The 70,960-nt window shown below is 42.5% G+C and overlaps 6 protein-coding genes across 7 annotated transcripts in view; 5 read left to right on the forward strand and 1 right to left on the reverse strand.

Moving 5' to 3' along the window:
• Positions 1–4,801: 4,801 nt before the first annotated feature.
• On the forward strand, positions 4,802–11,746 carry ubqln4 (ubiquilin 4). Its single transcript, XM_062538815.1, has 11 exons — positions 4,802–4,983; positions 5,932–6,083; positions 6,279–6,445; positions 6,539–6,801; positions 7,182–7,340; positions 7,998–8,235; positions 8,931–9,070; positions 9,183–9,266; positions 9,450–9,565; positions 9,696–9,987; positions 10,275–11,746. Exons 1-11 carry the CDS (start codon positions 4,837–4,839, stop codon positions 10,425–10,427), a joined length of 1,911 nt encoding a protein of 636 aa, XP_062394799.1. The 5' UTR covers positions 4,802–4,836; the 3' UTR covers positions 10,428–11,746.
• A 636-nt stretch (positions 11,747–12,382) lies between these two features.
• lamtor2 (late endosomal/lysosomal adaptor, MAPK and MTOR activator 2) lies at positions 12,383–15,055 on the forward strand. Its single transcript, XM_062538817.1, has 4 exons — positions 12,383–12,562; positions 12,888–13,050; positions 13,234–13,323; positions 14,474–15,055. Exons 1-4 carry the CDS (start codon positions 12,495–12,497, stop codon positions 14,528–14,530), a joined length of 378 nt encoding a protein of 125 aa, XP_062394801.1. The 5' UTR covers positions 12,383–12,494; the 3' UTR covers positions 14,531–15,055.
• Positions 15,056–15,396: 341 nt separating this feature from the next.
• rab25b (RAB25, member RAS oncogene family b) lies at positions 15,397–19,530 on the forward strand. Its single transcript, XM_062538818.1, has 5 exons — positions 15,397–15,667; positions 17,741–17,936; positions 18,458–18,651; positions 18,778–18,858; positions 18,966–19,530. Exons 1-5 carry the CDS (start codon positions 15,631–15,633, stop codon positions 19,088–19,090), a joined length of 633 nt encoding a protein of 210 aa, XP_062394802.1. The 5' UTR covers positions 15,397–15,630; the 3' UTR covers positions 19,091–19,530.
• An 890-nt stretch (positions 19,531–20,420) lies between these two features.
• On the forward strand, positions 20,421–29,195 carry rab11al (RAB11a, member RAS oncogene family, like). The gene is made up of 5 exons (XM_062538819.1): positions 20,421–20,831; positions 23,228–23,423; positions 23,981–24,174; positions 24,770–24,850; positions 26,753–29,195. The coding sequence occupies exons 1-5, from the start codon at positions 20,792–20,794 to the stop codon at positions 26,890–26,892; spliced, it is 651 nt and encodes a 216-aa protein (XP_062394803.1). The 5' UTR covers positions 20,421–20,791; the 3' UTR covers positions 26,893–29,195.
• Positions 29,196–36,378: 7,183 nt separating this feature from the next.
• On the reverse strand, positions 36,379–42,470 carry mex3a (mex-3 RNA binding family member A). Its single transcript, XM_062537720.1, has 2 exons — positions 42,044–42,470; positions 36,379–38,389 (listed from the first exon to the last, which is right to left on the reverse strand). Exons 1-2 carry the CDS (start codon positions 42,468–42,470, stop codon positions 37,263–37,265), a joined length of 1,554 nt encoding a protein of 517 aa, XP_062393704.1. The 3' UTR covers positions 36,379–37,262.
• Positions 42,471–52,074: 9,604 nt separating this feature from the next.
• lmna (lamin A) overlaps positions 52,075–70,960 on the forward strand; it is a 26,548-nt gene continuing 7,662 nt past the window's right edge. The window contains exons 1-3 of one of the 2 annotated variants that reach the window (XM_062538820.1): positions 52,075–52,132; positions 55,217–55,598; positions 70,096–70,252. In XM_062538820.1, the coding sequence (XP_062394804.1) occupies positions 52,087–52,132; positions 55,217–55,598; positions 70,096–70,252 (585 nt within the window). In that variant the 5' untranslated portion in view covers positions 52,075–52,086. Of the gene's footprint in view, positions 52,133–53,997; positions 54,142–55,216; positions 55,599–70,095; positions 70,253–70,960 lie in introns of those variants that run through there. The other variant, XM_062538821.1, reaches the window with a different exon arrangement.

Consider the following 70,960-nt stretch of genomic DNA (forward strand, 5'->3'; position numbering starts at 1 on the left):
TGTGCCTTATATTCTTGTAGAATGGAGAGACACAGCTCTCTACTGAGAGTAGTGGATACAGATACAGGTGTAATCAATTTAACTGGCTAGTCTTAAGAGAGCCAGCCTGAGACAGAGTAGATTGTTTAAAAGTTGAATGTAGAGCGTCTAATTGATGTTGTTGATAGGCAGACTGTTTAGAATGGGTGGATGAGTGAATGGTTTGAAGAAGATGAATGGATAGAAAGTTGGATGGAATTAGGAAGACTTATGTTGATACAGTTGATACAGGGGAACAGAAAATGTAGTCTCAAGAGCCTGAGAGAGAGAGAGAGAGAGCTGCTGCACCTGGACTGGCCACCTGGCGTAACATTCTAATTGCTGCCGTGATGTCATAATGAGCAATGTTAAGTCTATGGGGAAATGTTTAATAGTTTTTAATTTACAGTTTAAAAAGTATAAAAGTTACAAAGTTGAAAAATATATTGCACAGGTCTCCTTAGTAAGACCTACGTAGCAAAGTTTGAATCAAGTTTCTACGTTAAACGGTTCAAGCTGAATTGCGAGCGTTAGAAGAAGTTGGATTAATAACTAGAAATGCAATTCCAAGGAATTACCAGTGCATGAAATGCAAAAATAGATAGATAATGTAGATATGGTTACCAAGGTGTAGCTAGGGTAAATATGGTGGTTGCATAGTTTACAGAGAGTTGATAGTGTGAAGGTAGACAGTTTAAAGCTGAAACATTTTGATTTGCTGATTTCTATTCATGTTAAAATGTTAACTATGGTAACAATGATAACCAGGTTGATTGGTTAACTTAGCTACTGATTTCATGCAGTAATGGTAAAAAGGTTAACTATGCTAACTATGCTCACAGTGTTAACCAGGTTGATTAGCTAACTTAGCTAATGATTTCTAGCAGTTATGCTAAAAATGCTAACTATGCTAGCAATGCTAACTATGGTAACAATGCTAACTTAAACTAACAATGCTAACCAGGTTGATTAGCTAACTTGACTGATGATTTCTAGCAATAATGCTAAAAATGCTAACAATGCTAAAATTGCTAACAATGCTAACCAGGTTGATTAGCTAACTTAGTTAGATGTTTTTTGCAGTTATGCTAAAAATGCTAACTATGCTAACAATGTTAACTATGCTAACCATGCTAACCAGCTAACTTGCTAGTGAGGACTTTTATTTTGAAACATTTGTTGCTAGGGTATCCATGGTGGCCACTATCAGGAAGCAAGAAGTTACTGCAGCATAATCATGTTGGTTGCTATGGAAACGGTCATAAACGCTTAATTTTAATGGTTGGTATGTTGATTGCTAGGTACATGGAGGTTTCGTGTAGTTGACTGGAGGCATAGTTGATAACTGACAGTTGGAATGGTTGAACAGTTAAATAGTTGAGTAGTTACAATGGTTAAATGATTTAATAGTGTATTATTGCAGTGAGGACCTTTATTTTGAAACAGTTGTGGACAGAGGAAGTAGTGAAACAGAATCTGTAGTCTAAATAAGATTGTATGCTTAAAGCCTGAGACAGAAGGTGCCTCTCATATAGCGTTTACGCGTCCTCTCTCGCTCCTCGATCCTCACTGATCTACATAAAGAATGATGGAGCGGCAACAATGGGATAGTCTAGCCCTTCTTCTATCTTTCTTTATGTAGATCATTGAGGATCGAGGAGCGAGGGAGGACATATAAACGCTGCTTGAGAGGCACCCACAGTAAATACTTTGAAAGTTGTATGTAGATAGTCTAATTAATGTTGATAGACAGAATGTTTAATGGATGTTGATAGGCAGATTGTTTAATAGATATTGATTGACAGTTTAATGGGTGGATGAGTGAATGGTCTGAAGAAGATGAATGGATAGAAGGTTGGATGGAATGTGCCTTATATTCTTGTTAAGAGAGACACTGATACAGCTCTCTGAGAGTAGTTGATACAGGTGTAATCAATTTAACTGGCTAGTCTTAAGAGAGAGTGTGCTTAAAGCCTGAGACAGAGTAAATCATTTAAAAGTTGAATGTAGATAGTCTAATTAATGTTGATAGACAGAGAGTTTAATGGATGTTGATAGGCAGATTGTTTAATAGATGTTGATAGACAGTTTAATGGGTGGATGAGTGAATGGTCTGAAGAAGATGAATGGATAGAAAGTTGGATGGAATGTGCCTTATATTCTTGTAGACTGGAGAGACACAGCTCTCTACTGAGAGTAGTGGATACAGATACAGGTGTAATCAATTTAACTGTCTAGTCTTAAGAGAGCCAGCGTATGTAGCCTGAGAGAGAGAGAGAGCTGCTGCAGGTGGGGCTGGCCACCTGGCATAAGATTCTAATTGCTTAATGATCCGATTGTGATGTCATAGAGGCCAATGTTAAGTCTATGGGGAAATTTGTAATAGTTTTTAATTTATAGTTTAAAAAGTATAAAAGTTACAAAGTTGAAAAATACTTAGCAGCCTTCCCCTATTTAAGACCTACGTTGCGACGTTTGAATGAAGTTTCTAAGTTAAACGGTTCAAGCTGAATAGAAAAAATGAATTTGATCAGCGGAATAATAATAACTAGAAATGCAATTCCAAGGAATTACCAGTGCATGAAAATGCAAAAATAAATTATAGATAGATAATGTAGATATGGCTACTAAGGTGTAGCTAGGGTAAACATGGTGGTTGCATAGTTTAAAGAGAGTTGATAGTGTTTAGGTAGACATTTTAAAGCTTAAACATTCCTGTTCTAACTTAACTAATGATTTCTAACAGGTATTCTAAAATGTTAACTATGCTAACAATGATAACCAGGTTGATTGGTTTACTTGGCTAATGATTTCTAGCAGTAATGCTAAAAATGCTAACAATGCTAACAATGCTAACCACGTTGATTAGCTAACTTAGCTAATCATTTTTAGCAGTTATGCTAAAAATGCTAACAATGCTAACAATGTTAACTGTGCTAACAATGCTAACCAGGTTGATTTGCTAACTTAGCTAATCATTTTTAGCAGTTATGCTAAAAATGCTAACTATGCTAACAATGTTAACTATGCTAACCATGCTAACTAGCTAACTTGGTACTGAGGACTTTTATTTTGAAGCATTTGTTGATGGGGTATCCATGGCTGCCACTATCAGGAATAAAGAAGTTACTGTAGTAAAATCAGGTTGGTTGCTATGGAAACGGTCATAAACGCTTAATTTTGATGGTTGCTATGTTGGTTGCTAGGTGCATGGAGGTCTCATGTAGTTGACTGGAGGCATAGTTGATGATAACTGACAGTTGGAATGGTTGAACAGTTAAATAGTTGAGTAGTTTCAATGGTTAAATGATTTAATAGTGTATTATTGCAGTGAGGACTTTTATTTTGAAACAGTTGTGGAAAGAGGAAACAGTTAACAGGATATGTAGTCTTCACAGAGAGATTGTATGCTTAAAGCCTGAGAGAGAGAGGGCTGCTGCAGGTGGGGCTGGCCACCTGGCATAAGATTCTAATTGCTTAATGATCCGATTGTGATGTCATAGAGGCCAATGTTAAGTCTATGGGGAAATTTGTAATAGTTTTTAATTTATAGTTTAAAAAGTATAAAAGTTACAAAGTTGAAAAATACTTAGCAGCCTTCCCCTATTTAAGACCTACGTTGCGACGTTTGAATGAAGTTTCTAAGTTAAACGGTTCAAGCTGAATAGAAAAAATGAATTTGATCAGCGGAATAATAATAATAAGAAGAAGAAGCCTTGGAAGAACAGTACAGTGCATTTTCATGCACTGTAATAAGAAGAAGAAGCCTTGGAAGAACAGTACAGTGCATTTTCATGCACTGTAATAAGAAACCTAGGAAGAACAATATAGTGCATTTTCATGCACTATAATAAGAAGTTGAAGTAGAAGACTAGGAAGAACAGTACAGTGCATTTTCATGCACTGTAATTAGGTATCAACTTCATGGATCTACCTTCAGTGAGTACGTACGGGCAAAACGAATACCAAGAGGCCTACGAATACAGAAAATGGCAACTATTGGTCGCAATAATGAGGACTTTTGCAAAAAAATGGTGTGAAATTTTGAATAAGGCATCTCTAGACATGACAGTTCTGGTGATTGACTTCACACAAAAAGAACTCAAGAAAATTCAAGAAGAAATTCTTCCTATTGAGACAATTTTTTTTTAACGAATTGACTTGATTCAAATTGAATTGAATATTGGTGTTGGTTGTGATAGCCTAATTGTGAAATATTAAATAGCCTATGATGAACTATCATTTTGAAGTAGGCCTACACAATCTAAAACTTCTAAATTGAACAAAACTCAATTTTAAATTCTAAATTCCAATTTGAAGAAATATATAGGCCTACAGTATATGACCACTTCTGGTTTTAATTTGGATATTTGTGTCAGAAATGTAGCCTATTCAACATCTTCACTCCCTGACCCACTTCAAAAAGGCCAAACTGTCCAAAGCAGCAGCAGTTGGGTGATTATAATGTCTGACTGCTGCTAATTGTGCCAATTATGCAAATTAGCCAAAATATGCAAACCAGCATCAGACAGTATGGAGACCAAACTAGGCTATACATTTTCCTTATTGTAGGCTAATAAATATTTCCGGGTTCTTCTTGTTTGCAAATAGACTACGTTAAAATAGCGTAAGACATAGCCTAGCAGAGATCTTTGCTCAAACTTAGAAGTCAGAACAGCTCACACATTCGTTCAGACGCAATTTCCCTCCCAACCGCTAGAGTTCAGAATTATTGAACAAGTCTAGGTAGCGCAACTTCCAACTCAGCTTTTGATTCTTGTCAGTCCGGTGATGTAATGAAGTAAAAGAGGAGTAAAGATGGCGGAGAACAGCGGCACAGATCCTGCCGTGAATACGAACACCGAGGAAAATGCTGCCACCAGCGGGACCATTATCATGGTCACTGTCAAAACTCCGAAGGATAAGGAGGAAATAGCTATATCTGAAGATTCGTCTGTGGCGCAGGTATTTAAGTGATTAACGACAAGTGTATGATGTTTTGTTAGCCTGCTGAGTAGCTAGCAACCTTCCTACCTGCCTAGCTTGTTAGCTGACTGTGTGTGCAACTTGAATGATGGCTAATGTTAGCTTTGACGGGATTGAAAGCTAACAAGCTAACTGCCTTGTTAGCTAGCTAACTTACAACGGAAAATTGGGCGTATAGCTTAGAAATTATGTTAAATTTAGCAGCTGTTGGTGTTGTTTGTGGTGCCCTTTGTGGTGATGTTAGGCTGTTGACGTGAAGAAAATGGCTAATTGTAAAAAGTAATGAGGATTTACAGGGTATAAAAAATGGTATGTCATGACGCTGTCGGCTAGCTAGTCATACCAGTGTGTCGGCGTAATGTTAGCCGGCTATGGCGGCAGCCAATCGGAAGGTTCTTCGTAGTGGTAGAAGGAGAGACATTGTTGATGGCTAGGTGTTGGTTATTAAACGATTCACGATGACTTTTATGGTTCCTGATTCAAATGAATACGCATTGTAGCTTAAAGAATGGCTTATCTTGGCAAACCTCATCACTGACTGAAATAGTTGAAATCAGATGTACACATCGATTTAACAAAGAGAACATTCTCGACGGTCTCTGATCTTATCTGGATCAGTAGGTAACGTTAACATTAACGTTAGCCAATGAGTTTCACATTTTCGGAGATAGTAGTTGAAACAAAGGATGGGTATGGTGATTTTTAGGCATTATCGGGCGTTTACACCCTCTAACCAGTTATTCACACCCCACCGAAATACCTTGCCATCACCGACAACGTTGACTATGTTAACAAGCTAGTCCCTGTCATGACACTTGTTTTCATGGGTCACCTGACGCCACTTTCATTATGATCACTCTGTATTGCGCATCTTGCGTTGTTCTTCCTTTAGGTCAATTAATCTTCTCATGTTTTTTTTTCTGATAGTTTAAGGAGGAAATATCAAAGAGATTTAAGGCAAAACAGGACCAATTGGTATTAATTTTTGCTGGGAAGATCCTTAAAGACGGTGACACGCTGAACCAACACGGCATCAAAGATGGACTCACTGTCCACCTCGTCATCAAAACCGCGCAAAAGTAAGCTCGTGCTGAAACTGTTGCTTTCTTCCTCTTTTGGTACCAGTGGAGCAACTGTGTTGTTTATTAAATAGATTTCTGAATACCTCAACAGGTGTGGCATTGTAATAAGTGGGAAATGGTAATGGACGTTTTTTAAAAATAAATAAATAATACATTATTTTATTTTAATAAATAAATAAAATGCTATTCCAGAGCCTCGGGAAGTGGCAGTTCACAAGCATCAGTGTCCACCACCCCTGGCACACCACCTGTGAATAGAAGTGGCACTGGCTCTGCCAATCCTAGTCCAGCGTCCACCGGGGGCACAGCACAGGGCACAGGGCCCTCTCCTGCACCTGCTCAGCCTGCCAACCTACTGTGTGAGTTTTACACTCCCGGTCACATCACAGAAGCTCTGTATAGTTGTGTTTGAGGCTCTCATGTTGACCATAGACCCATTTGTGTGTTTGTAGCTGGGTTTGGGGACCTGTCCAATCTGTCAGGGTTGGGCATGGGCTCAGCCAACTTCATGGAGCTGCAGCAGCAGATGCAGCGGCAGCTGATGTCCAACCCGGAGATGCTGTCGCAGATCATGGAGAACCCACTGGTGCAGAACATGATGTCTAACCCGGATCTGATGCGGCAGATGATCGTGGCCAACCCACAGATGCAGCAGCTGATGGAGCGCAACCCAGAAATCTCGCACATGCTCAACAATCCCGAGCTCATGAGACAGGTGTGCAGTCATGGGGTAGCAGCACTGCCCACACACTCTCAATCAGCAGCATGATGCTTCTGTTCTGTCTATTTATCAGTTCAGCAGACAAACTTGTTATGTGGTTATTTCAATCCAACAGAATAGTAGGCTTTCCATTTATGATTGTATACAAAGCCAAAGCGATGAGATGGTGCTGCTTTGATGCATAAAAATAGGCTAGTAAATGAGTGCGGTTAAGGATTGAGGCAAGGTTTTTTTTTTTATTATTATTTTTAAGGTGAAGTAGAATTTCTTAACACATGTGAAGGGAATGAAGAAGGCATCAAAGAAATACTATTGTTTTGGCTGACTACAATCAATGGCAATCTAATTTTCTCTCACCTTTCTGACTCACTTAGACTATGGAGTTGGCAAGGAACCCAGCTATGATGCAAGAGATGATGCGTAACCAGGACCGGGCGCTTAGCAACCTGGAGAGCATCCCAGGTGGATACAATGCCCTAAGGAGGATGTATACAGACATTCAGGAGCCCATGTTCAGTGCTGCGAGAGAACAGGTGATGCATTATTCATATGCTTCAGTGTTCAGATGAATATGTGTTGCATATATGCTTACTTGCATTAATGCTGTGTCTTAAGAACTGAACTATTTAATGTTAGGGGTGCACCAATTTGTGAAATCCTGTTTTAAATAACAATTTGGCTGATAACCGTGCTGGTATTTGTTTGCTTGAGTTCTTTTTTCTTATTATTGTCAAACATGCCCTGAAGTGGTAAGGAAACAAAAATATTCTTTAAAAAAAGAAAAGGAAAAGAAACTAAACCATTTTCAAGTGTTTTGGGCCTTCATAGTACCCATCTCTGAATGCCCCAGCCCACATATAACCCAACATTTAGCTAGTGCAGACATGCAACATTACAGATAATCAGCCACCTCCATTTGTAAATGTCATATATATTTGCTGATAGCTATAAGGCCAATATTGATGTTGAGCCGATAGTTTGATTTTGTTAACATTTGGTGTTTTGTAATGATATTCTATGTCCTAATTGAACAAGAATTTGTTCTGATGTGAAAAGCAGACTTATTGTTTTCTTTTTATTTGTTTACTTGCGTTTTAACTTTTTTTTTTTATTAGCAACTTTGCATTTGGAGATTAGGAATGGTTAGCTTGTCAATCACCCACATTTTAACAAGACTTTCCCTTGTCCAGTTTGGAAACAACCCCTTCTCTGCCTTGGGAGGAAATGGAGAAAACTCTGGGGTTCAGCCCTCCAGGACAGAAAACAGAGAGCCTTTGCCAAACCCCTGGGGCCCTTCTAGCGGTGGCTCTGCTGAGAACAGGGCCACGGGCACCACTACCACCACCTCCTCCACCAGCTCCTCGACTAGCGGAACCACCCCCAGCGTCTCTAACCCCCTGGGCGTCGATGCAGCCAGCCTTGGAAACGGTAGTGGCATCATTGTGTTGAAGACAGACAGACTTGCCTGCTAATTTGGCTGTTGTTGCTCCTGAAAGTCCTTGTCCAGTGTTAGGTCTGCCTTCCAATTGTCTCATAAGTGGTAACACATAACTGGCAATGACACGTCCGAGTAAAATCTGAGGTGTATGCATTCCAATTGTAACAGGCAGGACAAGATGGCACTCTTTTTTTTTTTTTTTTAAATTTGTTTTGCAATTGTTTGTTGTTGTAGCGATTGTTACTAGATATAGCAATACCAGTTTGTGACTAGGCATTTCACAGTATTTTGCACAAACAAACTTTGTGGCAACATGGTGTCAGAGAGATTGGACATTATTGTTTCTGCGACTGATTTAATGAGACCCAAATAGAATAGAACTGCTAATAAACAGTGGATTTCTATGGCTCTTATTTACTGTTAACGGGCGCCGCCATCTTGGAAATTTGAACGCCGGATACCCTGGCTTCAAACGAGCTAACAAGTAGGAATTATGACTTGAGGGGACATTCCAATCGCAACCTCCTGCTTAACCAACTTAAATGTAGAGGTGCATGAAGGTTGCTGAAGTTTCGTTGTTGTGTTAACTTGGAATGTAGATGGGTGTAATCATGGATGTAGAACTTCAGTTAGCATATATTTTTAATGGTGCAAAACTCAGTAATCATCCTATTTCTCTCTCTAGGCGTTTTCAACAGTCCTGGCATGCAAAGCCTGATGCAGCAGATCTCTGAGAACCCACAGCTGATGCAGAATATGCTCTCTGCTCCATACATGCGCAGTATGATGCAGTCTCTGGCGCAGAACCCAGATATCGCTTCACAGGTCTGAGAGGTTCCACTGTTCCTTGTTGTTGTTGTTGTTGGGTTTGTGGAAACATGCCACAAAGATGGTGGTGTGGGTGGATTTTGGAACATAACGTCTCCATGTTCTCCAGGTTTTGATGAACAATCCCCTCTTTGCTGGTAATCCACAACTACAGGAGCAACTGAGACACCAACTGCCCGTGTTTCTTCAGCAGGTCAGAGCCGCCCTTCCATTCTCACTTACTGTTGCGGTTTTCTCGCTGTATCAGTCAGTTGTTGTCAGAACAAAGTTCAACCTTCATGAACCTTCCCACCAGTTGACCTCTGACTGAGTGGCTTTTTGACACTCGGCATTTGAATGCCGTTCTGACACGTGGCGTTCCTCTTTTGACCCACAGATGCAGAACCCAGAGGCCCTATCTGTGATGACGAACCCACGGGCCATGCAGGCCCTCATGCAGATCCAGCAGGGCCTGCAGACCCTTCAGACCGAATGCCCTGGGCTCATGCCCAGGTTAGCACTTTTCTTTCTTTCTTTCTTTCTTTCTTTTTTTCTTTCTTTTGACTTTAACATTGGATATTCTGTTAAAGCACACATCATTTAGCGCAGCATTGCTTGGGCTAATTGTTCTTCTCCCCCACAGTCTCGTCCCTGGCGGTATGCCTGGTGGTATGCCTGGCGGTTTGCCTGGCGGTATCCCTGTGGGTCTCCCAGGCGGTCTCCCAGGTGGCATCCCAGGTGGTCTCCCAGGTGGCATCCCAGGTGGCATCCCTGGGGGCATCCCAGGTGCCTCTGTTCCTGCAGCAGGCAGCGCGCCCCCAGAGAACCCACCTCCTCCTTCGGGCCAGGGGTCCACCCCCGCTGCTGGGGCCAACCCCACCCAGCAGCAGCTTATGCAGCAGATGTTACAGATGTTTGCCGGAGGAAGTGCATCAGTAAGTTTTAAACAGGGAGACGCCAATGTCGTTAGACTCTTTGAAGAGATTCCTGTATTATTTGACCCCTTGATGCAAAAATCTGATGCCATTAACAAGTACAGCAACATGGAAAATAAATGGATAATGTAACATACATGAACAGCCATAAGACATCTAGTGTAGACATCCATATGTGTATGTAAATATATATGTAAACCGTGTACCCTACAAATGCCCTAGTGAAAAAACACAGTGGAAGGATTAGCGATAAGACCTAAGCTAAAAGTGCCCTTTGACCTACGCAGACCCAGACTCCGGAGGTGAGGTTTCAACAGCAGCTGGAGCAGCTGAGCGCCATGGGCTTCATCAACCGCGAGGCCAATCTGCAGGCCCTGATCGCCACGGGGGGAGACATCAATGCCGCCATCGAAAGACTACTGGGCTCCCAGCCCTCCTAACTCCTCGGCCGCCAGAGCGCCCGGAGGGGGGCAGGGGGGCTGCAGTGGGAGGGATGGATGGATGAATGGATGGATGGATGGGGGAGATCATAACGAAATGAACACAATCCTTCACCACATGAGAAAAAAAAGAAAAAACAAACAAAATCTACAACAGCAACCCCCCTGAATAGACTGAATTCCAATTACATCTCATCTTCTTTCTGTTTTCCTTTTTTCTTTCTTTTCTTTTTACCCACCCTTTCTTACCCCGACCCCCCTCCACCCCCACCCCCCTCTGGTTGATCTGTGAAAATCATAGGAATTGGGGTTTCCAAAACTAAAATTAACTGGGCAAACCAACAAAGTAATCAGTATGAAATGATGTCATACTAACATCTTTCCCCCTCTACTCGCTGACAGCTGAGACCCTAACAAGATGATACACACAGCTGAACTTTTGTCCTCTGTGCTTCCTCCCTCTTAACCGACCATTCCTTTTCGGTTTGAGACAAACGTACATGCGTAACATTCTCCGTCGAGGCAGTACTTGTGGTAGGAGGCGTTGTAGGGGGAAAATAAGCCTTTTTAATTCTTAGAACAAAGACTCCCTGTGTTTCGTAAGAATGCTCACTTCATCTTAATTCTCTCAGTCTCTCCTTGATCATGCTGGATTAAGATCAGTATTTATTGCAACAGCTGTAGACGTTTCTCCCTCACCCGCCTCTCTCCCTCCTCTCTCTCCCTTCCTGTGCCACCCCGTCTCATTTCACACTGCTTTGAGAATTCCTTGACATTTGACGTGTTAATTGAAATCTAATATTGATGAGGATGTTGGAATCCCTGTTTGAGCACCATAACACCCTGACTCAGATGATTGCTTACACTTCAGCTTCTGTAGAGAGGAATGGATTTGGAATGGGAAGAAAAGACATAATTACTCGAGAAAAAAGGCATTGTCATCTCCTTTAGTCATCGCTTACTGACAGGTGTACATGAAACTATGGTTGAGGCTTTTCCGTATGGTTAAGAATGTAACAAGGTATCAATAAATATTTCTAAGCTGAAGAGCCATGTTAAGAAGCTTACAACTTTTATTTTGTCCATATCCCTATGCTTTGACATAGAAGAGATTGCTGCTGTGCTTGAAAAAAAAAAAGATGAAAACTTGTACATTTGATGCAGCATCATACTTCAGATCTGCCAGTAACGGAATAGCATGATAGCTATGATGCTTTATTTTCAACCTGTTCACCAACTATATGGCTAGCTTACAGCAGTCTAATGCAACTAACAGTTGAATTTTGATGTGAATTAAAATGTCTTCAACTTTGCCTCTTGCTGCATGTCGGGAGTCCATTGTTTAGACTTCACTCTGGTAATTATTGAAGGATAATGCAAATCAATTGGTGTTTATCATGTACATAGCTCATCATTGCTGTGTACCACTGCAATGAAAGAAGGTTAGTTTATGTGCATATTGGGGTATAACTGATAGAAAGTGAAATTCCAGTTGAGCTTCATCCTTTACTTAAATCCTAGGTTACCAGTTCCCATGTCCATAAGGCAGTGTAGCCACTTTATACCAGGTTAGTTGTGTTTTTGTCATTGCTAAATCACATCATTGTATTTTTCCTGAATGTCAAACTCTTTGAGCAGAGATTTAAACAAAAAGTTAAGGTGACTTGATGACGGAGTTATAACGTCATGATGCACAGGGCAGTGATTGTTCAGTAAAATGGTTCCTTAGATAGTCCGTCTTGTTGCTTAGACAAATTAAGAAGGAACCTGCTCAGAAAAAAAAAAGAAAACCATAATAAGCCATTCTAAAGGAAGTGCAGAACCCGGCAAGCTTTGTGTCACTAGCAGTAACTGTGTTTTAAGCAACGAGTAGATGTAGTGCCCTAAACTGGGCCTCAGTGACCGACATGTGATTAAATGTAGAAAGACTACATCTCCCAAGATGCAGCAGTGCGCCCTCGTGCAGAGTCACCTGACAGCGTCCACGGAACGTATGTGCCCAAATATTTATCTGCATTCCCACTTCCAATCTTTTGTGTTGACAGCAGTCATTTTAAATTATCGGAAATGTTACGACCAAAAGCTTTGACCCAAGTTCTCAGCCAAGCAAATACAAGCGGAGTTCAAAGCACATTGTAAGTATTGCCTGGGTCATAATACCTAATATGCTAACGTGCTAACGTTTAAATTGCTAACGTTAACAAACTAAAATGTACAGTGGTAGAAAGTAAGCTAGCTTTCTAGGCCATGTAAGTAAGTTAGATACCCTTTTACTCCCCTGGTGGATTGATTGAACGACTCTTTCAAAGTTAATAAGGAGCTAAGTACTACTCTTTCTTTGTGCCCATCACGATTGGCCAAAATATGTTACCATCTTTGTCTTCAGCGAGTGAAAGGGATCGAATAACTCTACGTTACACAGTGTTTTGATAAACTAAAATGATATCCATGCTCTCCTAGACTATTGAACAACGAAGGTTCCCTTCTGGCATACTCTGGCTATGGTGACACAGACGCACGGGTCACTGCGGCTATTGCCAGCAACATTTGGGCAGCCTATGACAAAAATGGTCATCTAGCTTTCAACGAGGACAAACTGAAATTCATCTTAATGGACTGTATGGTAAGCATGGCCTTTACCTTTTGGTTTGGGCAATAGTTCAATCGAAATTGCTAAAATGTGAACATGATGTTGATGTCTGTATGCTGTAATATGTCGATGTCCTTATTGCTTATTTGATTACATTTACTGACTCAAACTGTCTCTAAAAGGTTGATTTGAAATATCTATTTGACCACTTTACAGGAGGGGAGAGTCGCCATCACACGTGTCGCAAACCTATTATTGTGTATGTATGCCAAAGAGACAGTGGGCTTTGGAATGCTGAAAGCCAAGGTAAGAGACTGTCTAGACTGCAGAGGGGAAAAAAAACACTATGCTACATTGAAATGCTAAGTGAGCTGTTTCATTTTAACTAGCATGGATAACATTGCAATACATGTGTCAAGATTCACTTAATTGTCCCAAAGTGTAGAAAATTGTATTTGTAGAGGCCTACAGAGGCACGCTACAACTGGTCAACGGTCAAACATTAACACTAAACATCCCTCCATCTATCCAAAGTAAGGGGCCTGTTTCGAAGTTAACTGATGGTTAAATCAACCAAATCTCCGATATTGTTTGCACCTTCAAGTTTTCTGTGACGTAAGATTGTGTCAAAGAATAATCTTGGTGTCTTGCTTAACAGTCAGCTCATAGGTAGACCAAAAGGATGGATGCTGTCAGTCACCTTATCTTTTATGCAGTTTGCATGAGACAAACTAGTTTTGAATTTAGTTGCACACAGAGGTTACCAAATCAGGAAGTGGTGCGGTGCCCTATCTGATTATGTTATTTAAGATTGCCTGATAAAAGATTACCATACATATTCGATCAACCCTGTGAACTTTATTGCTGCAAGAAATGCAGATGTGGTAGCCTGGAACACAGGCAAGTATGACAAGTATGCTCCAGGTCCGTGAGGTAATTGTTTGAGGAGACTTGTGAGATGGCTTCATTGAAGATGACCTCTGAGGCCTGTAGTGCACTCATCTAGGGTCAAGCACCGCCTCCTCTCGCTTTACCATTAGCCACCAGGTAGTCATTATGCAGAATGCTACAAATCTTTGTTTTTGAATGATATTCTAAAACATTGTTGTCCTTCATTAACCATAAGATGACATTTATCTGAGAATTGAATTATATAGTTATTAGGTTTGGTCGATTACCACACACCTAGAGTTCCTGGTGGTCAGTGTTCAGTGTGTTGAAAAAGTAAACTATTATGTGTTGACCTGTTTACAGGTGACAGAGTGAGTTCCTAGTTTATAACTAGAAGATGAATATCTGAATAACATTAGTAAATAATTAGTAAATAACTATATAGCATTCTATATAAATAAGCATGTCTGGTATATTATACACACATACACCGGTTTCATTCATGTTCAACGTTAAACCACTTGTTAAGATGCATCATTATGTTCTTTCTTTTTCTTTTTTTTAGGCGGAAGCGCTTGTACAATACCTGGAGGAACCCTTGACACAAGTGGCAGCATCTTAGAGAAAATGAATGAGTGCAATCACTACTTCCTCTTTTTGGTGTTATGTTTTGGGAGCAGAAGGGAGACTAACTTTGTGCGCTCAAGTGTGGCTGCATGTGGGAACATATGGACTTTGACTTAGAATGCTGTCAACTGTCTCCACTCTCCACAGAGAATTACCTATTTATTTACATAACTATTTTACATGCTTAAACTCATCTGCAGGCTTTTGGTATGTGTGATGTTCTGTGTGGACTGCTGTGTGTTTTCTTTGTGAACTAACTACTTTGCCTGTATGAGAAACAATGCCTTCAGTTGTGCTTGTCTCTAAAACAATCTGGAAGAAAGACGTGAAAATGAAAGATTTTTTTGTATGAAATGTGTACACTGTCAACAATTTGTACAAATGTCCTTAACGATGGAACTGAAAACACACAAGTGTATATATTAATTAATTGTATTAATAATCCCTTTTAAAACCACCACCCCTTGTTTATAGGGTCATATACTGCTTAAGTGTGTTTTGAATAAAGATATATGCATTATGTCCGTGCAATAGTTATTTCTTAAAATGAAATTCAGAAATGTTTTTAACGTTAAGTGTAATCTTCTCAGGCACAGTAATTCAGTAGCTGAGATATACAGATTTACTTCAAACACCAAAATCAGATGTGAATTCCATGTCAGGGGCCACTGTGGCGCCGTATGGTATAATGACTGGCTCTTTGTGAGAGGAAGTGATCTCATTGGTTGAGCAGGTGCAGAGCAAAAAGCCCTGTATCGCTGCACCTGTGCATGTATCGTCCTACCTGTTCAACCTGCCTTCTCGCCTTCCTGTAGGTCACGCCTCCCCCCAACCCCCACTGCTCTTGTTGGCGGAACTACCTGGCTTCAGAGCAAGGCAGTTCCTTGTACACACGACTAAACTGTCCTCAATCAAACAGAGAGAAAACCAGTTTAATGCTAATGGGATAGAATCCATGGTAGCCATTTACTGTTAGTCTTTTGGCCATGTGGTGAAGAGAAGCAGTTTTCAAGGTGTTATCAGTCTGCAATCTCAGTTTGAGAGACTCCTCCAGATTTAAACCAGGCTGTTGAGGAACTACCGAATGGGCTAAGCATGGGGTCAGATGAGGCTTATAATTTCGTCTTTAAGGGTGAGTTGTGTCTTTATTGTTTAAAGATACTTGTAAAGCATATTTATATATGCATGATGGTACAGTATATGCTGTCAAAGCCAAGTGAATACATACTAACAAAGATTAAACTATTACAGTTAATTACTGTTCAAAGTGCGTGGCAGGTTCTCGCCCTTAGTAGTTGTAGCTTAGGTAAATAAAGGAAGCTGGTTTGATAAGATTGTTAAATACTCTGGAAAAAAGTTTTTATTATTATAATTATTATTAAACTTTATATGGTCACTAATTTAGCTGGAAATTTCATTACAGCCATTCATTTCATAAAGCATTTCAAAGAAGAATAGTGTTTATAATAAAATATCTCAACCAAATGTACATACTTGGAGTGTGATGTGGCATAAAATTGAGTGAAGCCTCCATAAAAAGACGTTCCTTTGTCATCTGATGGATCATGTGCGCCATGATTTATATCCAAAATGTGATACCATCTTTGTTGCCATGTCATTCATTTTTGTACTCGCTCGGATGCATCTAAAGCCCTTCACATAACCCAGGGCTTGAGTTATGCACGGAGAAAACATGCTATCATGTTTGAGTTGAAAAATTAAGGGGTTTCATTGAATGCAAGTGAAATGATAAGATAACATACATCTCCTTTGAGTGGTTTATAATGCCTTTTTAAGTTCATATAAAATGTTTTCTGTCCAAAGAGGTTGTAGGAATTAAATCCTAAAGTATAAAAATGGGAAATAAGCAGAACTAGCTGCTATGTTTTCCTTCAAAGGTGCTGTTTCTCAAAAGTATAAACAGAGCTTTTTGGAATGCTCCAAGGTCTCGGGTCCTTTTCTCCATGGCAACCTGACTACTGTTTGCATAAGATAGGTTACTGAGTAGAGGAGGGGAAGCATAGTTTGTAGTTGTTTTCATCTTGCTTCATGAAAACCAAAGGGAAACAACGGTCTGTCATTGCCAGTGTGGTGAACAATTACCCAAACAGACGAAAGTTGAGCAACTCAAAGTTTCCTTTACACGGTCTTATGATCACTTACTGTGTGGTTCAAACAAAGCTAGCAACACTTGAATGTTTTGAGAAATAACTAAACTATTTTGCACTTGAAAGAAACTGGCCCAGAGCTACATGTCACACAATATTTAACTTGGTGTTCTGGGACTATAGAGTCAAAAGAAAAAGTCATGAATATAATTCCATTGTCACAACCCCTGTATCTCCCCCAGTGTCAAGAATGTCTTACTTAGTTCCCTTTACTCCACTCCAAGCAATGTCAAAGATGAATCAGCTGCCAACAGGCGGTGAATGCCACCAGCATGTGTAATGCATACCAGAGTCTGATTATTTTCAGGTATTTTCTCCACTCACATGTCAGACTAAGTGTGCAAAACAATGTTTATTTTTTCTCTTGTAAGTGCATTTCACCAACTGTCCCCGCCACCTTGTTTGGTCTTGAATCACAGTAGGATCAGTGATGTACAAGAGATCACCACAGTGCCCTTCCCTTTCCCTTCCTTTTTTTTGTTTGTTGAAAATACATGTCCTGACTTACTGATAGCATGAAGGCTGGAGGCCAGAGATCATGTGTAGGGAGTGTCTGGTGTCTGGATGGTATTACTCATTCATTTAAGGTAGAGCACTTAACTGTAGTGTTTCACCCATTGCCCAACCTCAAATGTGCATCAAGGACATTTAAGGATTTGTAACATATTCTGTGGATAGGGCCGATATTTTACATAGTTCACATGCAACCTCATATCCTTCACTGGACATAGACTATCCCATATTTCTGGAAACATTGCTATTTGTTATACAGTAATAGCAGGACAGTGTTTTATGCCAGTTAAAAAACAATACCACAATAATATCATATTCCTTCCATGTTTAACCTCATAGCTAAAGCCATTTTGCAAAATGAATGTATAAACCTCAGCTAATAGTTAATTACGGTAATAACAAGATATCTCTATCTTTAAATTGCTATCCTGCAACGAATTCTATTTGGAACTGCTACAGTTCCATTAGTTCTTGCAGTGGAACACTAATTCTCAGATTGACTGTTCTTCTTCTTTTTGCCTCAGTGGTTCTGATTGGCGAGTCTGGTGTGGGCAAAAGCAACCTGCTGTCACGCTTCACCAAAAATGAGTTCAACCACGACAGCCGCACCACCATTGGAGTGGAGTTCAGCACAAGGACAGTGCAACTGAACGGCCTAACGATCAAGGCCCAGATCTGGGACACGGCCGGCCTGGAGCGCTACAGGGCCATCACCTCAGCGTGGGTTACTACTCAAGCTTTCTGACACCTCTGCTACAAACTTTTCAGTTTAATCGTAGTGTATGAGAATGACAGATTTGCTCAAAATGTTGTCCTTCCTCTCAATACATATGTTTTGTTATATAGGGTGTTTTTCTGCTGGGGATGCTCCGATTCCTAGCATCTTAAATTTGTTTTATACAATTTGACCCATGTTTGCATCAATATTTGGGGGAAATGTTAGCACATAGCCTTAAGCTTGTTTGAGAAACACATCTTGTAATTGATACGTTGGTAACATTATAATTCAGTTCTTGTGGCCTACCTGTGCTGCTTAGGCTATTTTATGACATTTGGAGGAAGTTACCAGAATTCCTTTGGGTCAGGAAAACTGAGGAGAGAGTTTCTTTACCTCAATTTAACCCCAAGAAACATTCTCCCCACAGTTATTTTTTCTGTCTGTCAACCCACGTTTGCTGTGTCAATGTGTTCCTCATTTAGCCTATACTTGGAGTTAACTTTTTTGGTGCCATTCTCTCCAGATATTACAGGGGTGCAGTTGGGGCTCTGCTTGTCTACGACATTTCAAAGCACCTTACTTATGAAAGTGCAGCACGGTGGCTGAAGGAGCTATACGATCATGCAGACCCCCACATAGTCGTCATGTTGGTAGGAAACAAGTCTGACCTGGCATCTGTGCGGTCAGTTCCCACTGAGGATGCCAAAAGCTTCGCAGGTATCCATTAAATGAATGTTATTTTTCAATGAGTTGGACCACTTGGATGATGAATTTCCATTATATTTTCAAGGACAGTTGATTTAATTTGAGAGTTTTAAAATATGTTTTTGCCCCTTGATGCAGAAAAGAATGGCTTGTTGTTCATGGAGACATCTGCTTTAGAATCCACGAATGTCGAGGTTGCCTTTAACAATGTCCTTACTGGTAAATTACACATTACAGTTCTTATTAACTCTGTTAATAACTATGACTTACACTTGACTGAAGTCCTCTGATATGACATGAATAGGCCTACTTTCATTTCTTTGCAGAAATCCACAAGAAAGTGTCCAGCAGAGAAGTGACCAGAGGCTCAATCAGTGCTGTGACGCTGACTAGCGAGAACGCCCTATCCACCAATAACGAGGAGAGTAAACCATGCTGCAAGAATGTCTGACTTTTTAAACTGGACTCTAACTGCCTTAAAGTTCAAAAATCTCTGCTGAAAGTCGTTGTCTTGTACTAAAAATTCATCCTCAAAGAGGCCAAATATGTTATACAATGGCATGTGAATTTTAGTGACTAGAACAAATAAATTATATTACACACTAGATGATCGCAGTCATAGGCTTTTGTCTCTCAGATAAACGAAGGGCTTGTTGTGAAGTCGAATAATGTGAGTGTGTCTCTGTTCTGGTTATGATCCATATTGTCCTGTTGTGCTGTAATTTTTGTATTATCTTTTAAATGAGAGACACAACATTTTCACATTTCCGCAGCACATAATAGTGCAGGTTTACCAAGATAAACTGTCGTACATCTTTCTGTTAAATTGATTTTACTGATCTAATCTGATTTGTCTTTCCCATCACTACAATAAATTATTCTTGTCATACATTTTTAAGGTCCATGTATTTGTCAACAAATTTTGTATCTGAAATGATACACTGGCTAAAGTAGACAGAAGGGTATCGGATATTGTTGTATGATATTCATGCAAATCTTGTCAATAAATAGGCCTATGCCACTGTTTAGTATAAAACATATGATTTATTTGACTATTACTATGAAAATGTTGGTCAATGCTAGGCTGATAGGCCTATTTTCCATCATCGACTTCATTGCTGTAAGGACATGGTAACCTAAGTTACTAAAGAGGGCTGTAGTGGAGTCTGAACACTTGAGTACTCCTCTAAGATGTCAGAAATAGAGTTTATCCACCTCTTATTAGAGTTTATCCACCTTTAAAAATGTTGATTCACCAATGGCTTTTGACATTCAAAAATCACACTAGGCCTATACATTTACAATATACACTCATATTGTCATAAACAACTTAAACAATAACCTCTACCATCATCAAACATGTTCTGAATGTTTTTAAACATCCACATCATGGCACAGTCCTTAGGCCTACCATGGTCACAGAATTGATAGTTTTCCCACCTCTCTTTCCACCACTACATGGCTGCTTAGTCTTGCAATTATTATGACAGGCCTTTTCTAGCCCACACCTACCTGGTACCATGACTGTCACACATAAAATTAAGCCACGTGTCACCACAGCAGCAGTTATCATGTGGGAGTGAGGTCACAGCCAGTTAACAGTCTGTTTCTCTGATGTACAGGTAGACTCGGTTTCAAGAAACCTGGAGCACCGCATACCTTTTCAGGGGGGAAAAAAACACTCAGGTAAAGTCAGTGAAGCAACCCGTGACTGAAAGCACCACTGACAAATCATCGTAGAGACAATGACAGCTACTGTTACTTGACAGTCAAACAAGGGGCGGGACTGCGCATTCGTCACAACGCCGCTCGGAAGTGGAGGAGTAGGTCGCTTAAAAACTTTCCAAAAGCTTCAGGGCTTCTGTTCTTGCACTCCTCTCAAACGTAGATGCAGAAGAATATAATTAAATTATTTCGGAAGCAGAGACCTTGGAGTTTAGTTGCATTGAGTGCTACAGATAAACCAAAGAAGAGCTTGTGGGTTGTCACGAGCTGTTTGGATGAGAATTTGCATTGACTCACGCGACAAAGTGGCTAGGAATTGTTAGCCAAAGGGGAGTCAACAAGTCACAACTTAACGTTACAAATTACGTTGCCCGAGAAGATATCTAATCGGTGAAACTCGGTGCTGTCTGGACAGCAATTTGAAGAAATGGCGACGAGAGAAGACGAATATGACTACCTCTTTAAAGGTGAGCCCTCCGCATTAAACGATGACGTTGCCTCACAGCTAGCACAGTTAGCTACCTTGTGAATTGGCTAGCTAAAGCTAGTTAGCTAGCGAGATAGCAGCTACGCTAGCAAGGTTAGTAGCTAATGCTGTTGGCGCTTGCTAGTCTACATGCTAACTGTGATCGTTTTACCAAACTAATCAGTGAAGTAGCCAAAAGGATCACTATCACTTTTACAAAGGTGAACGAGTTATTTTCTATGTTAAAATCAGCTGACGTTCGCCAGCAAACAATATGCTGCTAGTTTAGCTAACATGTTGATACAGATGAAGAAGTCAACAGTTTTACTAGTGTCACTACTGCCCGCGTTAAGTTGCATCAATTTGTGCGTTATGAGGGAATTTGGGAAAAAAATGGTAGATGACAGTTCAAATTGGAAACCTAAAACTAACTAACAATTTACAAATGATAGCTATTCAACTAGCAACTGTAGCAAGGCATGTGATGCAATCTCATTAGAAGGTGGTCATCGGGAATTTAGTTGGCAGAATGACACATCGCGATGAGTCACCCTGAGGTGGACCTAGGTGCTGTCAGTGTCCTTGTTTTGGCTATTGAAATTCCTGGTCACCTCTGTTATTAGAAGATGGACAGACAGATCATCTAGAGTATATTTGTCTCACCTGATACATTTACACTTACCAAAATGTACCTGCTGAATATCTAGATTGGATAGCCTAGTATACATTTGAATACAATTTGTCATTTGACACGTTCTATATGTATATATGCCAAAATTGTATATGAATTGATCTACATTTAATCACAGACTTCACTCTATGACCTGTTTCTGATTTCAGAGAGGAAATGCAGTAAGTGTGTGCCCCTTTGTTTCCAAGTGGAACGGGCTCTGCAGTTGTCTAACTGGAAAGACCTGTATTACTATCAGGAAGAGTGTGTGTCTGCATGGCTGTGTGTATGCTTATGCCGGTGTGATTAAGTTAGAGCCCTCGCTTTGAAATGGCTCCGATGAATAATATGTGACACAAACACTTTGTCTTTTGATGTCATCTAACAAACAGAAGACTTTGGTTAGAGTTAGAATGTGGTGATTTCACACTAAAGATGCTCTTAGATATGGGTGCATCTTACCATAGTTGCAGTGCCTAGTTGGTGTTAAACTATCTTAGTGTAGACCATGCAGAGACACCCCTCACAGTGTTGCTGTAAGGCAGTCTATTCTGCTTCTGAATCAGTGGCTGTTTGTCATAACAACATTGTGATATTGATTTTATTGCTTGGAGTTATAGCCTGTGCCGAATGCTAGATTGCATCAAAACAATTGCGAGCCACATCGAACACTAGTACTTTTTGGCACCTTAACATAATCGTTATTTCTGTATGATCAGTATGGGGCAGTGGCTGCGATTTTCTTTCTGCGGCTTTGTTTTGCACTCAGACACCCAACCCAGGCAGCGTTTCACAATGGTATGTGGGTGAGGAGGATGGGAGGGGAGCGTCCTTCTCAGGTGGCTTTTCATTCAGCAGTCAAAAGAGATCTGGGGGAACACACCCTCGGTCCAGTGGCACAGCTGAGCTGACGCCCAGTCATTTGCTTGCGTCACAGTTGGGAGCATGACTTGGGTCGTACGGGAGTCGCAGTGGAAAACGGCCACTATGGCCCTGTGTGTCGGTGTGCAATGAACTCAAACGATCAAGTTTGGTAGACTGTCATGTGGTACTGGTTGGACACAAAGATAGTGCAGTGTTGTTGAGAAGAGGATCGTTTTGTCTTGGCTGAAGGATTCCATAGTGATTCAGTCATTGTTAGGCTTACTTGAGAATGGAAAATGATACTTGTGTAGCACGGTTTAGATGGCAATAGCCAACAAGTCATGACAAGGACACAGGGGTGATTTCTACAAACACTGACCACACATTTATATACTGTTATTCAGTCAAGAAAAGGGAATGGGAAATCACTGAAAGAACAGCTAAGGGGTGTTGTTAGGCTCAATAGAAATGTAATTTTGAAATAAATAGAAATATCATTTAGAAATATATTTCCTCTATCTGAATGGTTGCCAAGCAACATCGAGATGCATAGCTACCTTTTGTAGCTCATTACCATAGAACGAAATGCTGTCAGTGTGTACGTTTTTTGTTGGGTTTTACGACGGCATCGAACGCGATTCAGCCAATCATAATCAATGACCGGAACTATCCGTTTTAGGACAAGTCATTGCTCATGTTGCATTAGTGCACCACTATGTATTAGGCCACTACTACAGAGAAGAGAAACAGCATTTGTTTTTCTTTCCCTGCATGGAATGTTCACTTGCGCACGAGTACTTGCTAATGCATTTAAGTTCCATTCCCAACAACTGATGAAACTGTGCTGTGGTCCAACCTTGCAGTGGTGCTGATTGGGGATTCCGGTGTGGGCAAGAGCAACCTTCTGTCCCGCTTTACCCGAAACGAGTTCAACCTGGAGAGCAAGAGCACGATCGGGGTGGAGTTCGCCACACGCAGCATCCAGGTGGAGGGAAAGACCATCAAGGCGCAGATCTGGGACACAGCTGGCCAGGAGCGCTACAGGGCCATCACATCCGCGTAAGTCACTGTAAACCCCTGTCAGGGCAGTCGCATCCATGGAAGTCATTCACAGACACATTTCTGGCCCCAGCTGTGGAGCGACTGGCTGGGGCGCCTGCACCACACGCCGGCGACCCGGGTTCGATTCCCGCCCCGTGGTCCTTTCCGGATCCCACCCCAACTCTCTCTCACACTCACTTCCTGTCTCTCTCTCTACTATCCTATCCGATGAAAGGTATAAAAGCCCAAAAAATGTAACTTAAAAAAAAAAGAAATAGATACATTTATGCCTTACATAACTTGTGACATTGCTTTTCACTGTAAAACAGTGATGTTATGTCGGTCAACTGTATAAGTTGACCAAAGGTTCAGGTTGACTATATAAAGGCCATCAGCAACAGTGTTGCTGCAGTAAGTTCATTCCCCAACTTTGAGTTCATTTGCAGTCACAAATGTAACCCTTATTACCTATTTACTTTTGAATTCTTGTTATTTTATTTCAATAGGTCCAATGGATATTACTACAAATTATAATCCCTTCATCCTAATCATTTCCTTCCTACCTTCATGTGTAGTTACTACCGGGGTGCCGTTGGTGCTCTCCTGGTGTACGACATCGCCAAGCACCTGACGTACGAAAACGCCGAGCGCTGGTTGAAGGAGCTGCAGGACCACGCCGACAGCAACATCGTCATCATGCTGGTGGGCAACAAGAGCGACCTGCGTCACCTGAGAGCGGTGCCCACGGACGAGGCCAAGGCCTTCGCTGGTAGGTCGTCCGCTTCTTTTGCCCCATGTGTAAAGGCCCGTTCACACCAAGAAAGATCAATACAATGCTGACGGCAAAGAAGCATCACACTAGCTAGTATGCTGTTGTTGTTATTATGATGTTGTCATTCATATTAGCTAGAGAGCAATAATGTTTTGCCAACATTGCCATCATGCATTGTTCTAGGTGTGAACGGCCCTTAAGATGTAGAGTGAAGAAGTTTAATTGAAATGAGTGTATTTGAAATATGCCTGCAACGGCGCTCAAATGGAAGATGGAACATGATGGCTGATTGGTGTCTTTAGTGTATAGGTATTTCACTATTGGTTGGTTAGGAATGGAATAGGACCTCAAAAGCATTACTGTGGTTCTTGAACTCCAATCCAAGAAAGCAAAGCATTGCATTGGTATATATGGTAAACTACTAAACTTTTAAAATGTAAGAATACAGATACTTCTATTCTCATAGGAATAGGTGCACCATGCTGTCTGCATTCATAATCTTGGTGCTTGATTTTATACACCTCTGGTAAGGGACCTGATGAAACCCATGAATAGTGTGTTTTTTTTCTGATGGTGGTCTTTGTTTTTACAGAAAAGCATGGATTGTCCTTCCTGGAGACATCTGCTTTGGACTCGTCTAATGTCGAATTGGCTTTCCAGACTATCCTTACAGGTCAGTGGGTCACGTAGGTCTGTTGGTGACCAAAAGAATCCACTCTCAAGTATTTTGTGAACATTTCCTTTCTTGCTACCAGTAGGTGGCAGCAAATTCCAAGTTTGTGGTGATTGTATGTGAACGCTGTTTCATGAATGAAATCAATCTGAGGTCAATTACACAGCGTCCTTACTACTGCACACAAAAGAACCAGATACAAGAAATGGCTTAACCAGACCACGTTTGATATTGCTTCGAGAGCCAATCATAAACAGGCAGTTGTCTTCAGTTATCTACCATTTTTATAGATGAGTTATCATTTATCTGATAAATCATCTGACGATGTATCGGAGTCAATAATCCCAGCTATTTGGGTTGCATACAGCATAAAGGGTCAGAAATTAATAAGGTAGCTGGTTGAACCTGCTGCTCAAGTAAAGTCCTGCGCTGGGGACAGATTAAAGTGCCTTAACGAGCTGCCGCCATGCTAATGAACTCTGTGTTTTCATTTAATTCATCCAACAGGGGCCAACCATTTCAATGCTCCACTGTATAGCAGAGGAGCCTCTCCTGCCTTTAAAAGAGGCAGTCTAACAGGATGGCTCATGTATGCATACATGGCGTCCCTGACCCTATTTGTTGAGTTATTGCTTAGCTAGTGTTGACAAAATCTGATTGGAGAGGTTTTTTTTTTTTTTTTACAAACAGTGTTTAAGAACTGAGGTGTATGACAACTGACTTTCAATTAATGAGACTGAAGCTGTAGTTTAATTAGAACTGAAAAAATGTAAATTTCAGCTCCTTTCCCCTTCATATTCCGTATTCCCCCTGCAAAAACACAACCATGGCATTCTGTTCTTCTACTGATCAAGTCTTCTTGCATCATCTCAGAAGCTTCCTCCTTTTCTTGACTTCGGGAACGGAGTTGCTGTGGGTTTGCAAACTCAGTCTCATTATGCCACAGCTCCTATGTTTAAGCTCTGGTGCTTACTGGCATCATAGGACTTACAGTTCTGATGAAGGGCGTGTACTCCTACTCAAACCTCTCTGGACTAACACTCCAACCTCATTCCTGGACCTTCTTAATGGATGTCTGAAGGTGGTGGTGATACAAGGGGCATGTTTTTGAACAGTGTTTCTGGACAATTACTTGACCCAGTTCCTGTGGTTCTGATCAGATGACTGTGATGAGCTGTTTCCAGATGAATAAAAGTGGACAAGTGCCCTAACAATAACACTCAGCAACATTGCCTGTCAGCAGTGCTCTAAAAGTTGACCTGCAAGCTTTTTTTTGTAGGGGTTTCCATGTGGGTTTTTAAGTACGTATGCTGTTCAGTGATGCCGGGAAGAGCGTGTTTTGTGATCGGCTGTTTTAACAACAGTTCGAAAATACAGGCCTGGAATAAAAGCGTTTGTGAAATTCACAAACCTCTGTTGCACATTGACTGCCGTGGATTAGTGTATAGGTGTCTTGGCATGAAAAACACCTATAGATTTTCATGCACACTAGCAAGATACAGCAAGTAGCGTCAGGCACAGCGTGGACTAACCATCTGCCTCTAACCAAATCTGAGACCATCAGTGGATGTGTGTTTGTTTTCTTTTTCACAATGTATTTAAGGGACACTGTTGAAGAATTGATATGTATGCCCTTTGGCATCAGTATTCAATGCCATTTATTAGATGGTACCAAGTTAGTCATAACCTGACTAAAATGGTCGCAATCCTTCCTGATTAGCAACATTACATAGTGTAATATAATATCAAGTGTCCAGGGTGCACTGGAAATGTCAGAGACTTCATTCTCCATATTATAGGTCAGTGTAATATCAGAAGGACTTTGAAGTCATTATTTTAAGGTGAAAGAACTGCAATGTGCTCCTTTAACATACACCTTCTCCTGACCTCTCCTTTCCACAGCCATCTACCACATAGTGTCCCAGCGGCAGATGTCTGGGCGCAGTGATGCCGATTTCTCTCCAAACTCCAATGTTGTGCCGATCACTGTGCAACCCACCCAGAGCTCAGCAAAGCAGGGCGCCTGCTGCCAGAACAACTGAAGGTTCTGCACACGCTAAGGATCCTGGGTAACAGAAAAAAAAACATGAGGGAAAAGGCAAAAAAACGCAACAAAAAAACATAACACAAAACAAAGCAAAATCTAAAACAGACAGTCAGAATGCTAGACTGCAGCACAGAGACCCCCTGCCCCAAACACACTCACACACACACACACACACACACACACACACATAGACACACACACACACACACACACACACACACACACACACACACACACACACACACATGTCTGCATGAGTGCTGTGCGCTGTACTCCCCTTACTCTATCTATGCATTCTTGTTAACTCACAATTGCAATAAGCTTCACAGCTATGGCCCCAGAATCTGCAAATGCAATAAGCTGTGGACAAAAAAAAAATGAAGCACCACCAGGAACGAGTTGGGTGAATGTAGAATTAAATGAATTTGGTTAGCATACTGATTAGTCTGTTCCTGAAACACCATACCTCTTATCTTTCACACTAATACGATTGTATGGGCGGGTCACAATGAGCCATGGTTTGGGGCAGAGTACAGTCTTTCCGCTAACTGTGATCACTGTCTCTCTCTCATCCATCTGGACGTGTACGTGAAATTTGGGCCCATGCACATATTTGCACATCTGATGTTGCAGCCGAGATAGAAGTATGAGATAAACGTTCAGCGAGGGCACGGTGCAAGAGCAGATAGCAGTTTATACTGGATGTCATCCCAGTTAGGCTCAATGTCTGAATTACCATAAAGGGAAATTGTGCTTATGGAGTCAATCACAGTTCATTTTTTTTTAAACAAACCCATTTGACCGCATTGTGCACATGGCAAAGATTACCTTATGTTCTACCTTCCAGCAAAGTTCTGGCTTAACTGCTTTTTTGACATCCCCTACTGTATTTATTTAATGTTAATATGAACGTTTTTTGGTTTGTATTGTTTGACCTGAGGATTTTGTTTTATTTTTTTCGTCTCGCAGAGAATCATCTCAAAGCTACACTGGGTTTTTTTATTTAATAATATTTCTGGGATATGAAGGGTGTCTTTTATTTCTTTTTTCTCTTTGTGACTACAGATTCACATGAAATTCACAAGAAATTCTTTAAGGATGAAATCATTGTACGCGATTCATTTCAGCTTCGAGTAAATGCACACTTGATTGAGGGGAATGCCATGAAAGACCTGTCAAGTATAGCAGATCAATTTCTTTTAATGAAAGGATGTGTCAAAAGAAATCACGAGCACATGTTATGAAATAATTTTTTGTACTTGCTTTACTGGAAGCTTCTTTTACCTCTGACAATGTTGGATTCACTGTATGTGTTTTTTCTTTTTTACGTAGTATTTTATTTCCTCCTCACACTTAACACATCCATGCATTGCACATTTTGTACTGTTAGTTTTAAGTCATTAAACGGGTGCACCAGGGGCTTGTGGCCTCCGGACACTGTTTTGAAGGTGCATCTCCGGTTTCTAAAAGCCACATCTCTATTGGACGGAAAGGTTTCAAGGGTCTGACTCGGAGCAAATTGGCATGCAGCGCTCCCTCTGTTTTCCCTCTAGGCTGCTTCCTCATCATCTGTGTGCATGTATTAGGTTGCAAGGAGCAGGGAGGCCCAGCTCCTTGCTTCAGGCCTGTCCTATGCATGTCTGATGGGCTTCGTTATACGCTCGTCTCACTGTAAATGAAATCCCTGTCTTCTGCGCGTAACCTAAAGAGAGCTGGGTCTTATGGGAGATCCCATGGATTATGGCCCTGCTCTCCCTCCTGCTTGGATGTTGGAGTGCTGGCTAAAGCAGGGTGGTACGGGGGAAAGGGGGCAGACCAAAGGGTGGCAGTAGCAGCAGCAGCAGCAGCAGCAGCAGCGGCGGTAGTGGTGGTGGGGGATTGGCTCAACCAAGACCCCTTCTGTCATGGAGGTAGGGGGCCGTGTTTCAAAGTCGAGGTCACTGCAGTGAAGGTCAATATTAACTTGGTGCCTGCTGCGATGCTCCGGCGCAGACAGACACACTGTCAGTTCAATTGTATTTCCCTCTAACATGTCAAACAACCAGAGCCTAATGCTATCAATGGTAATGCAACCAAAAACAACTCTCCTATGCAGTAGATACATAAGCATTGTTAATTGGATAAATCCTGATGATGTGATTGCAGTAGAATCCAGTGCGTTTTCTCATAACTTTGGCTTGGCAACACTAGTGGCATTGCTCAGCAGGTATGGGTTGGTAGTGGGTAGACATTTTTAATGGTAAATAACTTTATGTATATTTGGAATAAATATGTATGAATAAAATGAATTTGCTATTAGTCAAGTGGCCAAGGAGTCTTGATTCTGTTCCATTTCCTATGTGTCATGCATGAAAGCATATCTTTAGTACACAGCAACATGACGGAGGATTATTTTTTGTTTTATTAGAAACATTTACAATACATTTTGAATTTCATAGAATAAAGAAAATAATCAAAACTAGATGGCATATAGACATTAATAAAAGTATCCCAAAAAGTAAACAAATGAAAATAACTCACAAAAAATCGTGCTAGGAAATAAACCTGCAATCTGACATGCCTGACGAGGGCACTGCACGGAATAGAAACAAAGCAAAACAAATCAACATGAAGACTTTTAAGCAATGGCTGGCCATGAGAGGGCCAACTCTTCTCACTCACCACAAAGAAACCAGAAACTGAGACTAGGAGTTGACTGGCTTAAACCTAAAGCACTAAGATCACTACTGTATGTATGTATTTATTCATGTAAAATTGGTATGGAGCACATCTACTGTGCTGGAAGATTCTGAAAGCTACCTAAGACAGACGGGAATATCACCTTCTGAAAGGGATGAGACTGACTGTCCCAACCCTCTCTTAATTCAATACCATTCATGACTGAGAACATATCACACACAATTTCTTGTAAATGCATATATGAAACAGGTTTGAAGAAAAACAACAACAAAAAATGGATGTAAAGTTGTTCAGAAGAGTGTTGACCTGATAACACTTCAACAGACCTTTCCTTCACTTCAGCCTATTGAAATGTGCCATCATAGTCAGATGGACATAAGCTGTGTCCTTTATTGATGTCATATCGTAAATACACAGTCCTCTAAGTGTTGCCTATGAAAATCTACAAGCGGAAAAAAGCACTTGAGCCCTTGTGTGTTAATAGGTTCAACAGCACAAACACAAAAGGTTCAATGCTTCTCCAGTTTTGGTGATGATATATGATACATGCAAACTTGTACAGGTATATTGGATTGTGATTGTGAGAGTGTGTGTGTGTGTGTGTGTGTGTGTCTGCGCGTATGTATGTGTGAGTGGAAACGAGACCCATAGATCCACTACACATAAGCTCAAGTATTCATGGAAACATCCCGGGAATATGGTACAAAATCCAAAATACAGTCTTGACACTTCTAGTCTCTAAAATGAGAGTTCATAGCAACGGAGACATTTCATTTGTCACATTGCCACTCCCATGATGTCATTCTCCACAGGCCCTGCATTGTGTCCACAGGATTTTAAGAGCACCAGTATGTGTAGTAGATGTATGCATGTAAGTATGCAAGTTAGTGTCTGTTTACAGTAAGCAGACTGTCTGCATGAAACAGCCTCACGTCACCTGTGATATCAATTCTCAGCACTGCAATCAGGAATGATGCAGCAGCCAGGAAGGAAAACAAAATACAAATTATAGGAGGAATTCTAGGACACAAAAGGGGTGTTATATGTCGAGTTGGTTATGTGGGATTAGTCAGAGGGTTAAGCAAACAACACTTACTGTTGATGCAAGACGCAAAAGTAATGCGTAATTGAGGCACGAATTTAACGCTGAGTAACTAAAATACTTCCAAATCCTAAAAATATTATATTACACTCTGACGTATGTCCACTGTTGAATGCACTGGTCTTCCTTAAAATAGTGCATATCTGAAGTTTAAGTAGAAGTCAAAGAAACCCTCCATCATCTGATGTAACTTTGTCAGTGAAATCAAGCGGGGAAGGATTTCTTAAACTTTAATAAATAAAACGTCTTTCATTTTGTAATATTTTTTAGTAGAAACCAACTTCGAGTTTAGAAATATATTAACTTCTTGTAATTTTTAATTAAAAAACAAAATGTCTTGAGGTCACTCATAAATATGTTTGATTTCATAAATAACATCCAGATACTGACCCTTTTTTTCCTCTTGCTATGAAATAATAACTCATGTTAGCAAAATAGAATTTTACGAAACTGTAATAATATTTTTTTCTTCTTTTAGTTGCTTTCTATAAACGTGGAGCGGAATGACCCAAACATATACTGTGATTGACCCTTCTCTGATGCTCTTGCCATGACAACAACTTAAAGCTCATATTTGATAAATAAACAAAAGGCAAAAGAAGTCCATTGGTTGATGTAGAGGTTTGGGTCAGGGGAGGGGTAATTTTTACATTCAAATGTATGTATTAACTGCCTATCTTTCTATACTGATAGGCCGTACTTAAGTGCATCTAAAGTTTCCAATCACTGAAAAGGGACACTGCCATGATTATAAATGTAGAATGCAGCCTTGAAAACATCTTATTCAGAAAATAAATTATCATAAAGTTTCTAGCATAGCTATTGTAATATAGGCGTATGTAATATTGTATGAATAATACTACTATTATAGGAATGAGGATAGAAGATATACATCCCTGTGTCACAGGAAAGCTCTGCTCTCTTAATTTTAAGACATGGGATAGCATCCTTTACCATTTGAGGGAATATATGAAGCTATATCTCAAAGCAAACATTTCATTAAGATGTGGTTATAGTCATTATTACACTGTTGCTAACATTAGGTAAAAAATCATTGCTAAAGCTTTCATCTTACAGCCTGTGGTCCATATCTTACTCTTAACATTTTATAGGTTAATGTTCTGCATCAATTCAACAGCATGCAAAATCAAAGAGCTACTTATAAACATGGTAAATTTAAAAAAAAATACAAGAACAATACATACTTGTAAAACCATAGTATACTCTTAACCTAAACCCTTATTTGTAGACCCCTATTAAATTTCAAATCCCTGGGGGAATCAAAGAATAATATAGCCCATGTGGCATTTGTTCATGAAAATAAAGAAGTGTAAACAAAGGCCCTGTCTCCTTAATTAAGCACGCCTGACTACCTGGTGATGTTGACAAAACAGCACTCCATCACATAACCTGTTGTTACCTGATGTTTTTTTTTTTCTTTCTTTTTAAATGGAGTTCAATGTAAGACAAGTAAGTTGGATTGCAAATGAATCATGCAATTCTACAGGGATTGCACTTGACTGGAAATTAATTCCACAGAAGTGCACCGTTGTTTTGCAACATTTTCTTCTATCATTCAGTGGCATAAGACTTTGATGAATGGATGGTGTTAGTAAGATGGAGGGAGTTGCTTTGAATAGGTTTCAGTCAGCTGATGAACGTACTAAATTCAAGCTCTTTTTTTCAGATCATGTTTGCCCAGTATTGTGATTTTTACATGTTTTAGAAATGCCTCCCTATGCGATTATTCTTTGGCTACCATAGACATTTGATCTTAAATTTCTTACCCAGAGAACGGAAAACTAGCTGTAACATTTTAAAGACCTAGCTAAGCAGTCCCATCCATTAACTACAGAAAATAATTTCTTAATCAACTTCAATACTGAAATATATTTTCATGATATGCTTATGGTACGCTATATATTTTTGATAAAGATTTTTCCCTACGTATGAGTACACTTAATAAATGTCAAATAAATGCTACTTTTCTTTAAAAGATATGTTTGGCTCAATAGTGTTAGTTAGTGGGCATCAGTTTGTTCATGGTTGTAAAAGCCATCTCTGAACAGTCCTAAAGGGGTAATAAAGTAAACCGTTCCCAAACGTTCTATTGTGCTCAGTCTGCTCACAACTGTTCATGACTTGTTTTGACACAAAAATCCCATTTTACAGGTTCAGGGCCCCCTGTTTTCCTGCTTGGGGCAAACAGGAAATGCAGCTTTTGTTCTTGTCACATTAAGAACTTGAAAAATTAAACAAAATAAAAAATAAAAACACAAAAAGTTTTTAACTATACAAATATATTCACCGATGGCAAACTGTGCTGGCATTAACAATATTAAAGTTCTTGTAAGAAGGCATATTTTGAATGCATATGCAGTCAGTGACGATTGGGAAAAGTATTCGGTAGTGTAACAGAAAAAGATTGAATACATCATCCAACAACTCAAGAACTGAAAATAATACTTAGTTGTCAAGGATTTACCTCACATTGGAACCTCCACTGACTATAGATATAAACTTACAACAAAACAAAGTATGTTAACCGTTTCAAACATATTTTCCTGTTCATGAAGTATTACTGCTGGTTTATTTGCGAGTGATATTGCTTTTTCCAGCATCTATGTGCAACCTGATTCATGTAAAGTCGTGACTTTATTTGTTTTTGGTGGTGGAAACTGTTGTTTGACATTTTTTCAATGTGACAGATGTATTCAGCTAAATGTTTATTGTTGTTATTGTATGTCACTTTGGACAAAAGCGTTTAACCATAACGCCATGCACTGCATAGATACTCATCTGCGTATGGTTTGATGAATGAGTAATATATTAATGTTAGGTAATAGCAGTGCTATAAAGTGTGTGTGTACACTTCTACTAAAATCTATGTCAGAGAGTATGGCGACTGATTCATCTGATGTTTATTTGATAGATTCACCAAATCCTATCTCAGTAAAAGGCCGGTTGTTAGCTAACAGAAAGATACATTTAGTAGTGTGGATGTCTGAACCCTTTTGAACTAAACTCACGGTTTCATCATGCCTACCACTATTTGAAATGGTTTGCCCCAAGAGCTTTCAGTGCAAATCAAAGTACACCCTGTGTACTTTCCACCCAAAATCTGGCCACACCACACCAAACAACAATCATCTTGCTTGAATAAAATCCAGGTTGTGCACAACTCTCAACTACCATGAATGTCCACCATCAGCAGTCGATTCCGTCCATACTTTCTTTCTTAGAAATAAGGTGCTTGCTCAATATTTTCATGTACATGACGTTCAAATATCATTATCGCCACATTTTTAACATTAATTAAATGGCTAATTTAAGTCAAAATGCTCTGAAGTGTGAAGTGGGTGTCTACGTACAATTGACTGAAATCCTACCCCTGTCTTTTACATTATTGCCCCACACCGATTATTAATCAATATTTAAAGTTGAGGAAGCCTTTAAATATTCAGTTCAAATCAAGGCCAAACCACCGCGTATTTTTTTTAACCATCCTCAAAAAACACCTATTGTACGGGTAGCTAAAAGGCGCCTGAATAAAGCCGATGATGAACCCAAACGTCTAGCTCTAAGGGATATAGTAGGGAGAACCTCACCCAAATTCCAAAAGCAACCCGCCATTCAGAAACACTGTAGTTCCACATCAAGTCTCCAGTCTTGCAGTATTCCGTCCTCTCCTCTCTCCCCTGCTCTCAAAAAAGACGCTCTCCAATGGCCCTAATCCCCTCCTCTAAAAAAACCCAGCTTGGGTATGTGGCAGGCAGTGGCTCTGTAATTTGATTCAGCATGAACAGAAGCTAAATGGGGCGTTTCCTCCACTTTCTTGTCATTTACAATTGTATTATTTCATTCTGGAGTCCAGTGTGGTCCTCCTATGGGCTGGTTGAGGTCACACACAAACCCTGACCTGTGCGTGTGTGTGTGTGTGTGTGTGTGTGTGCTTGTGGTGGGGTAACTGAAGGATACAGCCCTCCCCCAAACGTACACACACCAACCCATATGGGCACACAATTCACACATTATCTGCACTTCCCCCTCCACCAACACGACCATCTTAACAGTTTGTATGATGTTAAGTCTTAACCCTCACTTTGTTTCGCTAGCTCTGCAGCATCATCTTATACTCCTATTGTTGTTTGTGGGGGAACTTCATGCAAGGGGACATCCTTACCCAACCCAACAATACCACTGTCATTCTAAAGAAAAGAAGAAGTAGGGGGCAAAATGAGAGAAAAAAAAAATAAAAACACACACACAAAAGGCAACTTATTAGCAGTAAGCAGTCTGAGTTGGCATCCATTTCAGCTGGCCCTGTTTTTTCTTTCTTTGAAATCTTTTTTTTTTTTGTCGTTTTTTTTTTTGACAGGACAAAGGAGGCCCCTTTCCCCTGTGGAAGCACTGTAGATTAGAGCAGGGAGGAGGGAGAGTGAGAACGGGAGGTGTGTGTGTGGGGGGGGTGGAGGGTGGCAGGCGAGTGTGTGTGTGTGTGTGTCTGTGTGTGTCTGTGTGTGTGTGGTGGTTGTTGGGGAGGTGGAGGGCAGTCCCAGCTGCACCCAGTCCAGGCTCCGAATGAAAAGAGTAAGGGGTAGCAAGCGAGCGGCCTGCTTCTCAGACCCAACTGTGGAGGTGGTGGCTTGGCCATGGTGTGTGTGTGTGTGTGTGTGTGTGTGTGTGTGTGTTGGTTTCGCCACTGGCAGCTGGACCCAGAGCTGTTGGTTCTCCCCTGCTGTCTCGGCTGTGCCCATGCTGCCGCTGCTGCTTGCACCTGGAACCAGGTCACATGATTAATTATCGATCCCTTGTAAGGGAGGGCCGAGCTCGGAGAGTAGTGCACCAACGCCGCCACTGTGACCGAAACAATGTGAGGCTCTGGGAAGAACCCGACAGGGGCAGCAGCTAGTCATTAAGGCTTGCTTTGGGTCTGTGTATGTGTGAGCGGCTAAACGGGGTAAAGTTGGGAGGGGGGAGGGGGAAGGGGGGGGGGGCAGTCCTAAAGAAAATGGAGGGAGAGAAAGGCTGGTGGAGAGGAGCAGGAGGGGGGTGGGCTTGAACTTGAGGTCACATCTACAGTGCACTATGAAACACCTGCTTTTAGCTGCTGCTTCAGTAATTACTACAACACACACAAAAACCGGACAGCAGGCACTTTGTAGCCCAAATAGACGACTGTGGTAAATGGGGGAGGGGAGGCCTCATGATGTAGAGTAGAGCTAAGCCTCTCGCCCTGTCCCCTTCTTTGTGCAGGGCTTTTTCCAAATCTGATTATAGGCCAACTTTTCTCCCAAATTTATCGCTGCATCATCTGTGACTCACAGCTCAACTATACTGTGAAGCTTCTCACAACCGTTAACGCAGACACACATGGACATCCAACGAGACAAAAAAAAAGCAGTTCTCAGATTATTTACGCAACACCCACTGAACAGAGAAATGATCTGGGCACGAAAGGGGGGTTTTAGGACGAGGATTCTGAGGGGAAACCGTTCCCTGGAAAGAGCCAACTGAATGAATCCTAACCAGACAGCCATCCTCATTCAACTTCCACTGAGTTTTATAAATTCAGAAAACCACAACGATTTCACATGAGTCACTAATAGAAATGGTTTCCTGTTCAAATCTGAATATCTATTAAAAGTGTTTCAGAATAAAATGGTTCTAACTGTGTTTCAGAATAAAATGGTTCTAACTGATGTCTGAAGACATAGAGTGTTACTAGGCAGACTGGACATGGAGACTTAGGCACTTGGCCAAACATATTGTTAAGTAAAATTCCTTAGGTTCCAACTTTTTTCTTTCCCTCCCTTTTTTTCCAGAACATTCTTGTGGATATTAACAGGACTGCTAGCATTTTTTGTGAGGGTTCTTTGTTTCATAATTATGAAAAATGGTGCAAATAAAATAGCAAAGAAATTGTCAGTCCTCTGAGCTTTTGTTCAATTCTCAACTGTTAGTTTGGTATACATATAAAATCAAGTTAAGGTTTGGAGAATCCTATATATCGATAATAATATTCTAATTAGCAAGGAGGGTTGACAATCATAGTTTGATGTAAAATAAAATGTAAGGTGCAGCTAGTTTTTCTTTTAAACATATTTTCAAAATATGTTTGCTTCTTACATGTTAATTTGAATACCAGGATGTAAAACTATCCTCCATACTTTCTCGTTTTAAAAAAAGATAACTCAAATGTTCACATTATGAGTCGTCTGTTTACACCCATTCTTGAATAAGACAGGGTAAACAGCAGCCTTTTTGAGTCAAAGAAAAATGTTTCGACCTATATTTTACGTATAAATGAAAAGTCTTATAAAATATATATGTGTGTATATTTATAAAAGAAAAACTTAAAAATATTTCTTACTTTTTTTTAGTAAAGCAAGCAGTGCCCTCTAAAATATCTGCTTGTTTGGTTAAAATTCACTTAAAAAAGAGCAAAACACAAAATGTAACAAAAGAAACATAAAAAATAAAATAAAAAATCATATACACTGAATCATTAAATCATTCATTCAATCAATCACAGAATAACATAACACTAAAATAAAAAAAGGAGATTTTTTGTTTGTTTGTTTCTATGAGAATATTCGGATGGCCTGCGTAACAAGGGTGTGGCAGACAGGGCACTCGGGGTGGCTGAGCTCACAGATACGGATGGCGCACTCCATGCAGAAGAGGTTGTGACCGCATGGCACCAGTGCAGCTGTCACCTTGCTCTCGAAACACGTCATGCAGTCCCTCATCATGGGCGGGGAGTCGGACAGTGGCAGCCGACCGGGAGGGAAGGCGGGGCTGCTGGAGGTGGGCTCGCTGTGGGCGCGTCGGGCCTGCGCGTGGGGGGACCCCCCAACCACAGGCGGCACCGTGGTGCCACAGGACTCCGGCAGGCTGGGGGACAGTCTGGTGAGAGGCAGAGGAAGACCCCCAAAGCTCTTGGAGCGCTGCTGGGCATAGAAGGCCATTTGTTTGGGGTAGTCAGGGTCCACCCAGCTGGAAGATCCGTCGGAACCAAAGTAGGACCCAGGCTTGTCGCCGTTGCCAGGGCTGGGGTACTCACCCTTGCCGTATATTCCTCCGCCGCCGCCATTGCTGCCCCCTACTCCTCCATTACCGCCGACCATGGCATCAGAGAAATTCTGGCGGTAGCTGCTTGTGAGGGGCTTGCGCTGGCCTCCCTGTAGGCCCCACACCTGCTGCAGACGACTCTCCAGCCCCGTGGTGGCATTGTCGGGCCCCAGGCAGTCGTTCTCGTTGTTGTGGTCATGGATGCCGCCCGTGCGGAAGGCGATGTGCGCCTCAATCTCCTCGCGCGCCCGCTCTGCGTTGCTCGGGGAGCCCGTGATCTCGAAGACGGGGTCCCTGTCGCGGCTGGGAGTCACGATGTACGTGCACGTCTGCTGCTGGATGCGCTTGATGGTGGAGCCCTTGGGGCCGACCACCAAGCCCACCACGCGGTACGGGACCCTTACCTGGATGGTGGTCTGGCCAGGCAGAGGCGTGGGTGGGGAACCGCTGAAGGACACCCCAAGCTTGTTGCGGGAAGCCCGCAGCATGGAGAAGTGCTCGGCCGCCGAGATGATCTCGCGTCTTGCCAGCGCCACGTCTTCCTTGCGGCCCGTGATGAGAAAGACAGGCTCCTCGCCCCGGACGGGCGTCTTGATGTAGGTGTTGGTCTTGGCTCGGAGGGCCTTGATCTTGCACCCTGTGGGTAGAACATAGCCAGATTGAGCAAGGGGAGAGGACACAAGTTCTTGGGTAGAGGACATTCATATGCAGGAAGATATGTTTCTGGCTGTCAGTTAGAAATAACCTGATGTTACAGCACCACTGGGGTCTTTTAATAACTGTATGCGTTTCACCATCAGGATGTCCATGCTGAAGAGTGTGTCCAAACTGGCACAGACTGGCGCGTTCAATGCCAAACCCATAGCTCCGTTTCAAAAGAGAAGAGAAACATCCTCTAATTTGGTTGTATCTGCTCTGTAGAACAACACTGTTGTCCAAGAATATTACAGTGATTTTACTGGACTAATGGCAGGCATGTTTTTACATAACAGTGATCTAGGCAAAAACACACCTAGCCATGCATATTGTAGTTTAGCCACCCAACTTCTAACTGTGGTTTGGCTCTAATACAGTCTTAATTTATACATGGTGATGAGCTGTAAAATACGAACGCTTCTAATTCGCCTTGGTCTTCACACTGAAGCCTGATGCTAGCACACAATGCTAAAGCACAACAGGACACTGGCGAATGGAGAGATAATGAACAGTGACAAAGCTGAGTTCAGAGCCCTCATGGCACTAATATTAAAAGACAACTGAACAATGCTCTCTGCTACAATAGTGAATGGCGACCTGAGACTGGTTGTTATTGTACCAGACTTGGAAAAAAAAACACTGAGAAAGTTCACACATACACATTGCTGTATGGCATGTAGTTTACTGGTGGGAGCTAATTTATTAAATTGATCTCTGCTCATCTATTTGTTACTACATCAGAGTCTGAAAGCTCAATACAGCAACAGTGTGTGCGCGTATGTCTGTCCATGTCCATGTAAAGCCCCACTCACTATTGAATCTGTGTCAAACATAAGAATCACTATGGTTGGTGGAGAGGCCCAAGCATCATCAGTTTCTTTGCATCCTCAAGATGACAAAAAGTTTACCTGGATGAGTGTTCACTCCATCAACATTCCACGAGAAGGAATTTGTTAAGCTTCACACAAATCCGCTGAAAAGCAAGGCCCGCCATCTTAAGGAATTTAGCATCTTTTATGGTCTTAGCTTTATACGCTTGAAAATTCAGTGTGTGGTGTTTAAATTCAGCGCACAAATTTGTATTAAAAATATTCACCACTGTGGTTTATTTCCAAGATCCATGGCTACTGGATCGCATGGGTATTGCATCAGATTGTAGTTGCATTTAGCGGTGGACAAAAAGCCTCCAGTGTGGTCCTCTCAGAGAATATTTGTCTGACATTCTGACAAAGACAAGCTTTTGTGGTGGAAATATATCAGACTGACCCTTGTACTTAGTCCCTACAATACAGGTTTCAGCTCGATCATAGTTTCATATTGAGGGCCCAGAGCTGTGTTCCACAATGCACTGAAAATAGGGATGAGAATGACTACGGTAGGCTGTAACTGTTGTTTGTTATCATTTATTATGTCTACACTGCTCTACCTACAAAATCACAATCAATGGGTATCTGTTTAGAGAATATCATCAATCTAAATATCTCACATGTTTCATTTGTGTTATGCTTATATAATCCTGACAGTATATGAATAGAAGAAGTAACTGAATTGAAACAAGTTGCGCAAACAACTAAGATAATCATGAGATTGTTGTAATATATTACCGCTGGGCGAGGAGTGATAATTTTGATAAAGTGTAATAGGCGCTCTGGTCATGGCACTGCAACTGACTCATTACTTGTGGCATCTGCCAACCAATCTCTTGAAAAATGGATACCTGAAAATGAAATTACACCAATACCTTTTCCAGGATAGGGTAACTAAGGATGACCAAGACAAAACCAGCATTTTACACTCAATGCCAGAGGTGACTATCCCTATCAAAATACCCCACAACCCATTAAGGGAAGGATTATTTAGTTGTGCAACAAAAGGTTTGAGCAAACTAACATACACAAAAACATAAGAGAGATACTGGTTTAAAACCCTGCAAATCAGTAATTCTCAACGAGGGCAAATTCTGCTGCACGCGTGCTTCGTGGATCCACCCTATGGCGCTGTCATCTCCCACATTAAAATTCAAACGCACACTTCTGAGAAACGCGCGAGGATGGCCAGACAAGACAAAACAAAACATGACCGCCAAAACCAAATGAGCCATAACTCCAACAGCTATACATTGAGTCATACGATGAGGTTTATGTTGGCTATTCTCCAACCACATAAAACTGTTTTTGTTTTTAGCTCTGCATTTTCTTATTTTTTACAAAAGTCATTCAGTGAATTCACTCAAAGCTTCGGGTTTCAAAGTCTCGAGACAGCTGTTTCATGGCCCAATTTCGCGCACTCCTCTGACCCCACGGTCTCCGAGCTGGCTCCGTAGGGGGGATCTCAGGGACTGTTGTATTGGGTGGCTGGGCGTGACTCTGAATGTTCACCGATTCCAAAACGCGCCCCCTCCCACTCCATTTTTTTTACCAGCTATTCTCGATTTCCAATGCAACGCACATTCTGTTAATAAGTACAGCCACATTTTGTACTTAAACTGGCTACACACTTTGCTACTTTTTGCTCCAGATAACAGCAACAAGCACTTTGAACAACGCTCCATAAAACTCCAAGACAGCCAAGTAGAGTAGCCTATCCAACCATGTGCCCATTTGATCATTTGGATCATGTGCATTGTGCAGCCAGCATTATACATGCAAATCTAAAGCCAACCCAACTACAGTGTATTCAGGGGATAGAAGAGCATAAAAGTAATTATGACCAAATACAATACATCTAAACTAGTTTCTCGCTGAGTCACGTTTTCATTCTCCTGTTAGGAAGCGACAGCTCAAGCCTCCCACAACCACACCTCTCTTTCAATCTCACACCTTTGTTTGACAGCTGCTGTCATCTACAGTATCGTCCAAATCGTTGGACGTCAACCCATTCATAGAAAAACCAAAAAGAACTGACACAATGTGTCTGAACTTAAGTAGTCTTCGTGGGCTAGAGCAACTTAGTTACAACGTGAACCTTCGCCATTGTCCGCTGTCACCGAGGCCATCCGAACACAAAAACAACCGCCAGCATTAAAATTTAACGAAACTGAGGACAACTTGAGAAGAGACATGTTTTCGGGGAACACGCGTTGCCTAGGCAGTTAACGGTGCAATTCTTAATTAGGCATCAATTACTGAGCCTATCCCTGAGTTGCTTTGAGTAGCCTACGCTTTCTTTCGTTTTTTTTTTCTTTTTTTGAAAACTGTCGCCCGCGCTCAGACGACAAAGGAGTGCTTCCCGTGCGTGAAGTGTGCGCCTGCATGCTGACATTGATGGCGTGGAGCTAGAATAATGCGCCCATGAGGTAACGGTTCTACTGGCGCTTTGTGTCTGTCCAATGATGACACGATGGGACACTGTTAAAATTTACGATGAAGGGGTAAGTGTGTCAAGTTATGGCAGTTATGTATAACACAACTGCAACAATGTTGCTGTGTCTCAGCGGACTACAACATAAATTGAGCACCACTCCCTTTTCTTTATCAATAACCCCAGGTATCAATTCTGGCGCAGCAAAACAACAGGCTAAAACGACAACCCGAACAAAAAACTTAACTGACTGCCATGCTTGAATTAAGAGGGGGAATTATATCTCAGTCTTTACCTTGTCTCCCCACTATTTCGGCCACATGTTCGGAGCTGGGCACAGGGACGCATTCTGTTATGTTGCAGCCACGTCCTTTAGTTTCAGTTGAGGGTCCCTCGTACAGGACACATAACTTGCTCTTCCCTTGCAAAAGCCCGGTATCGCCGCCGCCACCTCCTCCGACGTTGTTAGCATGGTTGTGGGGGTTATTGTTATTGTTACTCCGGTCCTGTACTCCAGTTGCTGGAACCCCACCACCGTCTTCGCCTTCCCCGAGACCCAGCAGAGACAGCTGGCCCAACGCGACCCTGAGGGCACGAGAGTCATCCTCTTCTTCATCGGGTGGCACCAGGAGACCTTCACTACCGAAGCCGGAGCCGGCTAGATCCCCGCCGTAGCCCCCATTTTTGTCCATGATCCCTGCTAGAACCAGCAGGCTAGGCATGGCTAACAAAAGAGTGTGAGACAAAGACACGGGAAAGAGACTGGAGAAACAGCACCCGTGCCGCCTCCCCACCCCCTCCTCCTTCCAATTCTCCCTTTGCAGTAGTCCCTCCCATAGGCCGGCCCCCTCTTTCTGTCGGTTAGTTTCAACAGTTTTTTCTCTGCTCAAGGCAAACGGGACACAAGGCCGTCTGCGGGGAGAGGGGCACGGCAGTGTTATGCTCCACCCCGTCTGGTTTATACCGATCCCTCCTCGCTGAGACAAAACGAGCCGCCCTCCCGTTAGAACTGTTCTGCTTCGGGTTCCTTAGTCTACGGTAGCCTATTCTGTATTGCAATCTCAAGTTTTGCACCACTTCTGAGACAAAAGATCTAAGGAAACTGATGCTGTTTACGCATGCATTTTTCCGCCGATCAGTTTCTTAAGAGCGGAAATCTCACATTTTAATGTTCATCATAGACCAAATCACGAGGATACAAAATATCTTATTCTGGCTGGGGAAAATAGACGCTCAGAAAAATACTAGTGACCATTTGTTCACGTTAAGGAATGTCCTGGACACAGCGTTTCGCACATACTGCATGCCATGAAAATAACAAAATGCTTCAGTCATACAATATGCTCCCCCCACAACCCGGACGTGCCTTTCGTTTTAGGGGTGCCACATGGTTGTTGAGACTGAAAGAGTTAAAAGTGACATATTTCGTCGGGTCCGCCCACCCCTTTCGCTGTGGGTTGCAGCAGGTCACTGTTGTTTTGGCCGCCGTGGCGCAGGGGATGACAGGCTGGGTAGCTGAGAGTGAGAGCCCACAAGCAGAAGAAGGAGAAGAAGGAGAGCTGTCACACGGGCGTCGCAGAGCATGTGCTTTGCTGCAGTAGGCTACTCACTGATCCCTAAAAAAAAAAAAAAAAACTGTAACCGGAGCCTTTACAGCATCGTGAGCAAAGCCTGAACAAAGACCAGTTTGCCTCTAACACGTCAATATCTCAAAAAGCCATGTCTGGAGGCTCATGTAGGCTACAGTATATTATTATTATTATTATTATTATTATTATTATATGGATTAATGTATGTATGTTCATACAGCAGTAAGTTATTATTATTATTATTATTATTATTATTATTATTATTATTATTATTATTTATATTATTATTTCAAATATTAATTATACCAGAGACAAAAGCTTCTTGATAAGTGGTTGTCAGTATTTCACAGTTGAAACATTTTAAACGTTAAAATGAAACATTAAAAAAAAAAAAAAAAAATCTAGGCCCAAGACCTGTTTTGAACTGCATGTGAAACCAGTGTCCTCATTCTCCTTCCTGTCACTGTACTACTGAGGTGTATCTGAACCACTGAGTTAGTTTACAGCTGAATGGTGGGCTAGTGTGGATGCCCGCATGGGTTTGTGTTTGGTCCTGGTGGCTCAGCCAGATAATCTGGGGCTTGAACCCCACTGGGTGTGTTCAATTAATCACTTATCAGCACCAACGTGGCCCCTCCGAGCAGCGTAATTGGGTTACCCGTCCAGCAACAATAGCAGTCATATGTCTGGCCACAACTGTGCTTTGTTGGGTGTCCAGCGTGGGCCTCGAGACTCTGTGCTGCTGGCCATTATTGTGCCATTAGTGCACCTGTCCATGCCATTGTTGCCACTGTGGTCTATTCATGCAAGTCTCAGAACGTTTGCTCAATGGCCTAATTCATTGTAGGCCATCAGAACCAAAAACAAATCCTGACTGCTGCTGCCTGTTTTACAGACTATTACAGGTCCTCCTCCTCAGATGAGTTTGCGTCATGTCACTGTGTTAGTATTTAGACAGTTCCATTTTGTGATCTATGGCTCACAGAATAGCATGGCAGGCTACCTGAAGAACTATATGTGATCAACAATGATCACAAAGGCCCGATGTTGCGAGGGCGCAGCAGAATGATGTCATAGCAGTGGGCAGCTCAGGTGCACATAATCGTCGTCTAGACATGTCCGCCTGCTCGCTAATCAGGGCCGGGGATCCCCTGCAGTGTGCCTGAGTAGCCTACTACTCCAGGGAGAATCAACGGTGCCCCGTGCGCGGACGGCAGGGATCAAAACCGCCGGCCCTCCGCACCGCATGCCGACAAGTGACCACAGCAGGCTGCCAGCTGGGGACTTGGGCAAGGCCGCAGGACGGTACGAGACAAGATAGGAGGTGGAGGACACAGAGAGAGAGAGAGGCTCCAGGATCCTGGCAGGGTGGACGGGAGTGACCCCCCCCTCCACCAGTATGATGGGCTGAAGAGGCAGGAGCTGGGGCATCTTCTTAGTGACAGAGCCGCCGTGGCCAAAAGGTCATCTGCTGCCACTAATGGTGTGTGCTGGGGAGTCCGAGGCCCGGATCGATAGAAGCGATGGATAACGGATACTGTTTCCTGTGCTCTCCCATCTGTCTGTGTGGGAGTGGGTGCGGGTGTATGGATGGTGTCTGTGTGTGGCTGTGTCATGAGCATCATGTGTTTTCATGTGTTTCGGTGCGTGTCCAATTCCAAACTCTTTCTCTCTCTCTCTCTCTCTCTCTCTCTCTCTCTCTCTCTCTCTCTCTGTCTCTCTCTTTCTCCCTCAACCTCTTTGCCACTCTCTATTGCTCCAACTCTCTCCCTTGGGCTTACTTTGAGCCCACTTTTTTTTTCTCCCTCCACAACACCCTATTATTTGGACCATCTGCTTGTGCGATCCATCTGCCTCTTGCTCTCTGAGCCCCTTGTTGGCCAAGGGTTTGGAGAGGTTTCAGATCCACATCTCTCACAGAGCCACCTTTGTCTTGTGTCCTCCTCACACATATTTCACGTTGATTGACAGATATGACAGTTCACTCATCACGTCATGCTAGTCAACATCAAACATACTGCAGTGCACACATAAACTGTGACTTTAAAGCTGCGGCTCTGATCGCGAGTCTTCCTGGTGGGGTATGCAGTCCTTTCGGTTACTTGGGCAAATTGTCTCCCAGTGAGGTCAGTGTGACTCAACAGTCCAGCTCAGCAGCCATGGTGCCTTGCTGGAGAAAAACGTGCATTTTTGTGAATAGAGGATCAGCAGCCAGCGCTGTATGTAAGAGCTTAAGCACGGGTCCAAAAGCAGTCATAGTATTAGCATAAGTATTCTGGCCCCGGTAGTAGGGTTTTAATTTTTTTTTTTCAAGCTAGATAATTGAGTGTAGTTTAGTTTACCAGGGATGGAATGAACCCTCCACCACCACTCTTATGTGGTGGTGATGTCACGGAACACCACAAACTGATCACTACATTCACATGGACATTTATAATTGTGCATGTGTGTGTGAACACAAATGCAGTTTTAGCACATTTTTCATTGTTGGTGTAAAATCTAAATCAACCATGATTTTTTTGTAGAAGAATAGAGACAATGCTTTTTCCATGCATAATGGCCTTGGGTGGGGTTTGATCATTGACAGATTGTTTGAATACAGTTGAAGACTGACACCATTTTGACTTCATCTGATTTCTGTGATGTCTGGTGTCGTTGGAAATGTAATTAATTGGACCCCCCACCCACACCCACACCAAAAAAAAGAGAAGAAACACACACACACACACATACATACTGTATATGACATATTCCTCCATGCACACACATACATACACACACATGCACAGACACACACACACACACACACTCACACCCACGCACACACATAGCCAATTGCACAGGGAGTGGTAATACTCCCCTCATCTGGGAATATGAGTCAGGTGGCTATGACTTCATCACTTTTCCTGACTATTAGGTCATCTCTCCCCCCTTCTCTCCCTCCCTCCTTTTCTCCCTCCCTCCCTCCCTCTGTCTTTTACACACACCCCTCCCCCCTTCTGGACTACCAATCATAATCTAAGCATTTTACAGTACAGTATGACACACTTCAGGTGATGATTCAGTTAACACCTCTCATTACAAGTAAGCAATAATAATGATTATGTATAATAATTTCAACACCTTTACGTTGATATTAAATGTCAATATCAATTAATGTCAATTAAACAAATTATTTTCCCAAACTGGAGGCGCTGACGCTAAGACCCTTGAATGTGTTTGAATGCTTGGAGTCGACAAGCTGAAATGAATAAATGAACCCAGTCATCTTACTGTAACATTGCCTTGATGGGCGTATATTCTCAGTTCTGTAGCAAAAAAAAGTGAACGTTTATCTAAAATTATCAACAGAATGCAGGCAGTATTTAGGCTGCAAAGACATACTTTAATATTTCAAGAGCACATCCCTTTGACTCCCCTGAAGAAGGAAAAATTAAATGAATAAGTAAAGAAAAGCACATATAGCCCACTTGTGCTTCCCCTAAGTGTGAGTCAATTATTGCACCAGTAAAATCCGGGAAGGCAGATGACAACAGCTGTGTCTACATGTGTTGTCCACACGGGGGCGCCATTCCTATGCATTTGAACACCAGGCATTGCTGAAAGACAATGAGTGCCTCTCATGTAAAGTTTATACGCCCTCTCTCGCTCCTCGGGCCTCGATCCTCACTGATCTACATAAAGAAAGATAGACGAAGGGATAGACTATCGTTGTTGCCGCCCCATCATTCTTTATGTAGATCAGTGAGGATCGAGGCCCGAGGAGCAAGGGAGGACGTATAAACTTTACATGAGAGGCACCCAATGAAAATGCTAGCCAGGTGGCCTCTCTTTGAATCCAGGAAACAGGATGCTTGTGCGGGTCATCGGAGGATGATATTTTGCTGGTAGAAGGCTGTCATGATAAAGTGATAAAGATTGTCTAAACTATGGTGGGTACAGGGGCGGGTAACCATTGATTTTGTGGGATATTCTCAAGATTTTTTTCAAACGCCGATAATTTTCTCTGTAGTTATGAACTTATTTAAGATGTTAAGATATGATAGTAAACAAACAAAACAAGTTAGTCATGATTGCAAATGCCTTTGAAGTTGGCTTACCAGTATGTAAAGTGGGCTTTATAAAACTGAAGAAATGGTGAAAGTATTTTGTTTTGTAAAAACATCAACAACAACATCAACATCAGCTTAAAAACTGTATAGGCTGACAGTGCAAATCAGACTGATCCAACTATGTTGCCATGTGTGCAACCCAGATATTGTCCTCCTTCATCTTAACATGAACACGCATACAGTACACACACACAAGCAGCAAAGCAATTATTTATTTTGCCTGCAAAAAAGAGTAATCAACATACAGTATTCAGAGTTGAATAGAAAGCTGGAGTGTCATGAGAAGGATAAATTCATGTGTTAATCCCAACTGTAGAAGTCAGTGACAGACCAACAGACAGACTTAGACCTCCTCTGATCAATTGCTTGTAATTGGTAAAAGCTCACGTGGGCTCAGTGAGAGGTAGTGCAGAAATCAGTGCTGCATATGGACAAGTCTGTTTAGTCAGTCATCCACATACTATGTGATTCACTGATGAACCCCTGGATCACTGCTTGGATGGTTTGTGTCACAGAGATGATGGAGAGCACAATGTTTACAGTGTGTCTTTGAGTGGATGTGATCAGCCACCAGAGGGCAGAGTGTTGGCTGCATTAACCAATTTGTTAGATTCTAAACCATTTCCAGATGTTGTTAAACCAGTTCCGTTCTTACCGCGGAATGAGCGGGCACAGACAACAAATAATGATGTTACATCTGGCCATTTAGGGAGAAAGGTGAATGGCAGAGAACCCACAATTACAATATAGAGGTTTTTAACCTTCTTAGTGAGACATCCCTGAATTATTGGAACTTACAATATAAATATAGGAGCCTTCCAGCATATCCAGATGGTAATCAGCCATTTGGTTAATGGTTTCCATGGAGTATGATGCCGTATGACCTCTGTATGAGTCAGAAGGCAAACACACATTTTAAGAACAACACTGCACAATGGCTTTAAACTACCTTGCAGTGCAGTTATCTCATCTATCTTATCTTCATGGCTGCTAACCACCATATATAGGAATGACTTGGAATATAAACACAGGAGTTCCTGATAACACTCCCCACCAGAGGTGTTGTAAGCGATATGCATATGGCCATATATGCAGGACTACGTACGCTGTATACCCACTTAAAAAGCATCACTATCTCAGGAGGCCCACTTAAAACAGGCAAGGTGTCAACTCAGGTGACGTCTGCGGAAGTAAGAAGAGATAAAAGCTCAATCATTAATGTACACTTCCCTCACCAATAGAGCATAACTTTGCCATTAGTAATAAGAATTGACCACAGGGAAGACAGTGCTCTATTGAACAGGGGCAGTTGTCTCCTGCCTGGTGTGCTGCCTTGGACTGAGTCACTGACAGGTGTGTGACAAAGTTGTTTAGGATATCACGAGAGAGAAAGCGCAGAGCAGGTGTGAGAGGGAACACAAGTCTGATATGATTGTTCCCACAAATACTTTGTTTTCAGTGGGAGGTAGCATGGCGGGATTCATTAATTAAAAGCAATGAGAATGTTTAATCAGACAAAACCCAGGATTCACTTGGTGATATTGTGCATGGATTAGGCTAGGGTTCACACCAAGTCTTACAGTAATGCTCATTTCTGATTCCATTGTTTTTATTAAATGTGGCAAAATCAGATTCCAACCCCAGTAAGGACTGGTGTCTTAAGCTCAGATCTACACCTAGACTGGTATGGTCTACTGAAACCATACATTTCACGTAAGCCTATGGTTCTTGAAAGTCGGTGTTTCCATCCGGAACTGCCATATTGGTCAACCACAAAGGATATTTCACATACATTGCTAGACAGATGTCACGTACGTCATTCTCTGTTTACTGTAAGTCACGTATAGTGACATTGGCTGAAAACGCTCACACACTAGAGGATGCACATTTTTTAAAAGCAATGCAACAATGTACACCCCAACACTTGAGATTCATCAGTTGTGTATGGACTCACGTGAATGTGTGTGTGTGCGTGCGTGGATGCGTGTATGTACAGGTAGTATTGCACTATGGCCCATATACATTACATACCCTTATGTTAAAGTCCTGTATAGAGCAAGCACATTTTTATGTTTAAAGGCCATAAGGTCATCTCTCGATGCAAATCATACCACCTATTAGGCTAACACCATAACCATGAAACCATGCCAATCTCTAGTTATGGTGAAGGGTATGTGATGATGTGGAGCTATTTTAATTCCAAAGGCCAAGGGAACTTTATCAGATTCTTACCTCAGTGAGGACTGGTGTCTACACCTAGACTGTTATGGTCTATTGAAACCATACATGTCACGTAGGCTTATGGTTCTTGAAGTCGTTGTTTCCTGCAACCTCAACATAGGTCAACAGCACATAGGCTACGTTTTCACATACATTGCCTGTCAGATGTCACGTAGATTGCCTGACAGATGTCACATACTTTACCTGACAGATGTCACATACAATGTTTGACAGATGTCACGTACGTTTTTCTCAGAAACTATTCACATCACATATAGTGAAATTGGCTGAAATATAGCAATACACACATTCATGGGTTCATCAGGTCCCTTTCCACAGGTGTATAAAATCAAGCTCCTAGATTATGAATGCAGACTGCATGGTGCTTGAATATTACACATATGGAAAGGGAGAAGAAGACAAGAGGATGCACATTTTCTTTAAGCAACGCAACAATGTAAACCCCAACATTTGAGATTATGGACTCGCGCACGTGATTATATCAGTTGCTTATGGTCTCGCGCATGTGTGTGTGTGTGTTTGTTTGTTTGTTTGTTTGTTTGTCTGAGTGTGTGTGTGTGTTTGTTTCTGTGTGTGTGTGTGTGTGTGTGTGTGTGTGTGTGTGTGTGTGTGTGTGTGTGTGTGTGTGTGTGTGTGTGTGTGTGTGTGTGTGGTATTGTTTATTGCAGTATTGCAGTTAGCTCAGAATGAGCTTGACAGATAACCTACTCAGATAGCAGCCGCTGTCATGACGTTGTTTACTGACTTTGTTTCAATATAATTTTGTCCGGTGTTGTAATGTTTTTATGACGTTGCCATTAGTTAGCATTTCAATTAAAAATCACTGAACAAATCTGCTAAGGACCAATGTGGGCTACATACCAGAGACCTACAGTATCACAGCGTATCTTTATTTTGGCAACATGCCAAGGTTATAACCGTGGTTAGACATACATCAAAGTAGCTTCTGCATCAGACTTGCCTGTAGGCTAATCTTCTGTCTTAACTGCATCATTTTGATTGTAGGCTGGTATTTTACACACACACACACACACACACACACACACACACATATAGGGGTCATTCCACCTCAATTCAACGGATTTTAGATCTCAGATTTGCTTCAAACTTTTACCATCTAAAGAGTAACCATTTAAACTAAGCCAACATATTAGCTTGGTATACCTAATACATCCAGAGAATTTTTGTTTTTGAACACGGTACCCCCCATCTGTTTTTTGGCACATTTGCGCCCTCATTTAAATCTGCAGCAAAGTTCAGATGTCATTATCTCAAAAAGCGTTCAAGGTAAAGACATTTTCTGTGAATAATGGTTATACCTAGGCCTATAGATTCCACATGGGCATTCGTAAGTCGTATGTGTTGATACTGACTGTGTTTCAATCTCGTAAAATCAGAAGAAAAATTGGAGATTTTTCAACCCCCCACATTGGGTGCCCCTTTACACAATTTGAAAACAAAATGTTTGGCAAATGGTTGTGTCTCTCTACAGATGTGTTTAAGCTGTCTTTGAAAAGGTAATTAAGAGGTGTCTATATCGCATTTTTGTTGGAAATATTGTAACACAAAACTGAAAAAATAATCAATTTGGATGATATTTTATCTCCCCACAGGGGTATGAGAAGCTATACCAATTAATTTACTAGGCCTATTCGTTCAACAATGCATGATACAGACAGCCGTCCCCATATGTGAAAGAGCGGAATGTATATGTCTCTATGAAAAAAATCATTTGTAGAAAATGTTTGTGTAGCCTATCAAACATTTGCATGAGTGTGAGGGTATTGTGATTAATTTTCTACAGAACAAAACATCTACTTCCTTTTCATTTCATTGCCCTAATTTTTCCTTGGTAAGTGTAGTTCACTTACCATTTGACATGAGTTGAGGTCACAGACTTAACCAGCCTCATCAATAGCAAGCCTATTTTCAGCCACTGTTTCAACGAAATACGATTTAGCCTGGCATATTATTGTCCTCACTAATCACTGACCTGATTTTTTTTTTGTCCTAGGACCTAGGCTATTATAGGACTCATTATTCTGTCATTATTCATTATAAGTAGAATTGATATTGACCATAAACAGAGTGTTGCACACTTGTACCATTATGGCTTTAATAACACATGCTTCATTGTAGCCTACCAGCAGGCAATGTGAATTTCTTCACAAATGTAAAATCTTTTTTCAGTCCCACTGTTGTTTTTGATGCAGTGCTGCCTGTTGTATATGTTAAATATTCTGTGACTTGCTCACCACTGACCTTGATATTGCCTGTCTGATCTCCCCCCGAAGTCATGGAATAGTCTGGCCCTAAAATGTAATGCAATGTGAATATTAGCCACAGGGGGCAGTGTCTTGTTCTCTGGAGACTCAAGCCGCACAGAAAACTTGGCAATGTTTGCAGGCCTCAAAACATGGAGTGGCTCTTTCAGGAATGTAGGTAAGAATATTTCTTCTCTGGTGTCATTCTCACTGTGGTAAATTATCTCAACAGTGTATGTCAGTGGCAGCAGTTTCAACTGGTTTGGGTTGTAAACTCTTACAAATGACACAGCAGTATTGTATCCAATCAGTGGCAAAGCCATGCCTGTTCTGAGTCAATTAATGACACCTGTATTTGGCTTTTGTCACTCAATTTTGTTTATCCTTCACCTTTCTAAGTGTATATGACTTGATATATATATCTCTCTCTATTTGGCTTTATTGTTACTTGTTAAAAGGTTTGTACTTGTTAAAGAAGTCAGTCAACACACACCGGTAGACCTTTTTTGAATCTGTGAAGGAAACTTCCAAAGAAAATACAAACAGGCTGGGTGAAGTGATTGTGTTTTGCTGCATACTTTGAATGCATTTGGAGTCAGGGAAAGACAAACCTGTGAGCTGTTAGAGTAACATGCCATTAGCAGCCTGTCATGTCTCACAACCTGTGTCGTAGGTGGAGGCTGCCTGTTTGCAGTCATACCACATTTCACAGGTCCTCTATATATGAGGTACAGATTCCCATGACTTTTTTTTGTTTGCTTGTAAGAATGTACTCGATTAGTTGCCTAGGCAGGTATGTGGTGGTGGTGCCCTGTGTGCTTCCTACAGATGCCATGCAGGAAACAAATGTTCAGCCAAAGGAGGGTTTGGTGATGGGAGGAAAAAAACACATGTCTCATGAAAAAGCAGCATTGTCACCAGGAATGTTGGAGGGGCCTGAGAAAGTGGGGAAAGGACACTTGGTTGTACAAGAGAGCAGTTTGTTTGTTTGTTTGGGGGTGGGGTGTGAGCTGTCCCCAGTCTCTCTCTCTCGGTTGGTCTCTCTCTCTCTCTCTCTCTCTGACCCTCACCCTTTCTCTCTCTCTCTCTCTCTCTCTCTCTCTCTCTCTCTCTCTCTCTCTCTCTCTCTCTCTCTTTCTCTCTCTCTCTGGCTCTCTACTTTTCTCTCTGACCTGGCTTTTCCATGGGCAAGGTCATGTTTGACTGCCAAGTCAGCCAGCCCTGCTCCTGCATAGGCGGCAGTGTTGTTGGGTATCCATCCAACATTGCCTCACCCAAGGCAGAGTTGCCCGCTTGCAGCCTAATCCCACGCAGTAAAATAAAGGGATTGGACAAGGCACTTTTCAAAACTCCACCCCTTTGTGATAAATATTAGCGCAGGTTTGTGCATCCCTGTAGACATGAAGGTCTCCCATTTTCTTTCGGGTGGGGAAGCAATTTCCTCTTCTGACTCTGCATTTGACAAGGATGACTTCGTTCTTGTTTGGATACTAAAAGATGCGCTCGATAGGCGAGATTGTAAATGTGTATTTTTTTCTTCGTTTTTATGACAAGATTGGTTTTGGTGTTGCCCAAGACACTGTGGCCTAGAGGGCCGAGGGTCTCATTTTTCAGGGGAAAAATTCTCAGCTCTCTGAAGCAGATCAGCACTGTCAGATATGGCAAACAACAACACTTATCATCATCGCTCAGTCTGAATATTAGGAGTGTGGGGGGATTTCTTGGGACTCGAGATCAGTCGTAGTGCGTCAGCAAAGTGAAAGGATGACTGGGACTTTGAGCAGAAAGTGAAAGGGAGAGCAAAAGAGAGAGGAGAAGGCTGAGCATGAGCAGCTCCCTCAGCCTTTGTGGGCTAGACCGCTCAAGTCAACCCTGGCTCCTCCTCTCCTCTTCCCCCTCCCTCTACCATTTTTTCCCTCCCTCCCTCTCTCTCTCTCTCCCTCTCTCTCTCTTGCTCTCTCACTCACTCGCTCTCTGTTTCGCTTGCTCTGCCGCACATTAACTGGGGCTGAGAAAAGCTGGCAGCCAGTGTTGAGCAGAAGCCAGAGGCGTACAGAGTGAGGCGGCATTCCTGTCCTGAGTCTTCACAGACTGCTCCGAACTCCAGAGACCAAAGTCGAACTCTCAGACAGACACGACCAGCCTGACAGGGGAAGCCAGATCTGCCATTTGTGTATAAAAGAGCAGGTAGAAAACTTTTATATGTGGTGTTCTTGTAGTTTGTGGTTTGTAGTAGCTTTACCTGTAAGTCTTGAGTGTTGCACTGACAGTTTCTTCAGTTAGATTTCGAATTATAATTAGAGCAACTCATTGGCATGTGTAAAGAAATGGTGTGGTTCAGATAGAAATGTGTTTATCATTTGTATTTTTGCTTTTAATTGCCGAATACTTTTTTCTAATTCTGTTCTATCTGTGATCCAATGCCCGCCACGCAGTGTCTTTGGAATGACTGTGCCATGTCTTGATACAGATTATATGATAGATAGATAGATAGATAGATACTTTATTGATCCCCAAAGGGAAATTCAAGATATAGCTGTCCTTATCACTGCCATAATGATTGAAATCTTATCTTAATCCTATGTTGCTAATTACTACTCAAGACACTGCAGCCTAATTCCAGTTGTTTATCTGGGAAGCATGTTGAACGTCAGCTGAGAAATGAATGGGTTTTGGCGGTAGAGTAGGCTGAGCTGGTCACTAAAATGATCGACTGTGTGGAGCCCTCATGGCCAGTATTTAGTAGTAAGTTCTGGATCCATAACCTCAGTCTCAGTCAGCAGATGGCATGAAGTGAAGTGATTAGCATGGTCTTAGGAAACCATAACTTTTGAAATGAATGATAAATGTCTATTGCCCAACTCTCCTGAAGCAGCAGTGAAAACAGCGCGTCTCTTTTGCGTAAGCCGAGATGACGCCTCACTGAAATCCACACATCTTTTGGGGTGTGGTTGGGCAGGGCATGGCAGAGCAGGAAGAGCTCTTATTGGGAGAGGGAGGGATGAGAATGACGGACTGGAGTATGGATAGAGGGAGGGAGGGAGGGAGGGAAGGGTGGATGGAAAGGATTTGAGTAGGAGTAGAAATGAGGACTGTCTCTCTGGATTAATTTATTCCACGGTCTGTCGTTTACCTCGACATTTAGACAGCTACGGCTCTTAGAGTCAAAGTCTCTGTGCCAATGTCTCGCATGAAGCTGCAATCCTCTCCTCACACCCCTATGTCTCTCTTCTCTTCATTCCCGCCTCTTGGCTGTCCCCAGCTTCAGTCTACCCGTCTTTCCGAACCGCAGCGATGGAGACCCCAGCCCAGAAACGCAGCAGCCGCGGCGGGGGATCGAGCCCCTTGTCCTCCCCCAACCGCATCACACGGCTCCAGGAGAAGGAGGACCTGTGCAACCTCAACGACCGGCTGGCCACCTACATCGACAAGGTGCGCTCGCTCGAGTCGGAGAACGCCGGCCTGCGCATGCGCATCACCGAGTCGGAGACGGAGGTCAGCCGCGAGCTGGGCGGCATGAAGGCCGCCTACGAGAACGAGCTGGCCGACGCCCGCAAGACGCTGGACTCCGTGGCCAAGGAGCGAGCGCGGCTGCAGCTGGAGCTCAGCAAAGTGAGGGAGGAGTACAAGGAGCTCAAAGCCAGGTAAGGGGACCGGACTGTACCGGACAAGACTGGACAGGACAGGATAGGAGGAGAGTTTTTGTCATTCCAGGAAGAAAAGAGGGAGGAGGGGATGTTGACTAATGAGGGCATTTCAAAAGCATCAACAGAACACATTTTTAAATCAAAATGACTTCCCCAGATCAGGCTCATTTGGAGTACCATTCTTTGTTAACTAGTACACCACCAGTCATTTTAAGAAGAAGAAAAAAAAAAGATTTTAGTGAGGAGAAATGTTTAATCTGTTTCATTCTAATCAATATTACTTTATGAATCAGACACAGTCTTCAAAGTTTGTTTGCAACAAACTTTAATATTGCATAGGCCACTAGAATAGTAGACCAAGCAGAGGAGGTACTATAGTTTAGTCCATGATTTAATAAAAAGCACTCTGAATGAACCTCAAAAATTATATTGAAATGTTACGGTGCAGGATCTCGATAGGCACTTACCTCTTTATCCTCTTAACTTATTTGACATTTCAAAAGCAATCATGACATCTGAAATGTCTGACATTTTAAGTAATTACCCCGACCCTCAGGATGAGTGCATGTAGGGGAACAGGACTGTCAGCTCTCTGCTGTAATGTCAATGCGGTTGCATGCTTCCTGGCCCACATGCATGAGGTTTTCCTCATACTCTCACTCGATTAGCGCATTTCAGGAATGTTTACATTCCCCTAATTCCCGATCTCAACATTTAATTAAAGTCCTATTCAAAGCGTATTGATGGTGGGAGAACATCCAGATCCTGTCATGAAGAGCTTTTTTTTTAATGTCTCTGTCACCATCAGATTTGGGAAAATGTCAAATTAAATGGGACCCATCTGATCTTTTTTATCAGAGTCTATTTAGAGCCTTCTAAAAATGGGAACGCCCACATGCAGTAAGACCTCAGTTGCCTTTAGTGACCAAGTGACAATTACATCATGCCTTTCTGGTCTGCTGCCAGTCCACCAGTGGCAGACGACATGTTGAAAGTGATCTTCAACTGCACTGTTGACTTGGCTGTTGTCACTCGAGAAGCCAAGAAGCACATAACAGCATACAACTCCCAACTAGCCTGAAGGCAGACCTGATGAGACGCGGTGCTGTGTTGATGTGTTGGAAAGATTAGAGAGCTAATGTGGGTATGTTGAAAGTGGGTGTGTGGGTGTGTGGGTGTTTCTGTGTGGGTGTGTGTGTGTGGGAAAGGGTGGTGGGGGTAGGTACAACCACTGATCCCCTGAAGGCATGTAGATGGATGACATGGAGGCACAGTCATGCAGCCCCACCTAGTCTGTAACCTGGAATGAGTAATGACAAGTTAAACACTTCGCCAGCACTCCCTTTCTCTTACACTGGGACTGGCGTCTTAAATGCAACTTCTGGTTGAGCCCCTCACACCCCGGCAGGAAGTAGAACGTGCTCTGCCTGAGGGTGATGGAAGTGCCGTGTTCAAATTGAACACACGCTTTGAGGTTTGAAGCTCAGCATAGCTTCCGTAACCAAGGAAAATAGAGGCAAAAGTGGCCTACCACACACACTTTCTAGGCACACATCTCATTGACGCTTGTTGCTGATTAGTCATTCAGTGTTCAGATATTAGTCTTCTCGTTTTCCCTTAACGCTCCATGACCGCTTACACAAGAGTTGCTGAGGAGGCATGTCAGCACCAAGCCTTTAGCTTCATTTCACAGTCCCCCGTCTGTGTGCTTTGGGTGTTTGCTCATGGGCCCCTTAATTCATTCATTCATTTGTACATTCATTCATTCATTCATTCGTACCTTCATATATTGTTTCTCAAGGTTATCTCTGTGTGTAGCAAGTGGGCACAGAGCAAATGCTTTGGTGTGTCGATGGAGGTGTGTCCCATTCCACGTTTGCTGTTTTAAGCACATCGTGTTGCATAATCATCAGAGGCGGACATCCCGGTTCCAGAAAGTAGTAGACAGAAAGTCCTGCCACTTAACACAGGTGATATCACTAGTTGTCTGATCTACCTGGCTAATTATTAGGATGAACTGGTTTATAAATGGCTGAATCAATCAATCAATCAATCAATCAATCAAATACTTGGCAGGACTTATATTTTCTCAACCCCGGATATCCGCCTCTGATCCGCATCTTCCTCTTATGTGATGTTAGACACCTTAATTGCTTGAAGCATGAGGTTATTTTTGTACATTCTGAGTGGATGTAAATAATAGTTCCCATAGTAACTCTTTATTGATCTTTGCTAGTCTTTACCCACACATAGCTCCTGTTTAAGTAGAAGCTTAGTTAGCTTTTCCCCTTTTAGAATTGAAGCCCCATGGATAGTGGAAATTGGTATCTCCGAGGGAGAGCCCATTCTCTACGCTCTATGCACCGGAAATCGCTCAATTATGAGGTTTAGGACTCAGCGACAATCCATCTCTGATGTTGCAGCAGGCACTGTGTTAGGGGATTGTTTGGTTGCCATGGCAGCACCGTAGCCTTGCCATGGGTGTGTGAGGGAGGGGGAGGAGCAGCGGAGGGGCGGCGGTTCTCGAGCTGACGATCGAGTGAGTCAGATGCTTTTCAGGGCCGTGTGGGAATTGCCTTTGCCGTGGTCAGATGATCTGGAGCCAGACACCAGGCCTGTGCTTGGAAACTCTGTCTTGCTTTTCCACTAGTTTTTTTTTTTTTTTTATGATGTGCGGCCCGTTAGCTTCCAGCAGCCAGGGAGTCTGATCTGTTAATGTTTAACATGCCTAATGAGTGTGTAGGCTCAGTCTGCTTGAAAGTGTTAGAATGGGTGGAGCTGTGAAGAAAAGTTAGAAAAATAGTGATTTGACTGATAAGCCACCCAGAATGCCACGCGCTATGCAAATGTTTGCACGACTCACCTTGGGTCACACTGTAAATGTGTAACTCACTCAACTTCTTTCACTATTATACTTGGCCGTGACGCGTTGTGAGTCTATCTCATGCACACCGTAAGAGGCAGCTGGATTGGAATGCCATGCCCCACAGCATGAGTCTAACTTTGTGTTTGGTCCCTTTCGACCCAGTTGGCCAGTCAGAGCAACAGTACAGTTGGCGGGTGCAGAGCAACCGTATTTGACAATTTGTCAGGGCAGAACAACAGTGCTCCCATTTACTTGCACTATGTATGCGAGCCTTGTGATCTACAGTAGCAGCATTGCTTGAATGAATGAATGAAAGAATAGCTAACTGACTGACTGGAGTGGACAGATGCGTTTACAGCCAGAGTGCGCAACTGGTCGAGTCGCCTGTGCTTCCGACCATGAGTCGACACGTGCCCGTTTTAGACGTGCATCTGTTTGTCGACGTCATGGCTACCGGGAAGCCCCCCCTGTCTCTTCTTTGGAGTCGCCTGAAACAGGACCCCATGTGCCGGCTGGAGCATGTCCCCGATGGCTGGCTGAGCTGTCTTAAAAAACACACACACTCACAATCTCCGTCTCTCACTCATAGACATTCAGCACTCACTCACTCACTCACTCACACACACACTCTCTCTCCCCGTCTCTTACTTGTACACATTCTCTCTCTCTCTCTCTCACGCACACACACACACACACACACACACACACACACACACACACACACACACACACACACACACTCAGCCCACCGGCTGAGCAGCTGAAAGGTATTCTTCTGTGTACAGTAAACCTACTGTCATCACCCACAAGCAGGATAAAAGCCTGCTTAATCTTGTCCTCATAATAACAGTGTGTGTGGACTTATTTGCCTAAGTGTGGCTAGTCGGATGAACCAACCAACCAACCAATCCAGTCACAGAACGGAGGACTGTGCTGTTGGTTTGTGTTCCACAGAAGTAGACTTCCCCCTCAGTGGGATGTGTGATCTGGCCCCTGGGGATCAAAGTGGAGACTCTCCCGGTCTGTTTGCCAGTGCTTCAGCTGGACTTGTGCATTAAAGTTACTGTGCCACTGCAACATGCTTCAAGCGGTGCAGAAAATGCTGGACTCATTTTGGTTCCAGACAGGGTGTCCTAGCACGTGTTTTGGAGCTGAGTGTTATGGGCGGGGTGTTCAGGTAGATATGTGTATGTGTGTGTGTGTGTGTCTGTGTGTCTGTGTGTGTGTCTGTGTGTGGTGCCCACATGTTTTTTTTCCTGTACTCGGATGGCATATTATCTCCTGCCACACCCCTTGGCATGCGGAGTCGGCATTGTGTCTACAGGAAGGCGGTGCCTCTTAGAACTGGATTTATCCAGCCACCATGCCACTCTTATGATTCAAAAGCACACTCAATTATTTTCAACTCACAAATTCTCAGTAGAAAACATGTTGTCTGTGCAACAGTCTCCTAAGTCTTGATATCTCCTTTCTCCATGCATTATTCCTGGATGGGCCTTTCATTTAGTTTGAAAAGCACTTTAATGCTCCCTTCTAATCATTTGGTAATTGTTTGCATTACTTTTGAGTTACCCTTAAATGATTGTGCAGTGCAGTGCAATACTCTGCATGTTCTCCAGAACATCACAAGAAATACAGAATGTTAGGAGGGTCATGTTCTTTTTCAGTAAACCAGTATCATTTTTGGATACAGAATATTACAATTATCATAGGCTTGCAGCCAGCTGTGCTCTATGATATGTCAAGAGTATATTTCCTTTATCAAGTCCTCACTGCTTCCTGTTTGTAGAGCGTGACCATATGTCTCCTGCTAACGTATGATTTCATACCATTGTTATGATCCGGTATCCAAGTATCAAATTCATTGTTCTACTGTTAGGATACCAATCTAATTTTGAATAGTGGTATCTGCTCATAGTCATATCGATCAATCATTATCTATTTATTACTCTATTCACAGTGCACGTTCTCCAGAGCAAAGACCCCAGTGAGGGATGCTGTGCACAGTTATTTTCTAATTTCCTTAACAGAAGGGTTAGACTAAACAAGACATCTACTGTATGTGTATGGGGCCCCTTCTCTTTACTATTTACACCACCTCCCTGGTCCGATTATCTGCTCTCATGGCTTCTCATATCACTGCTATGCAGATGGCACACAGCTCTATCTGTCTTTTCCATCTGAGGACCCCTTTGGTCGCTGCATGGATCTCTGAATGCGTTTCAAGCATGCATATCTACATGGATGAAGGCGCACCATCTCCAGCGGAGTTCTCGAAAACGGAACTGCTGGCCCTCCCAGCCAAACCAACACACCATGACATCAACAGCAATATTGACTCCCTATCTCTTGACCCTAACAGGGTAGCGGGAAACTTAGGAGTTGTGATCGATGACTGACTAACCTCTCTGGTCACATTGTCTCGGTTGCCCGATCGTGTTGCTTCGCACGTTAATAAAACACCAGGCCTTACCTGACTCGATATTCTACCCAACTCCCGATACAGGCCATGGTTGATGTAAATGTAAGCAAGAGATGTTGCAGCTTTGTTTAAAGAATTTCTTTGCCATAAAAAATCTGGGAGCAACACCAATGTGTCCAGGACCATGTATGCCCCAAAAAGCGCATAAAACAGTGGAAACATGCCTCTACCATTTTCTTAGACACCAGCGTAGTTCTTTCTATAGGGCACAGAGGAGATTCTGAAGCTGCCATTGTTTGACTAACACAATGTCTGAGTGAAATGGTTATCCTTTCACAGTGTGCTAGTTGTCCCTCCGAGCCCATAAACTCCAGTGGAATCTCCCAGCTAACGTCAGCCAGGGTCCGGTGTCATGGCCATCTCGGGTGATGCTGGACCTGTCTGGAGGGCTGGGTGGGGACAACCCTTGCCCTGTTGCTGCTTCTTCCCTTTTTTAAATAGTAGCTGGTAATATTGACTGGGGGGATAGTTTAATTTACAGGGGACAATTTCATCTCTCTACACTGCGGTTTTAATTACTGCTACTGTTTTCGATGCTTCACAGTTCTGGTCGCTGCAGAAACTTCGTCCTTTATAGGTGTTGTGAACCATATAGTCCAAATGAACTCTAATGGCCATAAAGACAGAAATAACCTCTCTTGTTGTCCGTTAAGCTTCGCCTCCTGGTAACTTTTAGCCCCTTGTGGGCACGTTTTCTCATTGGCAAAGCCGCGTAGGTACAGTACTCTGTAAAAAGTCTCTCGTTCAAATGCTGGAGTGATGGAAACCAGATGTGGGGAGCATTGTGAATTGGCTGTATGACCATAGAGGCCTTATTGTTGGTTGGCGTCGAGCTGGGAGTCAAGATAATGAAAGAGAAGGTTTTGGCCATCCATGCACCATGCCTGTGTTCCAGTGGCACCACACAGTGTGTTGGAAAGTGTGTGTGTGTGTGTATGTGTGTGTGTGTGTGCATGTGTATGGATCAGAGTTTCCATGGCAGTCCAGGCTTTTCCAAACCAGACTATGGCCAAGAACTAATGAGTCACTCACTCACTGAAAGTAAATCACTTAAATATGGTAGAGTTGTGTGGACACACACTCACACAAATCCACGCACACACAAACGACGGCTGCGATTGGATGTTTGATGGAGACACATTTGACTCATATCCTCCGTTATGTAACTGTCGTACCTCCCTAGGGATTGAACAAATACATTTCTACTAAGTTTTGTACATGCATCTTTTATGTATCGAATGAACTCAAGATGTTTTTAATGGGACTTTGTAAACACTTGCCAACAGTGGTGTTCTATGTGCTCGTTCAGCTCTGCACAAATGCATGAGAACGAACTGGTGTTTTCCAAAAAGTTGTGGTTTTGAAGCACTTTTTTGTTTGCGATGATCCACATATCTACTTGAAAGTGTTGAAGACGCTGCCTTAGTCTTTTGTTGGATCAGTTATTTTTTTCCCCATCTGTCCTTCATGCATGTTTTGCGGCCCTTGCACCACTCTGCCAGAGTGGAACAGGGATATTATTTAGAAGTCTGCTCTGTTCTTGTGCAGTCCTTTTATTATTGGCTTTTGACTGCTATGTTTCATTGCCACGATGCAGCTATGAAGCCCATCATGTCCAAACCTGAGCCTCTCTGAGTTGGTGTGTTTGTGTTTTGGTCTGGCTTTGCCCTGTGTCTGTCTGTGTGTGGTATTGCTGCACGGCTGTTAGTGCTATGCGCATCTACAAACAAACCCCTGTTTTGCTGTTTTGTCTCCAAAGAGGGCAGGTCTCTGTGCGGCTCCTCACATGGCAGCACCATGTGGCCTAGCCTAGCGTGAGGGAGCTCCACCAAGTCCCAGCCACAGGCTTTGGTGTCTCTCCAGCACTCCTAATGCTGTACGCCCATCCCTCCCCCCCCCCCCCCCCCCCCCCGTTTACGAATGGCAGCTCCAAACCCTCCGCAGCTGCACCGAGGCAGCAGCGCCGTACGTGAGGGTAGATGAGAGTGCTCGGACTTGGTCTGTGTTTGACCTCACAGACGAGCCCAATCAGATGGTGTTTATTGTTGCTGTACATGAAGGGCATGGCGTGCACCAGGGGCTTCGGAATTGGGGTTGGGGCCTCCTCGTATATGTTTGTGGGAAGGGGGCTTCCTATGTTAAGTTAACTCTCTGTTCAGGAAAAGGGCCCCCATGAAGCACTTTGCTCAAAGTACCCGAAAGCTGTTGCTACACCTCTGACACGTAGTAACTTATATGATCAGGAAGTGTGATTTATAAAGTACAACAAGATGCTAACTGTGCCAGATTGGTTATTAGAGTGAGCAGGCTCATTTCCAGAACGACCATGTGCTTTTGGTCTTGGATGTTTCTATATTGGTGTATTATGTTGTTGGACATGCATGGCAGTTATGAATTGTGTTTATGTTTATATTTATGGTCTCTGGCAGACGCCTTTTTGTCTAAAGTGACCTGCAGTATATCAGTTGACTTCTTGTCTGATTCATCAAGATTTGACTATGGTTTTGATAAACAAACAAGATTCAAATGCAGCAAGTATGTAATGTTACTATTGTGCTTAGTCCTGACAACGTGAGTAATACTTCCCCATCAAACGCAAATTCATGCCTTGCAGTGTGAATGCTCATTTGTTAATCACACATCCATTAGCACGGGAGGAAAACGGGAAGGAAAACCCTCACTCTGCTTGAGTCACAGCGAATTACAGTCCACTTCCACCATGGGCCAGTCCCATGAAAGAGCTCATAAAAAAACTATCTATTTTTCTTGCAAGCACATAAAAAAAGAAAGCGCAAGCCGTTTGTCAGCAGTGGAATTAGAACGAAGAGGAAAGATGTCTTAGAAACAGATGTGTGAGAGTGCCACACCCAACATACTGTATACACATTCAATCAGCTCTTGTGTTGGTGTAGCCCATATTTGGATAGTGTTGATCTCTTATCAACTCTTTTGAAGTCGGTTATCTGACCTTGTCAGAGTACATGGAAAGCACTGCTTCTTAGCCCTCTAGAGACCAATGATGTATTCAAAAATGAACTCTACAAATATGGGGTTTTGAAATCCCAAATAAGGCGTGCTACCACTGACTCCATGGTTCTGAAATGTAAATAGATCACCAAATCAGTAAGAACAATCTAGTCAGGAGTATTGTGTCACTACTCCTGAAATGCACAGAGGAAATCCTCCATCATGCTCAAGAATAGAAAACGGACAGATTTGTGTTTGATCTGTCCCTGTAGCTCTGGCTGTGTGTCGCTTGAGCATCGGTTATCTTTCATATCAAAAGCATGTCAACTAAACAAGCAATCGCCATTGTCTTGTAACCCTACAGAACTGGAGAAGAATGCATCTAAGCCAGTGTGTGTGTGTGTGTGTGTGTGTGCGTGTGTGCGTGTGTGCGTGTGTGCGTGTGTGCGCGTGTGCGCGTGTGCGCGTGTGCGCGTGTGCGCGTGCGTGTGCGCGTGCGCGTGTGCGCGTGCGCGTGCGCGTGCGCGTGTGCGCGTGCGCGTGCGCGCGCATGCATTTGCATGCATTTGCATGCATGCATGTTTTCTGTTTCATTGTAAATCTTGTGCAAGCGTCTGGAAAGACTTCAGGTCTTTTTTTTCTTGTCCTTTTCTTGAAATTATATTGAATAGCCCATATGCCTCTGTGGTACTCCCAACAATGAAAGTTTGTCTACCACACATCTGTGTTCACTCTGAGTGGAATATGATGCTTGCCTTACACTTTATCATACTACAATATGCAGAAGTTTCATTGAAGAGTTTTCTTTTGCAAAGTATCCAAAATGTGATGTTAATCATTTAGGACTAGCACTGAGGTTTTCCCTCTGAGCGAGTTAGGAGAGCTGATCTTTTACATTTATAGCGGACTGTTGAAACATGGGCACTAGCCTAACTCCCAAGTTTGGAAAAGTGTGTTTTTTTGGGAACTTCTGAGTCATACATAGGGTTATATGTAGCTTATGTATCTATAAGGCTCTGTGTGCTATGTATATCCACTCTCAGACCATCTGCAATTTACTATACCTTTCTCAGGCTACCACAAATGTAGTCTTTCAACATGCACATTCAGTACATTTCCACTTCAGTTCAGTGGAAAGCTCCTTCTCGGTATGCAAGCGTGACTCAAACTGCAGTCTGTGCATTCAGAGGGAAACCTTCAAACAATCGTCCATCAGGGAATGGGGGGACCCTTGGCTAATTTCTCTGGAAAAGTTTGGGTTGTTTGGAGTGTGACTCACCAAAGGGTCTCCACCCTTGTGTGCCCACACATGCAGGCATGCCTGTGTGTGATTGTGTGTGTGTGTGCGTGCATGTGTGTGTGCTTGCACGTGTGTGTGTACATGCCTGTCCTGCATCAGTGATTAGTAGGTGGTTTGGATGCCAAGGTGGTGTGGGTGTGGGTGGCAGCAGTAGTAACCAAAGTGGATCTCTGTAGCACCTGTTGCCTCAGGTAGAGCACCTTTTTAAAGGTTTACTGCCCGGCCTACTGTAGCACTACTGGAGATAATGTGCCTGAGCCTGACATGAGCTGGGTAAAGAATGCAGAAAATGTTGTTTTTTAAGAGTTTGACTCGGAGAGCCTCAAGCAATTCTCTGCAAGAGGATCTTAAATATTTTTATTACATGCAATGAGGCTTTCTTTCTACCCACTAGCCTGTATGTTAAATTGACAGCTAGTTTAGATCGATGTGTAACTAGACTTGAAAAGTCTATACGGTTTGTTCACTGTAGAGATGTTTCTTAATATTGTAAAGATGTTTAAAAATATTTTTTTGTGTTATGACAAATGAATCTTCTGATATTTGCAGGTTTAGTGCCATTTTTTGACCTAGTATGCAGGTAGATTGTCTTTTCAGAATGCAGAGAATGTCCATAAGCGATGGTTTATGACTGAGTACAGGTGTTTTGGACTTGTTTTGGACTGTTTCTCTGCCTGCAACGTCAATCATGGTAATTGACCCATCGTAGCTACTAGTTTTGGCTGGTAAAATGTGTTGTAGAAATGTCCTATAAATGCTTAGAATTCTCTGGGACAGTGCCTCAGGCATGGGCCAAGTTGTTGAAAATTTGAAAAACAAACAAACAGAAAAAACAACTGCAAGATGACCAAAGTGCTGTCATTACTAGCTTCAAGTTAGTTTCAACTAGTTTCTGATCATCTACAGTATAGATCTCTTCCTTGCTTTAAGTTTGTAAATACCATAGGATATTCTGGAGAAAAGAACTGAAGAACTGTTCCCACAGTTGACTGTCTTGGTCTTGCCAGCAGAAATGCGGGTCATCTTAATGTTCTTAATGACAGTATCTAAGCTAAAATTAAATTCAGCTTGCCTTTTAAATGTTGATCTTGAACGTTTAGGAAATGTTGTTCAATAGAGGCCTGGTGTGTCATCAGATTATATTGTTTGATTGAAAAAGTTGCCACGGTCTGGTTTTCATAAACACTGACTCCAGCATTTGGAATTTGAACTTGCTGGGATAATAAGCACTCCTTGGGTTAAGTACAAGTTTTTGGTCTGTTGCGGTTGTATCTGCCTCTGACATTTCAGATTTTCCATCTATAGTCGATCCTCCTGGATGGAAAGGAAGCTTTTTTTAACCTCGAAATCACCGATATGACAGAGAATAGAAAAGAAAAAAACAGAAGTTGCAGAAGGGAAAAGCCCCTCTGCGTTTTAGTCTGCGTCCGTATCCTTGGAAACGCGATTGAAGTGTGACACACCAACGTTTCCACTAGAAGTACAGTCTGGGCCATATCGCCATGGCAACGCTACAGCAAACACTGTAAGCCATTGCTTGTCTTTCTCCTCCTTTCTTTTTTTTTACTGTGGCTTCCATTTTCGTCACAGAAGTGGACAAAGATAGCTATGAGTCATAGCGGGCTGGAGGCAAAGGGGCTGATGAATTCCACCTTTTTTCTGTCTTCCTCCTCTTTCTCCCTCTGCTTTCTTTGTGCCATGAAATATTTCCACATCACACACACACACACACACACACACACACACACACACACACACACACACACACATGCAACCTACTCTCCTCCCTTTTTCTCCTCACTTCCCAGCATTGATTCACTTCAGAGGTCCTGTGTTTGTATATGAGACAAATGAAGTCTGTCTCACTATTGAAATGTTCTCCACTGTGTGTGTGTGTGTGTGTGTGTGTGTGTGTGTGTGTGTGTGTGTGTGTGTGTGTGTGTGTGTGTGTGTGTGTGTGTGTGTGTGTGTGTGTGTGTGTGTGTGTGTGTGTGTGTGTGTGTGTGTGTGTGTGTGTGTGTGTGTGTGTGTGTGTGTGTGTGTGTGTGTGTGTGTGTGTGTGTGTGTGTGTGTGGTATGGTGCGCAAGGCTATTGCAGTTATTTTGTTTCACCCTCTCTGCATCTGATTGCTCTGTGGCTGTATACAAATCACACATGGGTGTCATCTTTGATTTCATTCCCTCAAAATAAACCTACCTCACTGGTGTCTCATATGTCACCCCCTCTTAAAATTAGCCTCACCGGCCTCCAACCTCGAAAGTATCACTGGCCACTTCTGTCCACTGCATGCAGTGCACCAGGTTCAGTTAGGTCTGGACCAGTGACGTGCACTTTCCACCGCTCATCCACTGGACTGGTGATCCGGCCGTGTAAACATTTCCCACTCGTACAGCTTCCTCTATGATAAACACGGTTCCATTTGCACGTTTATCCTGCCAAGTGAATCAAAATGCGCCGGGTCATAATGTAAACTTTGATGAAAATATCACGGCTACGTGAAGTGTAATGCACTGGAAAGCCGCCTATTGACGGAGTGGATAAAAATACTTGTGTTTTCCACCGAGACAGATGTTGCATCAGGCTGAGCCTGCACAGCGCATAGGGACATATCCTTCCATTGTCCACCTCAGTCAATGTGGCTTCCTGATGAGTGGTCCTGCAACTGTTGGAACAAAAACAAACAATTTCTTCCTTAAATGTGTTAAGTGCAAGCAAGGATGACTAATGCAGTAAATATTTGTTTCCATGGTATGCGCTGATAAAAACGGATCCCACACTCAGACACACATGCAGTATGACACATGCGCACATGCGCACACACACACACGCACACACACACACACACACACACACACACACACAGACAAACACAAACGGGGCACATTAATTTACACTTGGCCCGTAGAGAGCAAGTCTGAGTTAATAGCAAAGAGTTGCTGTTCTTTTGGCCTGCGGGAGTGCTGGTGAGACTGGGGCGATGCTGAGCTCTGCCCACCCACACTGTTCCCCTCACCTTTGACACTTGGCCATTAAGTGCCAGCAGACGCATGTATTTCTGCACCTCAATACCCAGTGGGACAAACAAGAATGCTATTCCTCCCTGTGCATTATGAATATCCAGATTTCTGCCTTACTATGTGAAAAATGGAATATTTGACAAAGGTGGACTAACCTATGTTTGCAAATTCCCCTCGTCTGTATGACAAAGTGTGCTAATACATACTTTGTGATTGTTCAGGTAGGCCTGGTCATGCTAACAAGCTTACCAGAATTTCCGGCTAATTTCGTCAATTTATTTGAAAAAGCCACAAGTCAGTAGCCTTGCCCTAATCTCAGAGGAATGTGGTGAGAGACACAGTAGTGTTTGTCACTGCTGGGTGGGAGTATTGCACAAGGAAGTGATGACTAGATGCCAGAGCTCAAAGAGCCCCCCTTAAAGGCCTTGCCTTCCTCGCTCTCCCGCCCTTGAGCTTTATGAACATTCCTCACATTGCTTGTAGGCTACTCAGCAACATTGACACTCCTTACAACTGTCACTCATGTTGGTTCTTATCCGTAGAGGCCATTTCTCACACTACTACAAAGGTGGCTTGGGCCTCACTTAGTGGAAATGCAGGGGTGTGATGCTATGCTAATCTATGTATGTAGCAAGCATAGTATAGCTGTATCTAAAGTGTACTGTGAGCAGCAGTGCTGAGTAGAAGAGAGGGTTGTCTGTGTTTGCAGGGTTGAAAGGCAGCCGTAGGTTGTAGATCACTTGCCTCCCTCACAAATGGTTCAATGGTTAGGAAGCTGCCCTTTTCTGTCTTTTGAAATCTGAGAGGATTGGAAAGGAAGCACCCCCATGCTAGTAAGGCTCTCTCAACACCATCCAACTGGGTGGTATATTGATGGGAGATTTGCAAAAGAGGCCATCTGCCATTTGTGTGTATACTGTACATACTGTATGTGTGTGTGCTGTCTCTCTGTCTGTATCACCTATACGTACATGTACTGTTTAGCCCCGAGTGTTTGTGTTATGTAATTGAATCAATGCACACATTCTGGTCCTGCTGGGGGAGACTATGCCAGCAGTAGTGGTCTGGAAGCCATCTCCTTTGCCAGATGAGTGTCATTAGTGTTGGAGAACCCTCGACTGTGGGGGCTTCATGTAATACCTTGGAGCTGGTTTTCCCATCTCCTACTTAAACTTAATTCTGGGACATTAAAATGGAGAGCTCATGATTTACAAAAAAAAAAAAGTTTTAATGTCTTGTTTTCCACTAGGTTGTTAATGTGGAAGTTTGAATTTTGTGAACGGCAGCACAACACCCCCTATGAAATCAAATACACATGTTGTTTACTTATGTTGGCGGATTCCTGTTCGAGATGTACGTTGGTCTGATGAACTCCAACAGCATTGTTGTAACTGGGAGAGGGAGCCTACTAGGCTGATGTCTGGTTCTATTAAGAGACGGGTCACTGTGGTAAACCTACTGCAGTGTACCACATTCCTCAAAGGCTTTTAGAATCAGTCTCTCTCTCGTACACAGAACAGTGAAGGCTATGTGTTAATCAATGTAGCGTTTGCTCATGATCATCTGGTACGTCATCTTTCATATACTGTAGGTCCACTGAACTACATTACTGTAATTTTGTAATATCTTGATAATCTTCAGGTCTGCAGCATATCCATATTTCTCGTAGTGCTCTATCTGCTTAGTGATGAAAAAGTAGGAGTTCATTCCCAAGCAGATGAACACACTATGCATTTGCTTTCAGCATACAGACCACCATATTGAAAATAAATGTGGGTCTATTCATTGCCTTTTTGGTAAAAAAACCCCCCAAAAAAACCTCCAAATGAACAGCATGGTTCTCTCTTTGGTCTGCACTCAGGAATGGAAAGAAGGAATTGGACCTGGAGGGTGCTCTGGCTCGCCTCAAGGACCTGGAGGCTCTTCTCAACTCCAAGGATGCCTCGTTGTCCACCGCCCTGAGCGAGAAGCGGACCCTGGAGGTGGAGGTCCGCGATCTGAAGGCCCAGCTAGCTAAGGTGGGACATTTGTGTTTTGGCTCATTGAGAACATAAAATTCAGAAGGAGAAAAAAAGACTTAGTTTAAAGCAACACTAAAGAGTTTTCTGTACCTTTTTAAAATAATGATTCCAAAATCATTTCAGTGGTTAATCAACTCGTAACAGGGTGAATGGCACTTTTGCATTTTCGCTTTGCGGCCCTCTATTGGCTATAACCGCACTATGTAGGCTACGTTTACCAGATTGGGTAGCGGATCTGGAATGAGACATATTAAACTACAAATTTGGCTTGCTTCGATGTCGCAATTCATCATACTTGCATAAAATCATGCAACATACTCATAAAGATCATACTTTCATAAAATCATGCAACATACCTTGTCTGTGGACATCGTTATTTGCTGGATAAACAAAAAGCATGCATGCGATAGAGGAAAAGTGCTCTAGTGTTACTTTAATTTATTGCAAATACCCATTTAATGACGGATGATTTGATGGCTCAAGCCTTTCCATAGCTGTCCTCAGAGGAGGTTTAAGATTGATGAGAAGAGGCATATTGCTCTCAGAGGGCACTTTGGTGCTACAGTTAGCCATTTATTTTCCAGGACCTCATGTAGTATTTCACAGACTGCATAGTGCTTACGCACAGGATGGGTGAATTTATCTGTTGTCAACTCTGCGGCTACTTGTTGAACTTTGAGGAGGAGTGTCAGTATGTGAATATGT

The sequence above is a fragment of the Sardina pilchardus genome, chromosome 6, assembly GCF_963854185.1.
Source record: "Sardina pilchardus chromosome 6, fSarPil1.1, whole genome shotgun sequence".
NCBI classification, from domain to species: Eukaryota; Metazoa; Chordata; class Actinopteri; order Clupeiformes; family Clupeidae; genus Sardina; species Sardina pilchardus.

Bases quoted from the DNA above. Each gene is read 5' to 3' on its own strand.
- ubqln4 (XM_062538815.1), top strand. From the start codon at position 4,837: ATGGCGGAGAACAGCGGCACAGATCCTGCCGTGAATACGAACACCGAG. The intron at 6,446-6,538 runs GTGAGTTTTACA...GTGTGTTTGTAG, and splicing joins TCAGCCTGCCAACCTACTGT to CTGGGTTTGGGGACCTGTCC. The intron at 9,071-9,182 runs GTCTGAGAGGTT...CATGTTCTCCAG, and splicing joins ACCCAGATATCGCTTCACAG to GTTTTGATGAACAATCCCCT.
- lamtor2 (XM_062538817.1), top strand. From the start codon at position 12,495: ATGTTACGACCAAAAGCTTTGACCCAAGTTCTCAGCCAAGCAAATACA. The intron at 13,051-13,233 runs GTAAGCATGGCC...ACCACTTTACAG, and splicing joins TCATCTTAATGGACTGTATG to GAGGGGAGAGTCGCCATCAC. The intron at 13,324-14,473 runs GTAAGAGACTGT...TCTTTTTTTTAG, and splicing joins TTGGAATGCTGAAAGCCAAG to GCGGAAGCGCTTGTACAATA.
- rab25b (XM_062538818.1), top strand. From the start codon at position 15,631: ATGGGGTCAGATGAGGCTTATAATTTCGTCTTTAAGG. The intron at 18,652-18,777 runs GTATCCATTAAA...CCCTTGATGCAG, and splicing joins GGATGCCAAAAGCTTCGCAG to AAAAGAATGGCTTGTTGTTC. The intron at 18,859-18,965 runs GTAAATTACACA...ATTTCTTTGCAG, and splicing joins CTTTAACAATGTCCTTACTG to AAATCCACAAGAAAGTGTCC.
- rab11al (XM_062538819.1), top strand. From the start codon at position 20,792: ATGGCGACGAGAGAAGACGAATATGACTACCTCTTTAAAG. The intron at 24,175-24,769 runs GTAGGTCGTCCG...TTGTTTTTACAG, and splicing joins CGAGGCCAAGGCCTTCGCTG to AAAAGCATGGATTGTCCTTC. The intron at 24,851-26,752 runs GTCAGTGGGTCA...TCCTTTCCACAG, and splicing joins TTTCCAGACTATCCTTACAG to CCATCTACCACATAGTGTCC.
- mex3a (XM_062537720.1), bottom strand. From the start codon at position 42,470: ATGCCTAGCCTGCTGGTTCTAGCAGGGATCATGGACAAAAATGGGGGC. The intron at 38,390-42,043 runs GTAAAGACTGAG...TTCTACCCACAG, and splicing joins CGAAATAGTGGGGAGACAAG to GGTGCAAGATCAAGGCCCTC.